This window comes from Myxine glutinosa, chromosome 5, assembly GCF_964187855.1.
Source record: "Myxine glutinosa chromosome 5, kmMyxGlut1.1, whole genome shotgun sequence".
In the NCBI taxonomy this organism is placed as follows: Eukaryota; Metazoa; Chordata; class Myxini; order Myxiniformes; family Myxinidae; genus Myxine; species Myxine glutinosa.
In genome coordinates this window covers 165,294,680-165,366,542 of record NC_136265.1, presented here as the reverse complement: position 1 = coordinate 165,366,542, position 71,863 = coordinate 165,294,680, and the positions used below count along the sequence as shown (strand labels likewise).

Genomic DNA, 71,863 nt, shown 5'->3' with positions numbered 1-71,863 from the left:
CATTATTTGTGGTTTTGATAAATTGGCAGTAACCATTTTGTGAAACTGAATGTGCAGGTGCAGCATCTAACTCAATATGTCGAAATGTCACACACGTCCATGCCCGTGGGATTCCCACGGGTGACCCCATGAGTATGTATATATGCCATTAGATAACCTGACCCACCGGGCTGTTCCAAGAGAATTGGATCCCTATAGAGTGTGGAATATTTAGGGAGTTTGCCAGGAATGTCCATTGACAGCATTCTAGCAGGGACTCGCTGAAATTCCATGTAATGTAAAATGTTTTCAAGTCCTCAACCCCCCCCCCCCCCGCCCCCTCTAAGAGATTCCCTCCCCAACTCTGTCCTCTTTCCCCTTTCTTCTTCAAATCCTCAACTCCCTCCCCCTCCAAACCCAAATTCTGCAAGCCCCCTCCCAACCCCACTTTCCCAACTCTGTCCCTTCTCTCCCGCATTCACAACCCGAAGGCTTCAATGCCATTCCAAGCCTTCAAACCCACTCCCCACTCCACCCCACCTCCAACACAATTCCTCAACTTCTCCCCAACACCTCAACCTCTTTGCAACCCCCTCCTCCTTTCCCCTCACCAAAAGTCTGAACCTTCCCCTCTCAATTCTATCCCATCTTTGCTCTCCCCACCCCTTCTGAACCCCAACTCCCTGTCTGCCTCCCCTCCCCAATAAAATTAATTGAAGATCATAAAATAAAATTGCGTCTGTCTGTCTGTGTGTGTACGTACACACACACACACACACACACACACACACACACACACACACACACACACACACACACACACACACACACACACACACACACACACACATATCCCACATCCCACATGTATAGACATGTTTAAAGTGTTCGTGCACATTAAAAAAAAAAAAAAAAAATCTCTCGGTAATTTCCTGAAACTCGGTGAAGTTCGATGAAATTCGCTCGATTCATTCTGTTTCTCGGTGAAATTTTTCTTTGGGCAGTGTATAATCGCTCCGAACGAAATATCTCTCAGCAATTTCCCGGCTGTTAATTTATTTATTTTACATATGTGAATTACACGTCCATGCACAAGTGAAATGGAGTTTGTTTTTGCACACGTGAAATGAACACGTGAACCTTTACTTCCGGATAATAATGTTGAATGAAATAAGAACGAAGAAATATATGTCAGCATCATTGTTGATGTTTTTGTGACGACTGTCAAACGGAAAAGTAATATATCTTAACAGAAAAGAAAAAGCGAATTTTTAACATTTTAACATTAATTTGTCGACATTTTCAAATACAGAAAACGGAACCCGTTCAAATACGGAAAACGAAAACGGATATTAAATACGGAAACTTTCATCTGATTTTATTCCCGTTTTTTTTTTAACAGAGTCTAAAACCATGTTAGCAACTGTTAAAAATGAAATGATATATCGAATTAGAGTTGAAATAAAACTGTGAAAGAGAGCAAGACATCACGGGCCTACAAAACAGGCCTCAAAGCTATGCGAGTTATTAAAATGGTGGATATCTGTTTTTGAAGCCTCTTCCAGAATGGGTGGAGCTACTCTCTCAACGGAGTAAGCCACACCCCCAGACAGACAGAATCACCTAAGGCTATTATAATATAGATATAAAGAGGAGAGGACTTCCGGTCCCTCGAGCAACGGGGCTTGCTTCGATCTCTCCACGGCATCAAAGTTTGAGTGTTTTCCCGTTCGTTTCTTTGTCAAATTTCCGCTGCGTATTTTGTTGTGTATGTGTTATTGTGTGTTTCTATTTGGTTTTGGTTTTGTAGTTGTTGCAAATTTGTGTGTAATTAGTCGTTTCTTTGTTCGCGCCTCGTGCGCCTCGTGCGGCCTGGTGTCTCGTGCGGCCTCCTCGTCTCGACTTGTGCCCCACCCCCTATATCTCGTTTTTCTTTCACCTCTGCTCCTGCTTTCTCAAATCCACGTTCTCACTTAGAGACTTTTCCCAGATTGTTTTTCATGGTTTTGTTTAAATATTTATTTAAATATGTTTAAACCGCAGCCGTGATGCTGACGCCGCTCCCCCCCCCCCCCCCACCCCCACCCCCCAGAATTTCCATGTTTTAAACGTTTCCCAGCGTGTACCATGGATAAGAATAGGTACGCAGTATCCCTGCGTGTCGTAAGAGGCGACTAAGAGGGTTGGCGTCAGGAAGGGCATCCGGCCATAAAAACATTGCCTCAAAAAGAGAACCATGACAATTACAACTATATGTGGGCAGGGTACAGCCCGAAGTGGAGATCGGTTTCTGAGGTTTGGGACATGGAATGTAGGGACAATGACAGGGAGATCAGGAGAAGTGGTGAAAGTATTGGTCAGAAGAAGAGTGGACATATGTTGTGTGCAAGAGACGAGATGGAAGGGAAGTGGTGTGAGAATGGTGAAGGGTAGGCAGGGACAGAAATACAAGTTTGTGTGGCAAGGGTGCCTGGAGGGCGTGAATGGTGTTGGTGTCCTGTTTTCTGAGGAGTTTGTCGACAGTGTGACTAGAGTGAGTGATAGGTTGATGATGGTGAAAATGATTGGAAAGCTCTTGGTGAATGTCATCTCGGGATATGCTCCGCAGGTTGGTCGAAGCGATGAAGAGGACAAGTTCTGGTGTGCGATAGAGAAGCTGATGGAAAACGTGAAAGATGAGAAAGTTGTTGTGGTAGGAGGAGACCTAAATGGACATGTGGGAAGGAGTATGGATGGTTTTGAGGGAGTTCATGGGGGTTACGGACATGGTGTGAGAAATGGAGAAGGTGAAAGGATTTTGGAGTTTGCTGATGGAGCTGATTTGTTGATTTGTAATACTCAGTTCCAGAAAGAGGATAATAAGCTTGTTACATACACGTCAGGTGGGTCGACGACAACCGTTGACTACCTGATGGTGCGTAGGCGAGATAGGGGGCACCTCCAGGACACAAAGGTGATCCCGGGGGAGGAGGCTGTTTCACAGCACCACTTGGTTGTCTGCGACGTAAGGGAGAAAGGTGCGAGGAGAGCTCGGCGGGTGAAGTACCAACCGAGAATGAAGGTGTGGAGGTTGAAAGAGGTGACAGTAAGGGAGGCATTAAAAGACAGGCTGAGTAGGGTCGAGGATGATGTGGTTGAGCTTGAAAGTGCTTGGATGTCAATGAAAGCTAGTCTGTTGGGAGCCGTTGGTGAGGTTTGTGGATGGACAAAAGGACCACCGAGGCACTCGGAAACATGGTGGTGGGATGATGAAGTTGGAAAGAGGATTGACGAGAAGAGGAAGAAGTTCAAGGAGTGGCAGAAGGCGAAGGGTACGGGAGCAGAAACAGCAGAGCATGAAAGTTATAAGGCAGCCAGGAAGGCTGCAAAGAAAGAGGTAGCAAAGGCGCAGGAGGCATGTTAGTCTAGTAGGAAGACTAGGTCCCCCTGCACCCCCCGGAGATATACTTCTAATCAGTGTTTCTAGATTGGAAAAAATGTGTAGAAAATGACTAGCTATGGCCCCAAGCTGAAAAAATGTCCCACATACCATTTTTATGCAAATTACTGCTGCAAATTTTATGCAAAATTATGCAAATTTTATGCAAATTTTTGATGAGGAGTAGAGTTGAGGGGTCTTTGAGGGCTTCATCGAGGTGCTCTCGGTTGCAAGACTGGGTCATTCTGAGAAGCACAGCAGGGTCAGAGATCATGATGTTCTCCTCCTCAGTGAATCTCTCCATCAACAGCCTCTCCATTGCCTCACACACTGTTTTGAGGCAAAAGAGGGACTTTGCGTAGGCCTTTCCACTGAGAACACCTTTGAGAGATCCACTTGTTACTAGTTGTGCCTCAAAGAGAATCTCTGCATATCCAGAACCACGCATCTTGTGTCCAGTGAGCATCCCGATGTAGTTCATGGATGTGTGGAAGGGTCCAATCGTTACTACATGACTAGCAAATTCATTTGGCCAGCGCCAGATGATGGGAAGGGCTTTCATGCAGACACCCAGATCAAATGTATTCAGGACCCATCTCTGACCCACCTCAGCAGTTGCTGCCTCGGAACGCTTCAGTAGCTCACGAACAACTGCGTTGTCTGTGATCGGTTGGTGGATAGGCGTGCAGTAGTCGACTGTTGATTTGCTGGGTGGGGGAGAACCAGTTGCAGAGGTGAAACCCCCTAGCCCAGGCACAGGCTGCAGGCCATTGCCATGCCATGCAGGCACCAGGCACAGACCGATCACAGACAACGCAGTTGTTCGTGAGCTACTGAAGCGTTCCGAGGCAGCAACTGCTGAGGTGGGTCAGAGATGGGTCCTGAATACATTTGATCTGGGTGTCTGCATGAAAGCCCTTCCCATCATCTGGCGCTGGCCAAATGAATTTGCTAGTCATGTAGTAACGATTGGACCCTTCCACACATCCATGAACTACATCGGGATGCTCACTGGACACAAGATGCGTGGTTCTGGATATGCAGAGATTCTCTTTGAGGCACAACTAGTAACAAGTGGATCTCTCAAAGGTGTTCTCAGTGGAAAGGCCTACGCAAAGTCCCTCTTTTGCCTCAAAACAGTGTGTGAGGCAATGGAGAGGCTGTTGATGGAGAGATTCACTGAGGAGGAGAACATCATGATCTCTGACCCTGCTGTGCTTCTCAGAATGACCCAGTCTTGCAACCGAGAGCACCTCGATGAAGCCCTCAAAGACCCCTCAACTCTACTCCTCATCAAAAATTTGCATAAAATTTGCATAATTTTGCATAAAATTTGCAGCAGTAATTTGCATAAAAATGGTATGTGGGACATTTTTTCAGCTTGGGGCCATAGCTAGTCATTTTCTACACATTTTTTCCAATCTAGAAACACTGATTAGAAGTATATCTCCGGGGGGTGCAGGGGGACCTAGTCTTCCTACTAGACTATGTAGGAAAATGCTCGGAGAACGCTTGGATTCAGAAGAGGGTCAGAAAGCAGTATTCAGGATTGCAAAGCAGATAGCGAAAGAGAGGTGTGATGTGATGGGGGTGAGTTGCTTGAAGGATGAAGTGGGACAAATCGTTGTCGACCCAGATGGAATTAAAGGAAGATGGAAAAGATATATGGAAATGCTGTTGAATACAGAGAATGAATGGGATGGCAACATAGAGAGTAACCCAGTTTTAGGACCGGCAGAGAAGATAACTGAGAAGGAAGTTGAGGAAGCGATAAAAGCAATGAAGGGTAGAAAAGCGGGACGGCCGACGGGAGTTGTGGGAGATATGTTGAAGGCAGCAGGAAGTTGGGGTGTGAAGAGAATGACAGAGATCTGTAATCTGGTGGTGAAAGAAGGCCGCATTCCAGTGGATTGGGAACTGAGTACCCTCGTCCCTCCATACAAGGGGAAAGGTGACCCTCTGGTGTGGCTCGTACCGAGCGATAAAGTTATTGGAGCATGGAATGAAGGTATTGGAAAGGGTGTTGGAGAGGAGGATAAGGAAGAAAGTGAAGATCGACGAAATGCAGTTTGGATTCATGCCAGGAAGAGGAATGACAGATGCGCTTTTCATTGTGAGGCAGTTGCAGGAGAAGTACATGGAGAAGAGGAAGAAGTTGTTTCTTGGGTTTGTTGATCTGGAGAAAGCATTCGATCGGGTTCCACGCAAAGTATTGACATGGGCATTGAGGAAGTTAGGAGTGGAGGAATGGTTGATCAGAGTAGTGATGGCAATGTACAAAAGAGTGCGCACAGCTGTAAGGACGAAGGACGGGAACAGTGGTGAGTTTGAGGTGAAGGTGGGAGTGCATCAGGGGTCGGTACTAAGTCCACTACTATTTGTAGCTGTGATGGAGGTGCTGGCTCAGAACGTAAAGGAGGGTTTACCATGGGAGTTGTTGTATGCAGATGATCTGGTGTTGATTGCGGAAAGTATGGATGGACTGAAGGAAAAGATGAACACGTGGAAGGAATGTATGGAGACAAAAGGTCTGAAGGTGAATATCGGAAAGACGAAGGTGATGGCAAGTGGTAAAGCATGTGGTGAGGTGGAAAGAACGGGGAAGTGGCCGTGTGCAGGAAGGGTGTCAGAGTGAACTCCATTCAATGTAAGATGTGCGCTGAGTGGGTTCATCAAAAATGTAGTGGTCTGAGAGGGTCATTAACCAGTGTGGCAGCTACATTCAAATGTAAGGTGTGCACAGAGGGAGCTGCAGATGGAGGAAATGTTGAGTTGGATCTTGGAGACGGCGTGAAGCTGGAAGGTGTGAAAACATTTTGCTGCCTAGGAGACATGCTGAATGGAGAAGGTGGATCAGACTCGGCAACGGTTGCTCGAGTGAGGTGCTCGAGTGAGGTCAATTTTTTTTAAATTGCATTGAGACACTGGTTTATTCTACTATTGTTTATTCTATTTTTTATTGATATTGTGAGGATATTGGTTTATTCTATTGAATTGATTATATTGACAGTGTTACGATTATATTGACTATATTATTAGTACTCGCAACGGTACCCGCCCTATGGGCGGGGCTCCAATTGGGAAGCCCAAATTAAAAGGCAAAATATCAGAAATTGAAGGTTTTTTTTTATTTTAAACGATTCATATAAACATCCGTTGAATCATATCACACGCAAATCATCAAAATCTAAACAGTATCTTTAGAATTTCAATAAAAGCCACATCACTGTTCATATCGGTAAATATTATTCCATCGTGTTTCAAATCGTGATCGATACACTATGATCGTGATGATCGTGATCGTGAATCGTGATCGATAAATAGGGTTCACAATCGCTATGTCGTATGTACTCCCGATACGTGTACCAAATTCCCGATACGTGTAACTGTACCAAATCAACAATTAAAAGGATTTTGAGCCGATAGGTGTTACGGCCTTGACAAGATCGATGGAGACAGCGATCTGTTAGCGTATTCACCGCCCAAATAGCGATGTGGAATTCTCTCATGTAGAGATTAAACGTTACGGCTGTTACGGCCTTATTGGCAAGATCGATGGAGATAGCGTTTATTATACTTTTAATGAAGGACACTGTCTCAAGCCCCAGTCCCCATCACGAATGGGGCTCAGCGGTTTACCCGAGCCTGACGGCGAAGGGCAAGGTACACGCTGGCCCGTCCAGTGTAGCGCGTGTGCGGCCCCGGACATCGAAGGGCATTAAACGTTGATTCAACATTAAACGTTCGTTAAACATGAAACGTTCATTAAAGGATTACAAAACGAAAAACATTACGAAATTACGTTCACACCGTCACGTCAAACACGACCGTGAACACATACATCGTCACAATGAGAACATCGTCACAATGAATGTTATGCGAACGCGAATGTTATGCAGGAGTCCAAACCTGAGAATGCTTGAGACCAAAGCTGAAATTGGGAAAACTAAATAGCCTATTTTACTCCTGGAGATCCCAGGATTACCCACCGAAAATATCTTTGCGATCGGTTGAGCCATTTTTGCGGTACCTTCGAACAGACGGACGGACATTTGGTGAATTATAGTAAGATTAATGCCATTATTATTATTATTACGAAAACAATACTACTGTATTAAGAAACCTGGGCTAATTTGTCCGAAGCAGCCTGAAGGTGAGCCATGAAGGCATGAAGCCTAAGGCCTATAAGTACTGTGTCGCTGGAAGACCCGTAATGCATATGCCTTCGATATTTGATGGTTATTTTAACAATCGGTTTGTTTGTGTTTCACACAGAATGAAAAACATAAAAACGCATGGCGATTGTGATATATGACAGGTTGGACGAGATTTTCAGCCTGAACAAAATTGGATTTCAAAATGGCGGTGTGCGGAGTCAGCCTGAACTACCACACAAATTTTTTGGGGGATGGCCGACCCCCTGATAATAAATGCAGCACCAAAACAGCTTCAAAATACTTCTACATAGTATTTTCGACAGTAAAACAGCCGTATATGTGGCTTAATTGCGATTTCTCCTCACAAGAATCAAACAATTTTAAGGTTCGAAGAGGTACTATTTTCGGGTGAGTTTAGGGCAGAAAAGTGAGTGAAGGAACATGTTGCGCAGCTATTTTGCAAAGTACATCATTATTTCTGGAAAGGAAAGAGCCTAAGCTTCAATTTGATACCACTTTCAACTTGTTATACCTCAAGTAGGGGTATGTCAATTTTTAGAGCTTCTTGCCGCTGGTCTAAATGAGCTACGCCGTAAAAACACACTTGGTGACAACCAACCATTAACAAGGATTGTGCCCCAAACATGTTAATTTACCCAACTAATATGGGATGTTAAAATATGATGACAATGCCAACAACAAGAAGGCACGGTGTAGAGGTTTAGAACAGGCTTGAAAACATGACAAATTTCAAACATCTATCATGACTTCCTCGCACTTTGGATGCAATCCGATTGATTTATCAGAAATATCAGAACAATGCAAAAATGGGTCTTGTTCAGGATGACAGTACCAGTGAAGGATCCATAATAATACAGTACGTCAAAATTTTAGATTGGTGGAAAAGAAAACATTTTGCGATTCACTGTGAATGGCTTTGGGTGCAAATGCTTGCAGAAAAGTTAGCACATCGCAGAAAGGTAACCACACAGGAAGGTATTTTTTGCTGAAAGGTAACCACACCGGAAAGTACATGTGGAAAGGTAACTACACAGGAAGGTACACACCGCAGAAAGGTAACTACACAGGAAGGTACACACTGCAGAAAGGTAACCACACAGGAAGGTACACACTGCAGAAAGGTAACCACACAGGAAGGTATGTGCACTGTGGAAAGGTACCCACACATGGAGGTATGCACTCCAGAAAGGTACCCACACATGTAGGTATGCATTGCAGCATGGTAACCACACAGAAAGGTATTTATTGCAGAGGTATTATTATTATTTATTATTTATTATTTATTTATTGCTGTTCTCCCCTATGGGCCGGTGCTCCTGCCTCACACCTAGCTCGGCTTCACGCTGTTGAAACCAAAGCTTTCAGAATTATTGGAATCTCCCGCGATGAAGCTATCTCTGAGGGCCTTTCACTCACTCACCGCAGGCAGGTAGGTGGTCTTTCTGTCTTCTACCGACTCCTCTCCGGCCTTGCACCCCCAGCTCTCTCTGTGCTCTGTCCCCCAAATATTCCTACAGGTCGCACAAGATCTGCCAGCAACCCTCTGATGGTTAAACTGCCGAAATCTCGGCTCTCTGCTCACCTTCACTCTTTCATTCCTCTTTTCTCCCGCCTCTGGAACAAACTCCCTCACTCCCTTCAATCCCACTCCTCCCTCCAGGTCTTTAAAACAGCTGTTCACCACCATCTCTTATCTTCCCCCATCCAAAACCTTGATCTTTTCTACCCCCGCTAATTCACCCCAGATCCACCTTGTTTGAAATTCCAACTTCTTTCCTGGAAGTCCTGGCAGTGTCCATATGTTTTATACCTCTTCCACCGCCCCCTTCCCATGCCCCCCCCCCCCAAAGCCCTCGCCCTCTCTCAGATCTCTCGATGTCTCCATGTCTCTCGGTCCCTGCTCTCAAATGTTGTGTTTGTGTCCTTCCCCCTCTCTCCCCATCTTGTCTACCGCTCCCGATGTTATATGTTTTATGTGTCGGTTTGTCTTTCTGTGTGATTAATGTTCGCTCTTTCACGAGCCTCGATCTTGTATACAAAAAAAAAAAAGAAAAAAAAAAAAAAAGGTAACCACACATGAAGGTATGCATTACAGAAAGGTAACCACATAGGAAGGTATTTATTGCTGAAAGGTAACCACACAGGAAGGTACACACTGCAAAGGTAACCACACAGGAAGGTACACACTGCAGAAAGGTAACCACACAGGAAGGTATGCATTGCAGAAAAGTTAACACATGGTGATGAAAGAAAACGACACACTCTTTGAATGTCTTTCTCAAAGTGATACCACAAAAAAAAAAAAATCCAATTCGAAGGAATAACATTTTATTACAACAAACAGCAAAGAATGTGTGAAAAACAGTGAAAAGTGTGTGATGTGTCCGACTTTAGATCAAACAAATAAACAAAGGTTTCTAGTACTACTTGGGCTGTGAGGATGACCTCGAGGTACGCACACTCGCCTCCGAACTGTCTAGCCTGGGTTTGAATCCTGACCCAGTTATAAACTGTCATACCGGTGTTTCACAGGCAGAGTGATTCAACAATGTGTGTGCCGTCCCTCAGATGGACGTTAAGTGGGAGTCCTGTCTGCCGGAATTAGTTGGTGGATGTTAAATATCCCACAGTGTCCTTCGCGAAGAGTAGGTAAGCTATCACCGGCTCTCTGATCAAATTACAAATTCCTGCCCTAAACTACAGGAGACACTGCATCAGTGGCATGGTCATATCCCTGCAAGAACTGATGCTAACACACATATATTAGTTGCATTAGTTGCGTCTGGAATCGAACCCAGACCGGACAGCTCAAGGAAATTGTGCTATCTGTGTGCCATCCTGTCGTGCCAAGCATTCAAACATAAAAGTAATGATTTTAAAATGCAGAAGATAAATAAAAACTTCACTTCACAAGCAGTGAGTAACAAAGGCTTCAAAAAAACAACAAATAAATAAATAATTAAGACAAGTTTTGATTTTCATAGCAATCTCATTTAATTCATAAACACGTGATGCCGTAACAATGTTTGTGTGCACAAATCAATAGCACGCTTCTTCTGCAATCACGAAAGCTGTAGAAGCTTCTAAGAAAAGGAAACAAGTTCCGGTATAGTCAAATCTTAGAAACAATTAGGCCAACATCATTGGAATTGACAATTGTCAAAAAGTATAAAATCAACTGCTTAAAGGTATACAGTTCATCTTGTTTGATCAATTCCCTGGCCTACAATAGAGAGCATCTGTGGAATTGGTGTCTCCACATCCGAACAGAAGGGAAAGCTCCCAAAACAGGCTATTTTGCACCAAACCACAAAGTGTTGATAAACGGGTGAAATGAGAAGAAAACTTTAATCATACCATTAGTGATTTGTGTTTTGCAATATTTGGGAATTCAAAGAAGAGGTCAATAAGTTTTGACGACTTTTCAAAACTTTTATACTTTATAGCCTGTTATGGCGAGTCACAATTAATTATGCCGAGGCACGACTCAATTTCTTTGCCATGAAACTGCTTAAGAAAAGCCAATCAAGACAATTGCAAACACAATATTGTGCCTGTGGATCGACTTTGCTCCGGCGACCATAGTATTTAACAACATGCATCGAGGGTTCAAGCATTACCGCAGATTTGACTTCTCAGATGGTTGGAGTTTCAGACTCCATCACTACTAGTTGTAGTCGGTAGATGCTTCTGCGGACCCAAAATGATTTGTTATTGCAATTAAGTCTCGCTGGAATTGTAACTAAATAATTGAAGAAATTTGGAGACATTTATTGATGAAAAAGTTGGAATTTCTTGATAAACAAGTTGGAATTTCTTGATGAACAAGAAGGAAAGTAACTGAAAGCATCAACCTTGATAGATAACCAAATGCTTTGGTATTTATAAACTGATTGCTTTGGAGTTCCTTTATGTGTTTCTGGTCATGACACAAGAACAGTAAAATCAATTACAAGTTTGCTTTAAAAAAAAAGAAGCCAAATTGTACTTTTAAACAGAATAAGTAAATTCAGAAATTCTGGGATTAATGGTTTGTTTGTCATTTGCCATTTGACTTCCAATTGCCACAATTTGCCATTAACAATTTATTTATCCATTACGTTTTGAAATATAATTTTACAACATTGCAGTAAAAAAATTTTTTTTTTAAATCCAAATGATCATTATTCACTTGACAAGAATATGTGATATATGTGATATCTCAAAATGTTGTGGCCAGATTTGGACGAAACCTGGTGGACAGGTTGGGTATGTGACAAGGAAGAATTGATTCAATTTTGATGAAGATTCGAATCCAGATCCAGATCAGGTAATTTAATAAAATTCTTCACCATCGAGACGAAGGGCCAAAAACTATATATAGCATGATATTTCAAAAAGTTGTGGATGGGTTATGATTAAACTTGGGGGGTGAGTTGGTAAGGTGACAAGAACAAGCCGATTAGATTTTGGTTCAGGTCAAAATCCTGATCTGGCATATCAGTGGGATAAAAAACATAAAATGTTTAGCCTGGCGGAGGAGGCGTGCTCTTTACCAAGTGCCGTTCGAGTTTATACTTATTCTCATTTTATTTTTCCCTGTGGCTCAATGTCACCATGGAGGTGAAACATGGTGAACGCCATGGAACACTGAGTGTGATAACCCATGTAGGGACATTTGGCTGGGACAATCATGCCATGGCCAAACTTTGAAGAGGCGGGGCACACAGGGGATGGGGATTAGGGGGGGAAGGATTACCAGTGTTGGAGCGAGGAGGCAACGCACACAGTTAAGGGCACGAGAGTTTGCCTCAATCTCAGTTCTTGGTTGAAAGGAGTTTGTGAGCTGTGCCTTTGTGACAACTACACCCAGGGGGCCTGCGGAGATAGCGCGCACCAGAACAGACCCAACAGAATGGTGCAGGATTGCCTTCGGCCTCGTACGGGCTCAAAGAGCATGAACTTCCAAAAACGCCCCACCCGAATCAGGCATTTCTTTTATCCCCCTGCTATTACTTTCCCCTGCCCTTACATTTGCAGCCTTAGCAGGGAGGTTCTCTCTAGGTTTTCCTGGTAATTGAAATCCTTTCAGTGCAGCAACACAGTTTGTCCATGTTAATGAAGGCACCAAGGAGCCGTGACCTTCCCAAAGTCGATCTCCATAATTCAGATGTAATTTTGGAATTTGTAGCATAAAATCTTTCTTTTTATTGCATCGCTTCACATGGCTGAAAATGCAGGGCCTCCCCTGATGGCTCAACAAGGCCATGGACCACACAGTCTGCACCAAGTTCTGCATGCACTATACTGCCTCGCCATCGACTCTCAATTTTTGTACATTTCATGAGGTACATATTTAGAATACTAAACTAGATTTGCCATGCCTTGTCCTGTGAAATAATAAAGTCAGTGATAGAAGAGACAGTCTGTGGCTCATTTCTTTCCACAAATATTCCTCCCGGAATAGCGTGAAGACGAATGGTTTGTGGAATGTCTCTTCTGCTTAACGGGATCTTACTGCATTTCGGTTACATTCCTACTGGAGCCGGAGAGAATGAACCGATTCTGATTCAATGAAGCTGATTTGTGCCAATCAATCCCGCATCGGTTCAAATTGGAATCAGTGAACGTCATCTCCTTGTACAAAGAAAGTGGTGCTTCATTACCAAAACTTTTGACCTCTTCTTATTCCGTTAATGGATGAGTGGCGTATAAAAAGATTATTATTCAGAAAAGTAGATTTACATATTCAGTGTATCCAAAAAATATCAAGTTTTATCAGGTTTCCGGAAGGTCTCACTCGAAGTGCAAGAACTACAATTCCCAGCCATTATACTTCCAAATACTGTACATCCATCACCCCTACAATACCAAACCCTACCCTCCCACCACCTACCCAACAACATTTTCCTCAGTTTGACAGTCAAAGCCCAATAATGACATTAGTGTGACTAAAAACAAACTCCAATGGATCCACATTTGATCACATCTTCAGTCTTATGTTACAGTCACTGTCTGTCCCTCATCACAAATCTTATTCGGTATTCCTCAACATATTCCACTGAGCTTTATAACCAGCAACATCATATCGTTACATGACAAATGTATGATAAAATTGTAACAGATGCACTTAAATTGATGATGCTTCTTTACCTCAAAAACATACTGTGCTATTTGCTCCGCATCGGCTCAGCCAGAAATGTGACCTCGTCAACATCCCTCGAGGAAACTTGATTTATCACTTGCAGAATTGGTTTCGTTGGGACGCCTTAGAGAACGAGGCATGCGTCTTGCGGTGTCGTGCGAGGTTGAAGGATCGTGAGAAACGCCGCCCACAGTCCTGGCAGCGGAACGGTTGCTCCCCAGTGTGAATACGCATGTGCACTCGCAAGTCAGACGAGTGAAGGAAAGCACGGCCGCACTCTCTGCAAGAGAAAGGTCGAGTGCCCGTGTGCATCTGGATGTGTCTCCGCAAATACTTCTCACAGCTGTATACTTGCAAGCACATCTTGCACACAAACTGTTTCCTTGCCTTTTCACGCTCTCTTTGCCGCTGTCCATGCGCGTCTGCTTCCACCACTTCATTCTCAATCTCTGCCCGTCGGCGCGGCCAAAGAGTGCCTTGCCAATCAGAAGGAATACTGGCAATAGGTCCCGAGGTCCAGTTCGCCGCAACAGCAAAGTCCGTGTTGGACCGAGGCCTCGACTCGGCATCTTCCCGAGAGACGAAATACTGGGTCCGTGGCTCGCTCAGCTGATGCTCAGGTTCGGTCACCACCCACTCGGCATCGCTTGCTTCCCCAGCTGCAGACAACTCCCCCTGGCTCTCTGCCGGTCCATTCCCTGGGAAGCGACAACCACCTTTACTCCCCTGCCTCTCATCACCAGCGCATAACAAAATAATGCACAAAGTATGCCGAAACCAGGACACGAACGTAGCTGCGGCAGATTCAAATTTTCAGCTTCCTTAGTGAGAACTCACTTGCTATCGACTTTAACCTGATCTGAAATCTTCAGCGACAACTAAAGCTCAGAGTACATTGGGGTGTTTTTTGTAGTCAACAACAACAACAAAAACACAAAACTCAATTTTCCAAATATGTACAAGAAAGTCAATCAGAGGACCACCAATCACAATGCACCTAAGGCAAATTCACTTTTTGTGTTTGCAGATTTCCATTCGTTAAAGATAAGTTTTCAAAATGTACCTTGGTCTCACCCTACCTCTGTTGCGGCCTCAAGTACACCACAAGCAGATATAAGACGTGTTGGTCATCCTTCCAGATCCCCCCTCTGCAAGCCTGGTTGATTCAGAGTATGTCGGACGTTCATCTATTGTACGAGATTGAAATTTAATTGATCGCAAATTTTATTTTAAAAAAAGAAAAAAGAAAAAGAAAATGTGATTAGGTCAAAAAACAAAACAAATTTGTGCGAGAAAGGAGGCATGAAGGGAGCAGAGAGTAATATGGATGGAAGATGGTGCACTCTTAGGTTGTCCTGTTTAGCATTCCCATCTCAACTGATGACTCGGGCTGCTCAGAACCTGGGTTCAAATCCCATAATACCAAATGTTTTCGTTTACTAATGCCCTTATAACTCACATTACATGTACACTGACGTCTAACAAAGTCTATGTCCTGCAAGTGATGTATGGACAAGCTCTAACATAAGCCTGATATAACGTCAAAAACCCAGTTTGGAACAGGATAGAGATTCTCCATGTGGATTGGCAAGGCAAGGCCAAGGGACATTTTGAACATAAATGCATCTTTAATGAATTGAAAATCTGCAAATGTAATTGGTGAATTTGTACAAGACAACAGGCACTGTGCATGCTATATCCAATTTAATGTATACTGATCCGCATACATACCAAACACCAAAAAGAGAACTGTGCACACCAATCTCAGCGCGCTTATCCAAACATCCCACAATGGTCCACGGCTACATCTTTACCATCACAGAGAAAGACGCGTTAGGACTTGAGTAAACAAGGATGGCGCGACGTGAGATTCCCCCGCACAACATTTGAGTATAACAGCCCGTGATGCATGTTCAAAATGTTAGCACACCAACATTTGGCTGCAAGGCCGACATCGACAAAAATGTATCTGAATGTGACTTCGCTGAGACATGCAAACAGAACTAACCAATCCTGTCATTAACGCATGGTTTAGATCACAAGTGCAATTAGTCACGACTATAGCAACAGCTGGAATATTGCAAAGAAAGGGAGATAAAGAAGGAAGGGGAGGGGTGGAAGGAAATAAATAAGGGGAGGGGGAGGGGCATGGGATGGAAGAAAGAGAAGAGGGGGACGTGAGGTGGAAGAAAGAAAGAAGGGGATGGGGTGTGGGGTGGAAGGAAAGAGGGAAGGGCAGGGGCATGGGTAGAATAAAAGAAAGAATTGGAGTGGGGTATTGGTTGAAAAGAAAGAAATAAGGGGAGGAGCATGGGGGTGGAAGGAAATAAATAAGGGGAGGGGTGTGGCTTGGGCGTGGAAGGGAAGAAAGAGGGCTGATATAAATTATTGAAACAAGGAAAGGTAAATTATTTTTCATCAATTTAAATTCAGGTGTTGAGGCTCATGCAAATGTGAAACAAGAAAGAGGAATCAGATATTGCAGACCCTCGTCCAGATGTGTTTTAGTGGTTTTTAAGGCTTTTGTGTTAAAACAAATATGGTGGCCAAACCACGTGACCGATGACGTCATCATTTTTTTTTTCCTCCACCCATTTATCCCTCGATGACGCTCAATAAATTTCATCTTGATCGGATGAAGTTTTGTACTTGTCGAATTATGACGTCGTCAACATGTTATTCCCCGTGGAGAGTTCTTTAAAATGAGCCACGTCTCAATTTTTTCTCTGCAGCGCTTTTGGAGATACAGGGTTGCAAGGTTTTTCGGTTTTTCCAAGAGGCGCCCATACCACATGACATATGACGTCATAATTATCATTAAAAATTCCTACAGGAGAAGGCGCACCTATGGTCAGAGTACCAGAGTAGAGTACCAGAGTAGGTCAGAGTAGAGAATGTTTCTGGTTCAATTTCTGGTCTTACTCTTTGGCAATTCTTTCCTCTAGTCCTCAATGTTAAGCATTGTTGTGCAACCGACCAATCCATGAGCACTACCACCATTAAACAGACTTAAATGGGAGCCTGCTATGGTTAAGGTGCATAGTATACAACCCTGTCTATAACTAATAACTCTGTCTTTAAACATCTTCCTTCATAAGACATTGCTATCATTGTCTTGTCTTCTGCGATAAACGTTGTTCCGCTTTGTCTGTTCCGCTTTGTCGGGAGATAAAAAGCGGAAAAATCTTTTATCACAAATGACAAGATGAAACAGCAATAGTGGAGTAAGTTTTCTAGGTGGAGCGGCAGCAAAACACCCAAGATATCCAAGGTGGAGAGCGGCAAACTTGGGAGAGTCCGATAGCATGACGTTAAAGCGGGTGACACCAATAAATCCAAGCTTTAAATGAAAGCATAAAGTGGGACGAGACAGAGGAATGAATTGTGTAAAACCAACAGGTAAAACACTTGGGATGATTACCGAACCACATTTGCCAGCCTCCCAGAAAAATTGTGAGGGGGGTTTTCAATGGTGTGATGACATTTACAAAATCCGTATTGGAAAAAGCATCCTGGTACACAGTACGAGTATTATGTCAATAAGAAATGTACCCTGGGGGCAAATCAAACAAAAACCCGAGTGAAAAGAAAACCGCAATAAAAACAAGGGGTCTAAAGGTATGTATGGGTCTAATGTAGTAAATGCACATCGACTCATGTTTCCTTGAGGACAAACAAATAAACGGAATGAAATGCAATACGCCCTCCTGTGGTGAAGGTAAAGTTGCAAGTACAAGTTGCAAATAAATGGAAAATTGAAGGGCTTGTATTTATCCGAAGAGAATAAAGTTATCAATAAAGACTTAATTTTTGTGAATACAAATGTAATTTCACGTCGATTAGACACGTTTCCCCATAAAACAAGCGCGGTATAGGGTAAACCATGGGATTAGTTGTTGTGAGAGGGGGTAAAAAAGAAAAGAGAAATCCATCCCAGAAGGACAAAACAAAACCTATTGGATACTCGTAGATACTGCCCCCGTCTCTTATAAATATGTAAAGCACCAATCAGGATTTTCCCAGATTACTGTTTACATTCATTTCAAAATTCTGGCACTGACACCATCACCAAGCACACAAACATTTGAAAGGCACTTCCGATTTCCCAGACGTCAGCTTTTCTTTTTTACAATTATATTTTTCCAAACTATTTGATTCGTTCAAATGTAGCGGAAAAGCTTCAGAAAATAAAATTCTAATAATGGTCACACTTGACTTTCCAAGCATAAAACGGTTACCCAAGGTTAACCTGGGCTACTTTGCAGATACCAAAATGTATGTTTTTTTTTTGTTAAAGTTCCATGGAGAACAACAAATGATGAGCTCACAATCACTGGCAGTTGCTTACCGATAGCCAAAGGTTCCCTCTTGACAACGCGAACATCCAAGAGATGCTCCGATGAACTCCCCTCGATAGGAACAATGGTCTGTGATTCATCCCTGATCATTTCCTCTGTTGGCAAAATTACGGGAAGAAAATGTATAAAATCATACTAAAATACGCAATTTGGCATCTGTCTATCTGTCTGATGATTTTTTGACCGCGATACATTCCGTCTTTACTTATCCAATCTCAACCAAACTTGACAGGAGGACTAAGGGTTACACAATGAAGGTTGTAGCGTATTCATTTTCCCCCGTCTCCAAGGGGTTTTTCTCCCCCGAGCGGTTTTCCCCGCCATTGCCGTCAATGGGGTTGCGTGTTGAGGTGTATATCAATGTTAAGTTAGCTTTATCATGGCGTTTTTCCAAAGCCGCTTCTAATAACAAAACTAACGATAATTAATCTATATCATTAAAACGCTTATTTCTGAAGTTTGTAATCGGAACCTCTCTCCAGCTATTGCTCCTGTCGCCCTAAGATATGTGTGATACTATGTAGTTATGACTAACCCTTCCATATAAGCATACCTATGTCTATAAGTGTGGAATAAAAGCTGAAAATCAGTGAAAAGTTTTGAATGACTCGTGCCATTTTGTTTTACGCACAGTGAGATGCTGCACTGCTGTCGGGTCAACGATCGATAATTGGCTGGCCAAAAGCCGTTGGCCTAATAACAGTTTTTAAAAGTAGACTTTAAGGGATGGGACCAAAAGTATGATATGAAATGTTGTATTTAACAACGCTCTTTGATGTTAATTTACACTATGGACTCAACCTAAAATGCTGCACCAAGTTAAATATGTGGATTTATGGTAATAATCACTTCTTAACAAGTTAGTTTGTATGAACATAAACACTATTTATGCCCGTGATTTTCACGGGTTACCGCTAGTAGCATAATATTAATGTTATTATAAAACAATACTAATACCAATAATATCCCAGCTCCCCAAGGGGTTTTTCCTCCTTGAACAAACGTCGAGTCAACATTTATAAATAACTTATCATGGCGTAGAAGCAACTGACTCTGCCGAAGTAAAAAAAAAAAAAAAAAATTAAACCACAAACACGTATGATTAGCTTTTTAAACAGTCGCTAATGCTGTTTATAACACTAAATGAAGAAATTTGGAGGAATCCTGACATCCGTGAGGTAATTTTTACTTACATAGCTGAGCGAAGAGCTACGGTACTCTATATACCCCACAAGGGTTGGGTAAATAACATGGCCCTTCCTGCCGCTATCGTGGCATTTTTCGTAGTGAACTTCTGAAACTCGCTCCTGCTGTTTAACATGAAATTTAAAGGGAGGAAGCCCGGGGTGTGCTAATTTACCAACCAGATAGCTAGCGCTTGCCAAGCCAGCCGTTCCTTAACGGTTTTGAATGGAGTGCTTGCTTGAATGCTTAAGCCACTTGGCGATCTCTCCACAAGAAACTTGGTAAATGAATACACCCAATGTTCTTGAGACCCAACCATACATCGTCTGTAATCTATATACCACAAAGAGGAATGACCCTTCCTGCCACTCCCGTAGTGAGCGGGTGTACTAGTGTATAAAAAGAGGAAACTCAACTGCACATTCAGGTTATATCTGTAAGAGTTCCCTTACAAGGAATTTCAAAGCAGGACGAGGCCTTTAGGCCCATCAAAGCCTGCGCTGTGGTTGTCAACATATGGCTGTTTGTCTGTGCTCTATCCTATTCAAATGCTGAGCAGCAAGTGCCATTTCAAAAGTGTTTGGTACGACTTGGCTAGGGTTGGAACCTGCCAACCTCCTAAATTCATAGCACAGTCTGGTCAATCATACATGACATTGTTACTGTATTACCAACACGCGCGTGTGCACGCACGCACGCACGCACACACACCGAAATCCAGGAATGAGTTGAAAGTTGAAAAAAGGCAAAACGTTCCACAAGGAATGATCCAATATCAAATTTTGAGTTAAACGCCTTTTTCCCGTTTTGACTCCAGTGAACCTAAGTAATGATCATAACTACTGAGTTTGGTGAATTTCCATACAACCGCTTAGGAGATAATGTGACGGACACAGAGAGAGAAAGCCGATTACAATATCCCCCAGTATTTTTTCAAAAAGTATGGGGATAAAAACCTTGCTCACATAATGTGCAAAGAAACCAATTAAGTTAAAATTCCTCCCAACTGTCTCCACAATCCTCAAACCACGCACTTGTTGAACATTCATACACAGCCTAAATAAAATGTGCTGAAACATTTAAAGAAGACTGTACAGACCTATCAGCACAAGAGCCCTGGATGCACAGCACAAGAGACGGCAGTTATATTTGTTATAAAAGATTTCATTTGTAACATTCTAGTCATCAAAATCACAAAATGTGCCTGGATTTGATTGTCAATCAGACAAGGAAGTGAGACGAGTCACCCGTGCTTTGCAGGCAGGGTGAGTGGGCCATCCTCCGGATGGATGTCAAGCTGGTCATCTATAAAGGTCTAAATCTTGCTGTGCCTTTCAAAAACAATTGGCCATTGTGTGACGACGACGACAGTCTAATTCCAAATTCCTGGTCCAGACATGCAGGGGCACAACCTGTCTGTCTGTCTGTGGTCGTCTGTGGTTTGTCAAGCCTTTTGTTTTGCCAAGTCTGTGGTTTGGCTCGGCCGGCGTTCGAACCGCCGACCTCCCGGTCTCGGAGCGGACGCTCAAACCATTACACCACCAAGGCTGGTAACTATTGTATTGCAGTTGTATGTTAATGATGTAACAAGTTGGATGAATTTCCAACCGAATGTGAATTCACCAATGACTAGATTAAGCATCATGATGAGAATGATTTAACCGGAATAGATTTCAAACATCAGTAAATACCTCACCGTTTGTATCCAAAAATTGTATCCAAACAAAATTGTATCGCGGTCACGTCATTGTATCCAAAAATGTTGATGTACCATTCAAAGATGCCTCTGGAATCATCTGTTGCTCAACCGCACAGATCTCATTGCACTCTTCAGGGAAATTTTCAGGTGGCTTTCGGTCAATCAACCTGTCATCCTCTTCCTCCTCGGCCACATCGTATCGATACATATCTTCTGGCCCAGTGACCCCTATGTAACACATATAGTATTAAAGGTTACTTGCTGTACTGGAATAAAGTACTCCAGAATACGCTTAACCAGGTGTGCACACAATATAGTATGAGGCAAATTATAACAACAATGTACTCTAACTGTGTACAAGATGAGAAGCAAGTCTTCATTGGAAAATAAAAGGTTGAGATTAACAATAGTTTACCTCCTGCCACCTTTATATTTTAAACGCCCCACCCCCACCCCCACCTCCTCCTCCTCCTCCTCCTCCTCTTACACCACGGCCACCACCACCAAATATATATTCTCTTAATATCACGAATGGCTATCTAGCCTGGGTTCAAATTGGCAGCCCAGTTATAAACTGTCATCCTCGTGTTTAGCAAGCGAGGTGAAGGATCAATGTGTGTGCCGTCCCTCGGATGGACGTTAAACTGGGAATCCCACCTGACAGCATTAGTTGGTGGACGTTGAAGACCCCGACGGTGCCCTGCGTGAAGAGTTGGCGAGCAATCACTGGCACCCTGAACAAATTCCACAATCCTGTCCTGACCGACTGACTGACTGATAGGAAGGCAAACCAACCAGCACAACCTTTACCAAGAGACTGCTTCAGCGGGGCTAACACTTTCCGAAGAGTATGTTGAGCCATTTTTCACCATCACGGAATGCAAACGGAATTCACAGCATTGGATGGAATACTAAATTCCACACAGAAAAAAAAATGGAATGCAGTAAACTAAAGACAAAGGTCAAGATTACGTCGAACTACCAATAAAATATTCACAAAATTGTCTGATTTTGTGAGATTTTCCACAGACAGGTACCACAAAGTATCAAATTAATGTTTGTTTGTTTTTAATACATGACAATTCTATGCACAAGGAATACCGATGGTCTATACACAAAGCACGAGCTGCTTCAGACATCGCTGCGAATCTTGACCTCAATTTCTGCCACTAAATATTGAACACAATTCCGTCTAACAATCTCTAGAGAGACCAGTCAAAGTGAAACTCGATTTGAAAGTCTAAAATACAACTTTCCTCAATTGCAAAATCCTCCATGGTTGCCCATGGTTGGTATATTTGGCCAACAGGGAGACACGAAACACGGGGAATGATAAAATGAAAACACTAGAACGACTCTCGGAAGAGCACATACCTCCACCAGGCTCAACAATTTATGTTTTGTATCCCACCGATAGGCCGGATATGGATTCGGGCCTGCACTAAAACCTAATCGGCTTGCCCTTGTCACCTAACCAACTCACCCACCTAGTTTTGTCATTATCCATTACAACTTTTTGAAATATCATGCTATATGTCGTTTTTTACCTTATCACTCCATGGTGAAGAATCACTAAAAAAATTGAAAAACTTGTATCTGGATCTGTATTCGGATATTCACCAAAATCAAATTCATTTGTCCTTGTCACACACTTCTTCCTCTTCTGTAAATTATGTTCGTTTCTTCTCTTTCTTTGGTTTGTTGTAAATAGTAATAAATACCTGTTCCTCCGTATTCTTTTCGTTTTCATTCTCGTCCGATCGTCTTTGTCTTTTCCCAATAGAGTACCTGTGGCACGATTTTGGCCGAACTGCTTCGCAATCGGGTTTAGTCATTGTTAACGGCTCGCGCCGCAGTTCGCTTCACTCGGCTCAATCCATCAATTACGCTGCGGCACGGGCGGGAGTATTTCCTCGCTGACGGCCGGTGGTAATACTTAGGTATTTTTTTTTATTTTATTTTTTTTAGTTTTTTGTATACAAGATCGAGGCTCGTGAAAGAGCGAACATTAATCACACAGAAAGACAAACAGACACATAAAACAAATAACATCGGGAGCGGTAGACAAGATGGGGAGAGAGGGGGCAGGACACAAACACAACATTTGAGAGCAGGGACCGAGAGACATGGAGACATCGAGAGATCTGTGGGAGGGGGAGGGCTTTGGGGGAGAGGCATGTGAAGGGGGTGGGGGGGGTGGGAGAGGTATAAACATATGGACACTGCCAGGACTTCCAGGAAAGAAGTTGGAATTTCAAACAAGGTGGATCTGGGGTGAATTAGTGGGGGTAGAAAAGATCAAGGTTTTGGATGGGGGAAGATAAGAGATGGTGGTGAACAGCTGTTTTAAAGACCTGGAGGGAGGAGTGGGATTGAAGGGAGTGTGGGAGTTTGTTCCAGAGGCGGGAGAAAAGAGGAATGAAAGAGTGAAGGTGAGCAGAAAGCCGAGATTTCGGCAGTTTAACCATCAGAGGGTTGCTGGCAGATATTGTGCGACCTGTAGGAATATTTGGGGGACAGAGCACAGAGAGAGCTGGGGGAGCAAGGCCGGAGAGGAGTCGGTAGAAGACAGAAAGACCACCTACCTGCCTGCGGTGAGTGAGTGAAAGGCCCTCAGAGGACTGAGGGACTGAGGGCCTCAGAGGATTAAGACTAATTGGGCTTACGACCCTACGTACCATCGGCCGGAAGTGACGTCATACTTCCAGGACCGGCGGAGACGGCCAGCTTAACAGGACAAGGGGGTCTTAATCCCCCCCTTGCTAACGGGAGTGCCGTCCCCCGGATTCCGTAGCAAATTTTTTTTTTTTATAGGGTTAAAAAACTACATATCAAAAGGTTATGGATGGATTTGGCCTAAACTTGGTGAACTTGTTGGGTGTGTGACAATAGAAATTATTATTTAATTGGGCTTACGTTCATAAATTATTATTACTGCAATGTAATAAATTATTATTACAATATAAATTATTATTTATATTGTCACACACCCAACAAGTTCACCAAGTTTTGGCCAAATCCATCCATAACCTTTTGAGATGTAGTTTTTAACCCTATTGCTCAATGGTGAAGAATCACTTTTAAAATGTTTTTATAAATGGCAGGCAGGGAAAACGTGGAAACTGGATCCATGGCACTTTAAAGTAAATTAATCTCGATTACGATATCCATGTATGTTCATCGACAAAAGCTCACATGCAGATGTGGCAGTCTGTACATAATATTACAATGGAGCAAGTGTGTCTGTCCCCTTATACCCTCAAAATTAGCTTGGCCTATCTCCACCAAATTTCGTACGTGCTGCAGGTATCCATGGTCAGGTCAGGGGCACAAAATAACTTCCCTTCCCTTCCCTACCCCCTCCCCCCTCTTTCCCAAAGGTGTATTTATGACTTGCGATTTTTGCCTGTGCACGTGGCACCTTGCTTATTGACCCCTACCTAAGGGAGGGGTATTACGAGCCACAGGTGCACAATACATTTTCTCTCCACACCACCTCCCAGCTGCTCCCGGAAGGAGCGCATGTTTCGAGTTCGCAAACACACCGGAGTTTATTTAACGTTTTTGAATATTTCTTGGCAATTTCATCTGAATTGACAATTTTTCACCGTTAAAAAAAGTTTTGCCAAAGGTGTAGCACACGCATGTGCATGTGATGACCGATATTTTGTTTTGGCCGGCAATCGTATTTTTGCCAAATTTTCAACAAAGCGAGGTGACTTTCAAATCGAAATTCTCTTTGACTGGGCTCTCCAGAGATTGTTAGACAGAATTTTATTTAGAATTTAGTGGCAGAAATTGAGATCGACATTCACAGCAGTGCTTGTCCAAATCAGCTGCGATTGACGCGAGCTTAGCGTTGGATGTGCTCGTGCTCCACGTCCAGATTCCTTGACATCAAATGTGTGTATTTCTTGAACTGTGTGTATTTCTTGATGAAAAGTGTGTATTTCTTGAACTACTGTTCTCAATTACACTGCAGGGTTCAATGCTGTGGAGAATCTCACAAAAACTCTTTTTTTTTTCAAGGCAAGTGCACAAACAAATGTTGCTTTTTCCATTGGTAACATTAAATGGAATTTAGTGTTTCTGGAAATGGAAAAGGCACATATTTGAATTGAAAAAAGCAACAACAAAACAAACACCGACTCCAAGTATGGTACTTTGATGATGATGATGATGCTAAGACATGAATGGGTGAGTCGTCACTCAAAATATGGAAATCAGCATTCTAAATAATACTCTGAGAACATCGATACACCACAAATATTCCTCAAAAGATTAACAATATCTGAGAAGCCAGCAAAAACAACACAAAGGTTAAAAATATATTAAATTTGGACTACTTGGTGTCTAATCAATCGATAAATAACAAGACATGAGACTCTTACCTGGATCTGAAACTGCATATCCCTGAGAGAGACTGCTGGTGGCCTCCGTTGCCTCCCCATAGAGTGTTGGCTCAAGAGACCTAAGTCTCTGTGCAGAAAGTGAAAGGTCCTGGCTTACACTGGTTAACAAAACGACCATCGAGTCCAACAGGCCCCTCAGGAACGGTTGAAGACCCAAAGTTTCAAAACCCTGGGCCACCTCCACAGCATCCGAATGCCTGGAGGCCAAACCTTCGATAGCGCGTCTCAGAACGGCGTACGTGGCGAAGGGAAGGCGCTCCCGAGCCAGCACGAACAGCTCGGAGCGAACCTGAGCGCTCTCTGCGCACGCCAGCAGCGCCTCGTAATCTCCAATCCCCAACTCCTGCTCCACGGCCTGTGCTACATGGGAGTTGACACCTTGGGTTGAGAGCCAAGCTGGGAAGTCTTGCCTTGGGTCCAGAACCAATCCGCACGCCATGCTGTTTCAGCAGTGACAGCTGTCAGAAACTGCGGCCAGGGAAATATATTCCAAAAATGGATCTTAAAACAAAAAATTGAAATATATATATATATATATTTTTATTTATGTTGAGGCACCAGGCACAGACTATATAGTCCTCATCAAGGCCGGGCCTTAAATAAAAGAGAAGAAAAGTGTATGATGTTTGTTTGCGATAAAGAGGTTGAAGCCAGCCTGGTAGCTGTAGTTTGAGACAGAAAGTAAGACCAGTAATCCTAACACAGAGAGTGTAAGAGGGTTCTGGGCACCACTTTAACGCTCCAAAATCAGAACAGTAGTACTGACCTGGGCGGTTGCTGTCTACAACCTACTACATTAGAATATATATATATATATATATATATATATATATATATATATATATATATATATATATATATATATATATATATATATATATATATATATATATACATATATACATATATACATATATACATATATATATATATATATATATACATATATACATATATATATACATATACATATATACATATATATATACATATATATATATATATATATATATATATATATATATATATATACATATATATATATATATATATATATATATATATACATATATATATGGAGAGGAGGGGAGGAGAGGTGCTGAGGTGGGGAAGAGGCGATTGTGTGGGGAAGCGAGGAGATTGGGTGGGGAAGCGAGGAGATTGGGTGGGGAAGCGAGGAGATTGGGTGGGGAAGCGAGGAGATTGGGTGGGGAAGCGAGGAGATTGGGTGGGGAAGCGAGGAAATTGGGTGGGGAAGCGAGGAGTTGGGTGGGGAAGAAAAGCAGACATTGGGGGAGAATGGAGAAGAGGAGAAGGGTGGGAGAGAGAAAGAGGGGGGAGAGGGAGAAAGAGGAAGAGGAAAGGGGTGAATGGAGAGAGAAAGAGGGGGGAGAGGGAGAAAGAGGAAGAGGAAAGGGGTGAATGGAGAGAGAAAGAGGGGGGAGAGGGAGAAAGAGGAAGAGGAAAGGGGTGAATGGAGAGAGAAAGAGGGGGGGAGAGGGAGAAAGAGGAAGAGGAAAGGGGTGAATGGAGAGAGAAAGAGGGGGGGGGGGAGGAAGAAAGAGGAAGAGGAAAGGGGTGAATGGAGAGAGAAAGAGGGGGGAGAGGGAGAAAGAGGGAAGGTGTGAGTAGAGAGAGAGAGAGGATGAGAGAGAGGGGTGGGGGAGAGGGAGAGAGAGGGAAGGGGTGAGGGGAGAGAGGCGGGGTGAGGGAGAGGGGAGATGGGGAGGTGGGGAGAGAGGCGGGGTGGGGGAGAGGGGAGGAGGGGAGCCAGAGGAGGAGGAGAGAGAGGAGGAGGAGAGAGAGGAGGGGGAACGAGAAGAGGGGGAACGAGAGGAGGGGGAACGAGAGGAGGGGGAACGAGAGGAGGGGGAACGAGAGGAGGGGGAACGAGAGGAGGGGGAACGAGAGGAGGGGGAACGAGAGGAGGGGGAACGAGAGGAGGGGGAACGAGAGGAGGGGGAACGAGAGGAGGGGGAACGAGAGGAGGGGGAACGAGAGGAGGGGGAGAGAGAGGAGGGGGAGAGAGAGGAGGGGGAGAGAGAGGAGGGGGAGAGAGAGGAGGGGGAGAGAGAGGAGGGGGAGAGAGAGGCGGGGAGCGAGAGGAGGGGAGCGAGAGGAGGGGAGCGAGAGGAGGGGAGCGAGAGATGGGGAAAGAGAGGAAGGGAAAGAGAGGAGGGGAAAAAGCGGAGGAGGAACAAGCGGAGGGGGAACAAGCGGAGGGGGAACGAGAGGAGGGGAGATGAGAGGAGGAGGAACGAGAGGGGGAGGAACGAGAGGGGGAGGAACGAGAGGGGGAGGAACGAGAGGGGGAGGAACGAGAGGGGGAGGAACGAGAGGGGGAGGCACGAGAGGGGGAGGAACGAGAGGGGGAGGAACGAGAGGGGGAGGAACGAGAGGGGGAGGCACGAGAGGGGGAGGAACGAGAGGGGGAGGAACGAGAGGGGGAGGAACGAGAGGGGGAGGAACGAGAGGAGGAACGAGAGGAGGAGGAACGAGAGGAGGAGGAACGAGAGGAGGAGGAACGAGAGGAGGAGGAACGAGAGGAGGAGGAACGAGAGGAGGAGGAACGAGAGGAGGAGGAACGAGAGGAGGGGGAACGAGAGGAGGGGGAACGAGAGGAGGGGGAACGAGAGGAGGGGAAAAAGAAAGAGGAGAGAAGAAAGGGAGGCGAGGAGGGAGAAAGAGTGGAGAGGGGAAAGGAAGGAGGGTGGAAAGAGGGGAGGAGGAAAAGAGGGGAGGGGGAAAAGAGGGGATGTGGAAAAGAGGGGTGGGGGAAAAGAGGGGCGGGGGGAAAGAAGGGCGGGGGAAAAGAGGGGAGGAGGAAAAGAGGGGAGGAGGAAAAGAGGGGAGGAGGAAAAGAGGGGAGGAGGAAAAGAGGGGAGGAGGAAAAGAGGGGAGGAGGAAAAGAGGGGAGGAGGAAAAGAGGGGAGGAGGAAAAGAGGGGAGGAGGAAAAAGAAGGGAGGGGGTAAAGAGGAGAGGGGGAAAAGTGGGGAGGGGGAAGAGGGGCAGGGGGAGAGAGGGGATGGAGGAAAGAGGGGAGGGAGGAAAAAGGGGAGGGAGAAAAGAGGGGAGGGAGGAAAGAGGGGAGGGAGGAAAGAGAGATGGAAGGGGGGAGAGATGGAAGGGGGGAGAGATGGAAGGGGGAGAGATGGAAGGGGGGAGAGATGGAAGGGGGAGAGATGGAAGGGGGAGAGATGGAAGGGGGGAGAGATGGAAGGGGGGAGAGATGGAAGGGGGGAGAGATGGAAGGGGAGAGAGATGGAAGGGGAGAGAGATGGAAGGGGAGGGAGAGATGGAAGGGGGGGGGAGAGATGGAAGGGGGGGGAGAGAGGGGATGGGGGAGAGGGGATGGGGGAGAGGGGATGGGGGATAGAGGGGGTGAGGGAGAGAGGGGTGGGGGAGAGAGGGGATGAGGGAGAGAGAGATGAGGGAGAGAGAGATGAGGGAGAGAGAGATGAGGGAGAGAGAGATGAGGGAGAGAGAGAGAGAGGGAGGGATGGGGAGGGAAGAGGGAGAGGTGGGGGAGGGAAGAAGGGGGATGGGGATGGAAGAGGGGGGATGGAGAATGGAAGAAGGGGTATGGAGGAGGGAAGAGGGAGGGATGGAGGAGGGAAGAGGGAGGGATGGGGACGGAAGAGGGAGGGATGGGGACGGAAGAGGGAGGGATGGGGACGGAAGAGGGAGGGATGGGGACGGAAGAGGGAGGGATGGGGGCGGAAGAGGGAGGGATGGGGACGGAAGAGGGAGGGATGGGGACGGAAGAGGGAGGGATGGGGACGGAAGAGGGAGGGATGGGGACGGAAGAGGGAGGGATGGGGACGGAAGAGGGAGGGATGGGGACGGAAGAGGGAGGGATGGGGACGGAAGAGGGAGGGATGGGGACGGAAGAGGGAGTGTGGAGTGGGGAGAGGGGAGAGGGGAGAGGGAGTGGGGAGTGGGGAGAGGGAGTGGGGGAAGAGGGGGTGGGGGAAGAAGTGAGAGGGAATGCGGTGGGGGAGGGGAGGGGAGGCTTCCTGCAGTTTATAGAGAGGAAAGGGGGAGTGAATCAGTGGTGGCTCATTAGGCCCTATATTTAATAATCATATAAAAAAGCAAAACGGAGGAGGTTAAGCAGGAAAGCGAGAAAACAGAGGCTTGCGGTTATAATGTGTAGAAATATCGGGTTTAAAGTGTAACATTTAATTTTTAAATGACAACTCTTTTGTACACATGGAAGCAAATGTGCTCCTGATGCAAGCACAGAACTCCTCATGGAAGACTCCGCACTATTTCCATTCACGTTGTTTATCGAGCAAGCGAGACGTGGTCAAAAATTATATGATCGGTGCGCGCGTAATACTAATACTAATAGGTATTAAATGTCCACTTTCTCAGTAAAGTCAAATCAATAGAACTTGATAGAACTCATAAGAAATGCGAGTGAATGAAAAGCAAAACTTACACAATTATGGATTGTTCTGCTAGTTCAGGCCTCGTTAACACTACACAGTCGGTTCCATCGTCGGTGGGATATTCACTAACACCAGTCCCAGTGTAGTTGCTTTCCGTGCAAATCCAAACTTGCACCGAATGCCAGAATGAAGGTCAACGCTTGCAGCACCAAGCTGTACTTTAAAACGGACAGTGCAAAACGTCCAAATGGTCGTTCACGGCGCGACGTTCTTCTTCTTCATCATTGTTTTCCTCAATTTTTGATTTAAAAAATGTTTCCAAATTTTGAAAAGATATATATTTGCAGAAGCTTGGCACCAACAAAGTCAAAATGCATCTTCCATATCTCATTTGGAGGGACGAAAAAAGGCAACATGATGACAGTTAAAGGCTCTACCACAAAGTATACCGTCATGGACATCAAATAGGCAGTGAATGAATTTAGGAATACTTCTATGAGGGGACAGCATTTAAAGAAATACATTATGCCATACCAACTGTATTTAAACAAGACCGAAAGTCTAACAGTGGCGTAGCCAGGCTTGTAAAATATTATAAACCACAAACACACAGGATCAGCTTTTTAAACAGTCACTAATGCTGTTTATAACATTAAACAAAGAAATTATGAGGAATCCAGACATCCGTGAGGTAAGTTTTAGTTCCAGAACTGTGGGAAGATCTACTGTAATCTAGATTATACCGACAAGGGTTGGGTACGTGCCGTTTTGTTGGAAGAGATGTAACGCCGATGCTTTCGATATTTGATGGTCATTTTAACAATCGGTTTGTTTGTGTTTCACATTGAATGAAAAACGTAAAGGTTTGACGACATGGTGATTGTGATATATATTTATTACATACGTAAAAATGATGGAAATTTGACCGTTTCTTCAACTTTGATATGTATAACATCGACATGTGCGAACCACCGCCTCCACCCGCGTCTAGAGTCTGTATACCAGCAGCAGCGACAACTTGCAATTGGAAGCCTTTTTGTTTCCATTGTCCATTATCCATTGCGGTGCACCGACCTTGCGAATAAAAAAGGCCTCGGTTAGAAAATGCACTGAACCTGCGCCCATTGATTGTGAGTGTCCGTTTTCTCATTAAACTGTCTTTGCGCAAAAAATTGAGATTCTGTTATATTTATGTAACTGGGTGGTGTCGGAGTTGCGGACAACGAGAGGGCGAGCCACTTCTTGGCTTGTTCAAAGCTCCTTTATTTCAACAAAACTAACTCACGACCGGAACTCATGCATCTTTTATAACACTGTGTGTATTTATTGTGTTGGGGGCGTGGGGGCGTGGCTCCAACACTCTTAAGGGGGCGTGGCTCCAACAACCGAGCGCACGCCACGCCCATAGCATCAAGAGCCCCACTGGTCCTGTGCCTGTGGATTATGTCTCAATGGGGTAACCCCCACATGCGCCCCCCCATAATTCACTCGCACAGGGCAATGTCAGTTTTCGGGGGACCTTAACCACCCGGCCGAATCGACCCCTGATGACCCGAGCAGGGACTGTTAGCGGCTTGGCGGTAGGCGGGCCAACCAGGGACTTACCCGATGGGGGACGGCCCCGCCGTGGGGGTTGAGCCAACCGAGGGGGCTGGTCTAGGTCCAAGTGAGCTGGCTTGAGGCGGTCCACCGAAAGGTGGTCCGGTTTGCCGCCGATGTCGACCACGAAGGACTTGTCCCCAGCCTCCAGAACGCGGAAAGGCCCGTCGTAATGCACCAGGTCCACGTTAACCTGGTCAAACCGTTGCTCAGGCACTGTGAATGGCGCCAATGGGGCCTGGAAATGGCGATGCACCTTCGAGCGTTGACACTCGACACAGGTGTTGGCCCAGTCGCGCACATCCTTCCTGAGCCCATGCCAAAGGAACTTCGCCGCCACCAACTTTTGTGACGCCTTCCAGCCCGGGTGAGAAAGACAGTGGACGGCATCGAACACCAGCCGTCTCCAGTTGGTGGGTACGACGGGGCGAGGCTGTCCCAAAGATACGTCGCACAGTAGCATGGTGCCCGTGTCCTTGAACGGCACGTCAGACAGTCTAAGCCCCGTGACCGCCGCCCTGCAGGCCTGGACATCCGGGTCGGAGATCTGATCGGCCGCCATGCGGGCGTTGTCGATGCCATGGTGAACCGCGCCAGCTATGGACTGGTAGAGACAATCGGCGACCGTATTATCCTTCCCAGCAACATGTTGGATGTCCGTCGTGAACTCGGAAACGAAGGAGAGCTGGCGTTGTTGACGGGCAGACCACGGCTCCGAGACCTTTGCCATGGCAAAAACCAGGGGCTTGTGGTCCACAAACGCCGTGAACGGGTGGGCTTCCAGCAGGTAACGGAAGTGTCGGACAGCTAGATAGAGGCCGAGCAGCTCACGATAGAAGGTACTGTACTTTCGTTCGTTAGGGCGGAGCTGCCGGGTAAAAAGGGCAAGCGGCTGCCAGGCCCCGTTGACCCACTGCTCGTGCATGGCGCCAACCGCGTAGTCCAAAGCGTCTGTGGTGAGAGCAATCGGTGCATCGGGCGACGGATGTGCCAGCATGGTTGTGCTGGCGAGGGCCAGTTTAGCGTCCGTGAAAGCCTTGGCCATCTCCTCGGTCCAGTCAATGGCGCGTTTGGTAGGCTTGCCTTTGAGGGCCTCATAAAGGGGCCGCATCAGCTGGGCCGCACGGGGCACGAAACGATGGTAAAACTTCACCATGCCCAAAAACTCCTGCAGGGCCCTGACGGTGAGGGGGCATGGAAAACCCTTCACAGCCTCCACTTTAGACGGCAGTGGGCCGGCCCCCTCCCTCGTGATGTGGTGGCCGAGAAAGTCAATGAAGGCCACCCCGAACAAGCACTTGGCCGGGTTAATGATAAGGCCGTGCTGACTGAGGCGTTCAAAGAGCGCTCGGAGGTGAAGCATGTGCTCCGTCCTGGAAGCGCTGGCGATGAGGATATCGTCCAGGTAGACGAACAGAAATGGCAAATCCCGCAACACGCTGTCCATCAGGCGCTGGAAAGCCTGGGCTGCGTTCTTGAGCCCAAAAGGCATACTGAGGAATTCGAAAAGCCCGAACGGTGTAATCACCGCGGTCTTAGGAACATCCTGCGGCCGGACGGGGACTTGGTGGTAACCACGAACGAGGTCCACCTTAGAAAGAAAAACTTTACCGGCCAAGCGGGCAGAAAAATCCTGGATGTGCGGGATTGGGTAGCGGCCGGGGGTAGTGGCATCGTTAAGGCGGCGATAATCCCCGCACGGGCGCCAACCGCCACCCGGCTTCGGTGCAATGTGGAGAGGCGAGGCCCACGGGCTATCGGACCATCGCACGATGCCAAAACGCTCCAACGTGTCGAACTCCGCCTTTGTGATAGCGAGTTTCCCTGGGTCGAGGCGTCGAGCCCGGGCGTAGACAGGTGGGCCGGTGGTCGGAATGTGATGCTCCACCCCATGACTGACGACAACGGCCGAAAAGGTGGGCCGTGTAAGGGCTGGGAACTCGGTGAGGGGGCGGGCGAACTCATCAGAGGTCGAGAGCGTGTAAGCAAGCCTCGTTGAGCCGGACCCGCTCAGCGAGCATGGAACTGAACTGAAGGTCTCTGCATTAATGAGCCGCCGATTTTTAACATCCACCAATAGGTCGTTGGCGCAGAGGAAATCAGCGCCCAGCAAGGGGGTGGACACCCTCGCCGTGACAAAATCCCATGTAAACCGCTGCCCACCAAAGCACAGTGCCACGTTTCGTTTGCCAAAAGTCTGAATAGCACTGCCGTTGGCTGCTTCCAGGGCGGGGCCGTGACTCCCGGCCTCCCGGTCCAATGCCGACGCAGGTAGAACGCTCACCTGGGCACCTGTGTCGCAGAGGAAACGACGCCCGGAGTCGGTGTCCGAAATGAAACTGCCCGAACGGCCGACGCTCATGGCAGTTAACGAGCACTGGCCACCCCGTTTCTCGACTCGCTGAAGCTGCAGGGTGGCTGGCATGCCTTGGCCTTGGGCCCAAACCTTGCGTGGTAAAAGCACAAGCCTGGGGCCTTCCGCCGCTGGGCCGTAATGGCGGCCGCGACGGTGTCCGCCAGCGGCGTAGGCTCGACGGGGCCGGGGTCCCATGCAGCTGCACTACATTGCTGTCTGGCGGAGAAAAACTTGTCTGCTTCCCTAGCCAGGGCGCGGAAATCCTTAACAGACGAGTTGGCCAGGGCTGTCCGTACCTGACCTGGCAGCTGTTGCAGGAACAGTTCTTTGAAGAGGAAACATGGTCGGTGGCTGCCCAGGAGAGACAACCTGTGGTCCATCAGCTCCGACGGCTTGGAGTCGCCCAGCCCGGGTAGAGAAAATAGCTGGCGGGCGCGCTCCGCCTCAGTGAGCTCGAAGGTTTCGATCAGCAGCGCCTTTAGCGTCTTGTACTTGCCGCCCTTCGGAGGATCCTGGAAGAAGGCTCACCACTCTGGTCGCAGTGGAGCCACTGAGTGCAGACATGACATAATAATACTTCGTGTTGTCAGCAGAAATGCTCCGAATGGCGAATTGGGCCTCAGCTTGTGCGAACCAAACGGCAGCTTGTCGTTCCCAAAACTCCGGCAGTTTAATCGAAACTGCGCTTGTCGCCATGTTCGTTTGAAGCTCTGAAAACGTTCAGAGCAAGATGGGGTCACCAATGTAGGAGTTGCGGACAACGAGAAGGCGAGACACTTCTTGGCTTGTTCAAAGCTCCTTTATTAGTCCCCTACCGGTGTACACCGGAGGGGACTATAGGTTTGCACGCCGTCCCTCCGTCTGTCCGTCCGTCACGCAAAGAACAGTTTTCCGGACTTTTTTTCTAAACTCTTAATGCTAATGATTTCAAACTTGGTACATGGTTTCCTCATGATAAGTTACAGATCAAGTTCAAACTTCACGATGTTTCGATCATTTTTGACAAAGTTATGGCACTTTGAACTTTGGTAATTTCCCCAACAGTTTTCCGGACGACAGACTGCCGGTCGGGGACATGTATTGCAGCGCAATACTCAGAATGCTTGTTCCAACAGAACTAAACTCATACCGGAACTCACGCATCTTTTATAACACAAATCACTCTTAAGGGGGCGTCTCTCCAACAACCGAGCACACGCCACGCCCATACCATCAATAGCCCCACTGGTCCTGTGCCTGTGGATTATGTCTCAATGGGGTAACCCCCACAGTGGTAAAATTGTTAACCACCACCGAAAGGTAACAGTCCCTTTAGGTTTAGATGTTAGAGTTGGCCACGCCCATTGGGGAGTGGAACTGATGGTGGCTGAGGGGGCGTGGCGTTTCAGGCTGAGAAGGGCAATGACATTATGTTAAGCATGTACAAAGCTGTGTGAGTTGCCATCCAAGGGTAAATATATTTAGTAATATTCGTTAAAAACATGATAGAGTATAAAGTTAGCATGGTATCGTGTTTTATAAAGGAAATGTTTGACAATATGTTTGCATTTAATGGACAGATGGTTTTGGATTTAGTGGTTGAGTGCATGTTCTGGAATGTTCCAGCCGGAGAATTCCGGAGGAGATCTTAGTGTTGGTTTGGTAGTGTTCGTGTTGCTTTCCAATTTCTTTATTGTGTTTCACTCGATGTCTCATCCTTGCATTTAATAAGACTAGGACGTGCCCGTACGTGGCGTACCCGTAACCGGACCGTACCCGGAACCGTACCCGTACCGTACCCGTACCCGTGACATGCCCGTAATGAATATGTACAAAATATAAATATGTATGTACTACAATCGATCGTACCTTACAACAATCAACACAGATTGCAACGTCAAATAAATGAATACGCTCTCAAATGTGCCGTCCGAGGCAGCGTCTGCTCGCCACGTTCAGCGTCACTATGACTATCCGTAAGTCCGGAAGTGACGTCCTCATTTGACTGTCCGGAAGGTCGCATATCGCAGTTACGATGAATCGCAAATTAGTTTTAATTAGTTTTAAAACATAGTTTAACGCCAACATAGTTTGCCAACGTGAAATAAATGAATACGCTCTCAAATGTGCCGTCCGAGGCAGAGTCTGTTCGCCACGTTCGGCACACGTGATAGCTCGCTGCTCTCTGATTGGTTGAATCGTTTTTTGGACATAGCTCGGTAACTACTTGTCCGATTAATATGAAACCTTGAAAAGGCACATCCTCAGGTCCCCAGCAATATACCTGGCAAGTTTCAAGTATATCGGACCCGTGGTCGTCGAGAAACAGCGGTCACAGACAAACACACAGACATACACACATACACACACACACACACACACACACACACACACACAGAGATTACTGGAATTATAGATAGATACTCATGAGAAAAGAGAGGGTGCAATGGAGAGGAAAGAGTTCTAAAGAATTGGAAACAAGCCACAGTAGTACTCAGTAACCATCTTCATAAAATGGAAGCGTGACTCCGCTACTGCAGGCCTGGGTTTGCTTGACGTCCGTGGATTGTAAAATCATGGTGGAGATCGCCAGAAAAGCTCTGATTCAACACATTGAGGAGAATGACCTCTTACGTGAAGAGCAGCACAGATTTCGGAGTGGGTGATCCTGGTCGACACAACTCATAAAAGTCCTTGAGTAATGGATAAGTGATCTTGACGAATGGCACAGAATAGACTGCTGGTACTTTGACTATCTAAGGGCCTTCAATGATGTGCCACATCACTACACCAGCACCTCCTGCATAAGCTCTATTCTTATGGAGTAGGTGGATACATACTACAATGAATAGAGGAATATCTGACTGGAAGGATATGCAAAGAATTGTGTTGAATGGAAAACGTTCTCACAGTCTGGCTGTCATGAGTGCAATACATAGGGGAGCATGTTGGGACCTGTCTTCTTTATCCTCTTCATCAACGATCTCCTATTTGCGGTAAACTCAGATCTGATGCTCTTTGCTGATGACACCAAGCTTTACAGAGTTGTGGATTGCCATTAGGACGCTGAGGCACGACAGAGAGATGTTGGAATTGCATTGGCTGGTCATTGACATTGACTGGTCGAGAAAGTGGCAACTGCAATTCAAGGAGGACAAATGTAAGAAAAACAAAAAGTGCATTATGAAAAGAACAACCACAGGCATACATACTCAATGGAAGATGGCTCCGCACAGAAAGAATTTAAAGTTGAGGAGGAGGAAAAGGACCTGGGCGTTCTATTTTACGAAAGTTTAACGTTCACCCCTAATGCTGCAGACGCCGCCAGATGAGCGAATAGTACATTCAGATTGATCAAGAGCTTTCTCAGCCCGACAAAGGAATACAGATTGCAATTCTGCGTGTGCAGCCACCCAGCTGCTGGTTGCATTATTTCTGTGGGCGCGACTGCTGCTGATGCAACGCCTCTCTATTACCAGTTATCTGGTACTCATTTTGCCGATCTCAGAAGGATGACAGGCTGAGTCAACCCCACCTGGCGTTAATTCAATGGGATTCGAACTCAAGACCTTAGGATCCCAAGCCCGCTGCTCTAACCATTTCCTTGAGCTAATGCATTTGGAATATCCAGACATACTGTAGGCCCTGCACCTTCCCATGCTAGCCGACAGAAGACAGAGGGCAGAACTCATCGAGATCTTCAAGATAGTAAAAGGAATCGGCAAGATTAATGCTGAGAAATTATTTGACCTGGATGTGGGCGTCGAAAACGAGAGGTCATGGACTCAATGAAGAAGCGTCGATGCCGAACCAGACTCAGGCAGAACGCATTCTTGATCAGGAGCATCAATAATTGAAATACAATACTTAAGGAAGCTGTCAGATCAGACACAGTCATTCAGTCAACCAACTGAAGATGGCACAAGAGGTACACAATTGGAGATAGATAGTATCAAAACGTGCGCAAGACTCCAGAGAAAGGCATGAAAGAATCACAAAAATGTCAAGGGGGATGGAGTGGGTGGGGGAGGGCAGGAGGTAGGACACAATGAGCCAGTGCCACACTCTAGTTTGGCGAGCACCGTTTCAGTGAAAACGATCGTGATTGGAGGATACATGATCACATGACTGCAAGGCACCATCTTGTTACCCATCTTCACTGAGTGAGATGCTAAAATTCTGTGCATCTGTGTTGTCTCTAAGCCATACTTACATCTTGTCACATCGTTGTAATTATTGTGACATCGTTATATAAATTGGTGATGTCTGCGGCTTGAGTGATGAGTTATGCGGTGATGAGATTACAATCCTCTCTTGGATTAAATCATACCTCTCTGACAGATGCCAGTTCATCTCCATCAATAACTGCAAATCCCCCACTGCTCCCCTCCCCCAAGGTGTCCCCCAAGGTTCAGTTCTTGGCCCCCTCCTCTTCATCCTTTACCTGTCCCCGCTCGGTCACTTAATCCGCCGTCATGGTCTCCAATTCCACTGCTTCGCCGATGACATCCAGCTTTTCATCTCCACCAAGTCCGTCTCCACCGACACCCACTCTATCCTGACAAACTGCATCACTGAAATAAAATCCTGGCTTCAAATCAACTTCCTCAAGCTTAACTGTGATAAATCTGAAATAATCATCATTGGCCCAAAAACGCTCACAAAATCCACCCATAACTTTGCCCTCAACATCGACGGTATCCCAGTATCCACCTCCCCTCACATCCGGAATCTTGGCGTCATCTTTGACCAAACCCTTTCCTTCGACAAATACACTAAACAGATCACAAAGTCAGCCTTCTTTCACCTGAAAAACATTGCCCGTCTCCGCTCATCCCTCTCCTCCACGGCTGCAGAAACCCTCATCCACGCCTTCATCACCTCTCGTCTGGACTACTGCAATAGCCTCCTCTATGGTTCACCCTCAAAAATCACCAATAAACTCCAATACATTCAGAACTCCGCTGCCCGTCTACTCACTCATTCCCGGACCCGTGACCACATCACCCCCGTCCTTTACAAGCTTCACTGGCTCCCCATCCCCCAGAGAATCCAGTACAAAATCCTCCTCTTGACATACAAAGCCCTCCATAACCTGGCCCCATCCTACCTGGCTGACCTCCTCTCCAGACACACTCCCACCCGCAACCTCCGCTCTGCTGGTACCAACCTCCTGACCCCCTCCATCCGGACCAAATTCAGATCCTGGGGGGACAGGGCCTTCTCCATCGCTGCTCCCACCCTCTGGAACTCACTACCTCACACCATCAGAGACTCCTCCTCACTCACCACATTCAAAACATCACTAAAGACCCACCTGTTCAACGCTGCATTCAACATTCAACCCACAGCATTTAACCCCTGACTATCTCTTCTCCTTCTCCCTCCTTTTGCTTTAAATATTTCCCTATTGATTCTTGTCTTGTCTTTTTGATTCTTGTCTTATATATATGCCGTATATCGCTGCTGTTTGTTTTCTTGATTCTTGTCTTTTTGCAATTGTTGTTTTCATGTATTGTTATGCATTATGTTTTCCACTCTGTCAAAGCGCCTTTGGGCTTCTGGAAAAGCGCTATACAAAATAAATGAATTATTATTATTATATTATTATTATTATGAGTGATGTGGTGATGAGTTAAACGGAGTAGGGTAATTGGAAGTTGAGTGGACCCATTGGGCCCACAAATTGCTAGAATATATGGGTAGGTACACCTCACCCTCTCCATCAGGCATCAGGTGAGCCTAGTGAGGCACCCCACCACATCGTTTGTTGTCACCGTGCATGCCTTGATCTTCCTCCTGCAAGATAGTTTAGCTTTTGGATTGATGGGCTCCAACAGGGATATATTCATTCTGGGGGATTTAGAGGGCAGTATCTGGTATAGAGAAGAGGAATTAGTGGAGTAGGAAGGGATAGAATATGTTAGGGCTAACGCCATTACTGCTGCTCTGAGAGAGAGAGGGAGAGACAATAAAGCTGGAGGAGAGTGCTGGAAACCGACAGGAAGAGTCTCTGAATGTGCAGAGCTGAGTGTGCCGGAGATGTGAACATTTAATCCGCAGAGCAGAGAGGGCTTTAAGGGAGCCACGATTACGGAGTTTGAGGAGTTGTTACGCAAGGTTGCACCAAACAGCTCCTGATAATTCTGCTTCCGGCCTCAAGCCCAGCTTGCCTCCGGGTTTGAAATCGACCTCTCGGCCTAGTTATTTGTATTCCCTCTACTGTGTTCTTGTCGAGTGAGTGAACGAGCCCCAATTTAAGAACTGTCAAGAAATCTGACATTTGGGTTGTTCGAGGGTGATAAGGGATCAACGGATTTATTTACTGACTCATTTACTATTGTTTATTGCATACTTATTAGTTATTACCTCCGCCACCAAAGTCGGATGGAGGTTATGTTTTCACCCTTGCCTGTTTGTCTGTCCGTCCGTTTGTCCGTTTGTTTGTGAACAAAATATCTCAAAAAGTTGTGGATGAATTCGGACGAAGTTTGGCAGAGATGTAGCGTATGAGACAACGACTGAATGAGTAGATTTTCGTGAAGATCGGGATTCGGATCCGGCTACTAGAATTTTATCAGTGATTCTTCACCATTGGGAGAAAGGGCCAAAAACGATACATAGCAGGATATCTGAAAAAGTTGTGGATGTATTTGGACGAAACTTGGTGGACCGGTTGGGTGTCTGACAAGGAAGAATCGATTCAATATTGGTTAAGATCCGAATCCGACTAGTAGAATTTTTAAAGTGATTCTTCACCATTGAGTGATATGGCCAATCAGGCGGAGGTATTCTCTCTACTGAGTGCCGTACTAGTTATTGTATTGCTTCATGTAATCCTTCTCCCATGCCATTTAATTGTTAAATGAATGTACCTGGTCTCGGAGTTGTATTCTGCTCGTTGTAGTGATCTCATCGCAAGCTGAGATTCTCATTTTGGTGATTTGGTGACAAAAATCTCATTTGGTGATTTTGGTATTGTGAGACGAGCTGACTCAATCCAGCTCAGAGCGCTCGCAATCTGGCATTGCTCGACCAGATTATGAAGGTCCTATTGGCGCATCACTTGCTTAAATACACGGTCTTGTGGGTAAATGTAATCTTAACTATTGATCAAAGCTTGTGTCCAGCTCGGTTGTAGATAAAGCCGAGCTTAAAAGTCATTTGCAGCCAGTTTTAATAAAAGCCAAACTTGCTGCAGGAAGTATGAGAGAGTCATAAATCATAACTAAAGGTGTTTTCTCTTAAAGGGCAACCTTTTAAGATATATTGGGATAGATCAGCCATTGGAATAACATATCACGCGAAATGGATTTTAAATTCTACACATGTAGTGAAATGATATTAAATGTCGTGAAAATCAAGCTCAGACACGACTTGACCTCTGGGTAGGTTTAATATCATTTAGATCTGCAGTACATCCTGTAAGAATACATGCATGCAACAGGCATTAAATCAGAGCATTTCATGAGCAGCAATGGTTGATTCAATATAACAATGGTTAGCGCAGCGCATTGTCAGCGCAGCATTTGGGGCGTACATACCATTCAAACTACTGGACTATGTCACAGTGAGTGCCGCTGGAGTGTCCGCGCGTCCCGGTTGTCCCGGGTCTTATAGACGCCCCTTCCGTAACGAGCACCCCTGGGTTCACCTTGGTATAATTTCACTACACTGTAATCGGGTGAGAACAAGTCTACGATGCTCTCATGCCAGGCGGCAGCAGGTCGGGCATCTCAAGGCTGTCTTCCTTTGATGTTAGGCAGCTTGGCCGAGGCTGACGGAGGGAGAACTGCATGTTTTTAACTAATATCTGGGAAATGCGGGCCTTGGAGAATGTTGTTGTCTCAGTACTTTGTGATGTCAGTGTTGATATCTCCACAAGGCCCCCCCTTGCCTCCTCCACTCTCCTGCCTTGCAACTTCAAACTCACACAACTACCTTCAGATAAACAACTGAAGACTATATAAATGATTTGTGTACAAGGATTCGGGGAGAAATAATGAGCTGGATGACTTCGTCCCGTAACTGCTGATGTGTTTGAGCATCCGTGTATACCTGTTGTCATTAAATGCTTTTCTCCCTCTTCTGAGAGGAAATATATACTTCATGTAAACCAGAATCAAAATGGAGAATTAAAGTATCAATTCTTCCACAGTCCTAACGAGTATTGTAACGTCACAAACAGGTCCGGGAACATGCTCGGGGCTGAGGACTTAGCTGGCGGTGCTGTGGCTGTTTTCTGGCATAGAAACTCAGAATTTATGAATCTGCTTATTGAAGCTTTTTAGGCTTTTTTAAAGAAAATTTGGAATTGGTTTTACTGTAATTGTGTCATGACCAGGAACACGTAAAGGAAACCCAAATCAATGGGTTTATCAATACCAAAGCATTTGGTTATCTATCAAGGTTGATGCTTTCAGTTACTTTCCAACTTGTTCATCAATAGATGTCTCCAAATTCCTTCAATTATGAAGTTAAAATTCCAGCACTACTTCATTGTAGTAACTCATCATTTGTGGTCTGCAGCAGCATTCCCACCCATCTACCGACTACAACTAGTCGTGGTGGAGTCTGAAACACCAACCATTTCAGAAGTCGAATCTCTGCAGTGGTGCTTGAACTCTCAGAGCCAGTATTAATATATGCTGTTATTATGGAAGTGACCTGTCCTGGCGAGAAGCCTCCCCTTACACAGAGCCGAACCTACGCTACGGCCGTGTAATGCGCACTGCTACGACCCACATGAATTTATCCCATCATCAATCTGTTGCCCTCATTCAACTATGACAGTCAGGCCGTGCAAGGCACAACACCTACAACGATCATGCCCTTTGTGGCTTCAGGCAGTGAGACCGGATTGCCACTTCCTTAGCAAGTAAGAATACAGTCGTGGCCAAAAATATTGGCATCTTTGCACTTTTTATGCCCACGCCGACGAAGTCGCCGGAGGCATTATTTCAAAGAACTCACAATTTTCTCTAAAAAAAAGTTGAAGTTGACAAAAGTATTTGTTCTCCACAATTCTTTATTTCACTGTTAATATTACAGAACCTTTGTTTTTTAATTCAGAACTTAATATATCCTTTTAAATCAGAAAATAAAAAGAAATGGCATTGACAAAATTATTGACACCCTGGACTTAATATTTGGTAGCACGGCCTTTGGACAAAATAACTGCAGTCAAGCGCTTCCTGTAGCCATGAATGAGCTTCCTACACCTCTCTACTGGGAGTTTGGCCCACTACTCTTGTGTAAACTGCTCCAGTTCTTCCAGATTTTACGGGTGCCTTCTCCCAACTGCTGTTTTCAGATCTCCCCACAGGTGTTCAATGGGATTTAGATCTGGACTAATTGCTGGCCACTTCAGAACAGTCCAGCGTTTTGTCTTGAACCATTCCTGGGTGCTTTTTGAAGTGTGTTTGGGGTCAATGTCCTGCTGCAAGACCCATGATCTTTGACGGAGACCCAGCTTTCTGACACTGGGTTGAACATTGTGCCCCAAAATGCCTTGGTACTCTCCTGATTTCATGATGCCATGCACACATTCAAGGTACCCAGTGCCAGAGTCAGCACAGCAACCCCAAAACATCACTGAACCTCCTCCATATTTGGCTCTAGGGAAGGTGTTCTTTTCTTTGAAGGCTTCATTTTGTTTACTGTAAACATGGAGATGATGTGCTTTACCAAAAAGCTCTAATTTGGTCTCATCTGTCCACAGAACATTCTCCCAGAAGGATTTTCGCTTGTTCAGGTGTGTTTTGGCAAACTCCAGTCAGGCTTTATTATGTCTCTCTCTCAGCAGTGGGATCCTCCTGGGTCTCCTAACATAGAACCCCCTTTCATCAAGTAGGCAACAGATGGTGCGAGTTGAAACTGTCGTACCTTGTGTCTGAAGGTCAGCTTGAATCTGTTTGGCAGTTGATCCAGGTGCTTTCTCCACCATTCAAACAATCCTTCGCTGCAATCTTCGATCAAGTTTTCTTTTGCAGCCACATCCAGGGAGGTTGGCAACAGTGCCATGGGCCTCAAACTTCCTGACAACATTGCTTACGGTGGACACAGGAACATCAAGATCTCTGGAGATGGACTTGGAGCCTTGACATTGACCATGCTTGGCTACAATCTTGTTTCTGACCTCCTCAGACAATTCTCTGGGTTTTTTTTCTTTTCTCCATGCTCATTGCGGTACACACAGTGACACAAAACAGCAGAATGACTCCTTTTCTCTATTCAAACTGGTTGAATGAGTGATTTTAATATTGCAGGCACCTGCAACTCACCATAGGTGAGTTCAATTCCAAAGTAAAGGAGAATCACCTGCTTGAAATGTAATTATTTCTAACAACTTCTAAAAGGTGCCAATAATATTGTCCGGGCCATTTTAGGATTTCTCTGTGGAATAACCGAAGATTTTAGTGAATTTGTCAGCTTTTTTTGTTTTGTTCCATTGCAGACCAAAGAAATACATATGTGGATACTAAAAGATTTTTTAATTTCAACAATTTTCTGGAAGAAATGGTGCATTATTTGAAAAAAGTGCAAGGGTGCCAATATTTTTGGCAATGACTGTACCTCCCAGACGAGGACCAGAAATATTTGGCCAATGCCCGGCAGATCCTGAATGTCTTGGGACGTTCGGACAGTGATGCAGACGACGCCAATTCAGTTTTTCCCAGTGTCCTTGTCGGGGATTTCATACATTTGGCTTTGTTACCAGTAGCCCTTGAGCATTTGGGGAACTGAACAGAGCCGGGCAGCACCGACCCCTACCCTGTAATAACATAGTCTGTTGTTGAAGTTTTCAGGCTCTGACCTTGGGCAAAGCTGCCTGGACGAGGAGATAGATTTTCCCTTACTAAACAGCCCCCAATTGTTATGCCTTCCCTCCTATCTTTAAAGTCTCCTTTCATTATTTTCTGTACAGTATATAAACCCTGGCCTGCTGTGTTCTAATTTGAGAAGCTGGCCCGTTACTTGCTTATACGGCAGCTTTCCCATGTACATGTGTATCCCGCTCCCCCTTTAATAAATTCTCCTGTAACTGTCTGAGTTTGGTCAAATTATCATCCCTGTGGGGGTGCTGGTGGGTAAATCCCTAACATCCTTACTGGAGATGGCCTTCCTACTAAACTCTAAAGTGACAGCTTTGACACATAGAATCCAGATCCACCAATCGCCTTACATAGTTCTGGAACTGTTTGTTCTGGAATAGCCCTGCCATGGCTAGCAGGATGGCTTAGAGGAAGGCATCACTTGCATCTAAGCTGTCTGGTCTGGGTGTAAATCTTGACCCAGCTATGAACTGTCATCTTTGTGTGTCATAGGCAGGTTGAGTCAATGTGTGTGCTATACCTTAAATGGACGTTAAACTGGGTGCCCCATCTGCTCGCATTACTTGGTGGATGTTAAAGGTACCTAACCGATAGCTATGTGCTGCATTCGAAAGAATAAGAAGCCATGCTGAAAGGCAAATGGAGTGGAAAAAGTTGTCTTCTTGTTTCGTATGCAGCCTGTGGCTGCTGGTCGCATCATTCTTATTTTGTATGCAGCCTGTGGCTGCTGGTCGCATCACTTTTTCTGGAAGCGCATTAGTGCTACTAATGCAGTGCCCCAATTACCAGAGAGCTGGTACTCAATTTGCCGACCTCGGAAGGATGACAGGCTGAGTCAACCCCCTTGGCGTTAATTCAACGCTCGATTCGAACTCAGGATCCTAGGATTCCAAGCCAGCACCCTAACCGCTAAGCCAACACCCGGCTAGTTGTCTTGTGATAAACAGATAATAAGAAACACCAATAACAGTTTTTTTTTAACAAATGCTAAAGAAACCACATTTTACACATTTATTGTGTTTTCTGCACATGCAAGACAAGTGATCAAGTTAATACTTATTATTCTGCAATTTTATTAAATCTTTTTTAAAAAGCAATTATTCTGCAATTTTATGAATTCTTAAAAAAAAGGAATTATTCTGCAATTTTATGAATTCTTTAAAAAAAAGGAATTATTCTGCAATTTTATGAATTCTTAAAAAAAAGGAATTATTGTGCATTTTTATGAATTCTTTAAAAAAAGGAATTATTCTGCAATTTTATGAATTCTTCAAAAAAAGGAATTATTCTGCAATTTTATGAATTCTTCAAAAAAAGGAATTATTGTGCATTTTTATGAATTCTTTAAAAAAAGGAATTATTCTGCAATTTTATGAATTCTTCAAAAAAAGGAATTATTCTGCAATTTTTTGTTCCTTATGAAGCATTTTTGGGTTACATTTGTTGTGAAATCCTCAGCTTGACGCCATTTAACTAACTTCCACATGTTCTTCAATCTCATCCCTCTTTCCAGGTCTTAAAGACAGCTGTGCACCCCCATCTCAGATCATCCCCAATCCAAAACCTGATCTTTTCTATCACCGTTAACCCACAGCCCCAAGCCCACCTCCTTCCAATTTTTCCTTCTGTATCCATTTTATCCACCCCATGAATCTCCCTTACCCCACATCCTTTATCTGACCAAGTCTCCCTCTATTTTGTCCTACAACCCTGTTGTTGGTGTCCCCCCTCACTTTCTACTGTTCCATTTGTTCTGTTGCATCCTGGTCCATTCTATGTTCTAGCTCTTCCACAAGCCTCGACTTTTTTTTTAAATCCCCTGCACGGTCTTTTATACTTCAAAGAATAAGCGCCAAAAAGTTAACAGATTCTGCACATTACGCCACCTTGACCTTCCATTAATGCACTACAATTCCTCAATAACAACAATAGAAATGCACATCATTGAGTGCTGTGTCATCTCCCCTTCCCTGTTTATTCTCAATCTTTGTCTGCATACCACAGATCCCCTTTCCTCTGCAGGTTTGGCTCCAAGCTCCGTATGAACCCCAGTTTGTGCCGTCACCAGAAAGAGTCGTGCCGTCTGTGCAACGGAACTGTAGGTTGTTAGCAGCAGTATCATCTCCCTTTCCCTGTGCTGGCTCTGTACGAAGACGGAAAGTGGACAGGTAGCCTGAAGGGCACCACTTGGGCCTTGTCCAACCCCCCCACCTGCAAAATATGAAATTAATAGATTTTGATATTTTAAAGTCATCACAGTTGTGGAACATAGAAATTAGGGGACATCATTGTACTTTTACCATGAATTATAAAGGCGTTCTGCAACAATGGGAAAATGAGAGAAAAAATCTCAAAGAGCAAAGAAAACCCAAAGGTGCGACGGTAATACCTCTTGATATCCCATTTTGCAAGTGATGCCCCAGCCACTGTAAATTCCCATTCTACAATATGTTGGTAATCAGAGGTCAACTCCTGGCCATTGCTGCCTCTGCTTTGTGAAAATCATTCAACATTCAAAGTAATCTTTATTATACCAAAACAAACCCGAACGATGTCTCCATGTCTCTCGGTCCCTGCTCTCAAATGTTGTGTTTGTGTCCTTCCCCCTCTCTCCCCATCTTGTCTACCGCTCCCGATGTTATTTGTTTTGTGTGTCTGTTTGTCTTTCTGTGTGATTAATGTTCGCTCTTTCACGAGCCTCGATCTTGTATACAAAAAAATATAAAAAAATAAAAAAATATTTACAAGCAAGAGACTCACCAAGCTACTTCTGAAGCAATACTCTGTATATTTTTCTTGCTATCAGAAGAACAGAAAATAGTAATGCCATTGAGAGCAGTGTCATCACCTCTTCCTTGAGCAGGTTCTACCTGGAAGAAAATGATCCAGATATCAGGATGACAATATATGTGTGTTCGTTGTGTTCGTGTCCTTCCCCCTCTCTCCCCATCTTGTCTACCGCTCCCGATGTTATATGTTTTATGTGTCGGTTTGTCTTTCTGTGTGATTAATGTTAGCTCTTTCACGAGCCTCGATCTTGCATACAAAAAAAAGAAAGAAAAAAAAAAAGAAAAAAACGCAAAACACCGAAAAGCCATGTGACTATATGTCTATTAATTACGTACTATTGCAATGTACTTTTTAAACTTCTCAACCCTTTAGATGGCTTAGCCTTAGATCCATTTGACCCTTGAAGACCCTTTAGATGCTGTTAGACATTTACATCCTTTAGACCCCTTACACCCCTCTATATCTTGAGATCCTATATAACCCATATATCCTCTAAAACATTACGGCCCTTGAAGACCATTAAGACCATAAGACCATTAACACCCTCAATAACCTAAAGACCCTTAATTCAACACTTTTAGACTGCAAGACCCTTTTTACCTTTAAGACCCTTTCAACACCTTTACATCCCTTCATCCTTTAGACCTTTACCCTTGAATCACTTTAGACACCTTGGACCTTAGCACCACTTTGACCCCTTACACCCTTAAGATAGATTAGAGAGCTTGAACCCTTGACCAATTAGAGCTTTAGCCCACATGGACATTTTTCGACCCTTTGTACATGCTTGAGAGATGAGACCCTTTTGACTCCTTAGACACTAACTCCTATTGAAACACACCCCTTATACCTTTAGCTCCTGCAGAACCTTTTAAGTGCACAATCAGCAAACATCTATAGTCTTCTTGCAAAACACAGATTATACTTTTTATGCCTCCCCGTCGCCGGAGGAGGCATTATGTTTTCAGGTTGTCCGTCCGTCCATCCATGATAGTTTTTCGTTACCACGAAAACTTGAAAACGGCTGAAGGGATCTTCGTAAAACTTGGTGCAGGTATGTATAATGAGGTAAAGGTGAACTGATTGGAATTTGGGGTAAAAAGGTCAAAGGTCAAAGGTCAAAGTCTGTAATATGTCTATAACTTGAGAACGGCTGAAGTGATCTAATTCAAACTTGGTACAGGTATGTATCATGATGTAAAGATAAACTGATTAGAATTTGGGGTCAAGAGGTCAAAGGTCGAAGTCTGTAATAGGTCTATAATTTGAGAACGGCTAAAGTGATCTAATTCAAACTTGGTACAGAAATGTATAATGATGGTAAATATTAACTGATTAGATTTTGGGGCCCGAGGTCAGAGGTCATGTCAGGTAAAAATGTGATAACTTGTGAACAGCTGAAGGGATTTAAATTATAACTTGGTACAGGTATGTATAATGATGTAAAAATAAACTGATTAGATTTTGGGGTCAAGAGGTCAAAGGTCAGAGGTCATGTCAGGTAAAAATGTTATAACTTGAGAACAGCTGAATGGATTTAAATCAAACTTGGTACAAGTATTATAATGATGTAATAATGTGGGCGGAGGCATATCAGTCGACGTCGCGACGTCAAAGAGTGTCGTCCTAGTTGCTTCTAATTTACATGACATTAATACATGAGATATCTATCATCTTGTTTCCACTATCACTATTTCATTTTGTCAGAAGCATTTTTATACCAAGTTATTATACCTTGCGACTCTGTTACAGCTACTGCTATGCTGTTCACACTCATTTCAGTTATATGGCGAGAAAGAAAGCAACAATCGACAAGTGATGACATCGAGAAACAACACAATGACAACCAACAAAGTGTAATGTGTCAGTGTGTATGGGAAGGTCAGGACACGGTATGAGAACCATGGGTGGATCCAGATCCTGTCTTTTGCATCTTCAGGTCACATTTCCACATTTCCCAGTGTTTCAGGTCATATCCCAGTGCAAAGTCTAACAACATAATTTTAAGTTATTACTGTCAATGGTCAAATATCGGAGCAATTATTGACTAAAACAGTGTTGTAAAATCGCGGTTAAAAACTGAGAATGCATGAAAGCTCCTAAAATCATCAGGTTTTCTGGGCCAGAAGGAGGGCCCTGAACCCCACCCATTATGGTCTGGCTCACGCATACTGCCCTGGTAGAGCTCAGAGGTTGGACAGCCTGAGCCATAGAAAACTGGCAAATTATGAACGTTTTGTATTTCTACTGGCCATGCACTATGTGGAGACAAAAACTATTTTTGTCTCAGGTTCTATCGTCCAAGTGACATGACCCACATACTTTATATTGCAGTGAAGGAGCTGGGGCTCCCACGTCGATCGGAAGAATGGACGCGACAAAAAGCTGGAATTCATCCGAGTTGCTTTAATCAAACCAAACACTCAGGCACTTTGAAAAGCCCGTTTATCGGGCAGCAATATATATACATATTATCCCGGAGCGTTTGCCCAGGAAAGGCGAGAGGGGGCGTGGCCCAGCGTCCTGGCTGCGGCCTGGCAAGTTGAGGGCGAGCCTGCCCGGGCGTCCTGGACGAGCCCGGCATGGTGATCGCTCCGCGTCCTTGATAGGTGCAAGGCGATTGTGAAAACCCAGCGGTAGCCGCTACACACGTCCCCCCAGAATCGACTTGCACCGGCAGGGTCAATTTGAGGGGGGTCCTGATGACCCGGCCGAAGCGACCCCTGGCGGGTCGTGGGAGGGGGTCTGGTGTGGTGGTGGGCGGTCGAGTGGGGGGCACCGTGGACGGGGGGCGGCCTCGCCGCGGCGGAAGGGCCACCCGTGGTGGGTGGTCGACGTCCACGTGCGCCGGCTTGAGGCGGTCCACCGCAATCCGGTCTGACCTGCCGCCGATGTCGATGACGAACGACTTGTCGTCCCGTCGCAGCACCCGGAAGGGCCCGTCGTACGGCGGCCGGAGTGGCCCCCGATGTGCGTCGTGACGCACAAAAACATACTCCGCTGTGCGAAGTGCTGGGGGGACGTAGGACTGGGGGTCACCGTGGTGGGATGTTGGCACGGGGGCAAACCGTCGGGCGGCCTCCTGGAGGTCCGAGCGCTGGTGAGCTGCGGACCAGGGACTGGTAGCGTCGGGCACGAATTCGCCCGGGACGCGTAGCGCCTGGCCATAGACAAGCTCGGCGGTGGATGCCTGGAGGTCCTCCTTGGGGGCCGTGCGGAGGCCCAAAAGGACCCACGGCAGCCGGTCGGCCCAACCGCCGTCTTGAAGGCCGGCCATGAGCGCGGCCTTCATGGAGCGGTGGAATCGCTCGCACAACCCGTTTGCTTGGGGGTGGTAGGCCGTAGTACGGTGGAGCTTGACCCCCAGGTTGCGGGCGACCGCGCCCCACAGCTCGGAGGTGAACTGTGGTCCGCGGTCTGACGAGATGTCCGCCGGTGCGCCGAAGCGGGCGACCCAGGTGGCGATGAAAGCCTGCGCCATGTCGGCGGTGGTGGTGGAGACGAGGGGAACGGCCTCCGGCCACCTGGTGGTTCTGTCCACCATGGTGAGCAGGTGTGTGAACCCCCGTGACGGGGGGAGGGGGCCCACCAGATCCACGTTGACGTGGTCGAAACGTCGTTCGGGCACGGTGAAAGGTGCCAGCGGGGCCTGGGTGTGTCGGTGGACCTTGGCCCGTTGGCAGGCCGTGCAGGTGCTGGTCCAATCGCGGACGTCCCGACGAAGGCCGTGCCAGACGAATCGCGCCGACACCAGCTTCTGGGAAGCTTTCCGGCCCGGGTGGGAAAGGCCGTGGAGGGAGGCGAAGATGCGGCGTTGCCAGGTGACGGGCACGATGGGGCGAGGCTGGCCTTGGGAGACGTCGCAGAGCAGGACAGTGTCCGCGAAGGGGATGTCGGCCAGGCGGAGGCCCGTGTCCGCCGCCCGGAGGGCTTGCACCGTGGTGTCGGTGGTTTGGTCCGCCGCCATGAGCGCAAAGTCCACGCCCAGGTGGACCGCGTTCGCGCTGGCCCGGGAAAGACAGTCGGCCACGGCGTTGTTTTTGCCGGCGACGTGCCGGATGTCCGTGGTAAACTCCGACACGGCGGAGAGTTGGCGCTGTTGGCGGGCCGACCACGGCTCCGTGACCTTGGCCATGGCGTAAACCAACGGCTTGTGGTCGACGAACGCCGTGAAAGGTCGGCCCTCCAGGAGGTGGCGGAAATGGCGGACGGCCAGGTGTAGACCGAGGAGCTCCCGGTCAAACGTGCTGTATTTGAGCTCGTTCGGCCGGAGCTGCCGGTTGAAAAAAGCGAGTGGCTGCCAAACCCCGTTCACCCATTGCTCATGTACGGCGCCCACCGCGTAGTCGGAGGCATCCGTGGTAAGGGCGATGGGAGCGTTGAGCACCGGGTGAGCGAGCAGTGTTGCGTCGGCGAGGGCCCGCTTTGAGCTTTGGAAGCTCGCATCCATTGCTGCGGACCAGGCGATGTCGTGCTTGGCCGGCTTGCCCCGGAGGGCTTCGTAGAGGGGCCGCATGAGTTGAGCAGCGCGGGGCACGAAGCGGTGATAAAAATTCACCATTCCCAGGAATTCCTGCAGGGCCTTTATGGTGCGGGGACGCGGGAACGTGGTGATGGCCTCGACCTTGGTTGGCAGCGGCACGGCCCCGTTCTTGGTGATGTGGTGGCCCAAAAAATCAACGGCCGTCGTGCCGAAGTGGCATTTGGCCGGGTTGACGATGAGGCCGTGCTCGCTGAGGCGCCCGAACAGTGTTCGGAGGTGGAGGAGGTGCTCGGCCCGGGACGTGCTGGCGACGAGGATGTCGTCCAGGTAAACGAAAAGGAACGGCAGGTCACGCAGCACGCCGTCCATCAAGCGCTGGAACGCCTGAGCCGCGTTCTTGAGACCAAACGGCATCCGCAAGAATTCGAATAAGCCGAACGGCGTGATGACTGCCGTTTTAGGGACGTCGGCCGCCCTGACAGGTACCTGGTGATATCCCCGTATGAGATCAATTTTCGAAAAAATGACCCGTCCCGCCAGACGGGCGGAGAAGTCTTGGATATGCGGGATCGGGTACCTGTCGGGGGTGGTAGCGTCATTGAGACGGCGGTAGTCGCCACACGGGCGCCATCCACCCCCCGGCTTTGGCACGATGTGCAGTGGCGAGGCCCACGCGCTATCGGAGCGCCGCACGATGCCGAGGTGCTCCAACGCGTCGAATTCGGCCTTCGCCACGGCGAGCTTGGCTGGGTCGAGGCGGCGGGCCCTGGCGTAGACCGGCGGGCCCATGGTTGGTATGTGGTGCTCGATCCCATGCCGTACTGCGACGGCCGAAAACGTCGGCCGCGTGAGGGCCGGGAACTCCGTGAGCAGGCGAGCAAACTCGTTCGCCGCCGGGACGGCGCATGCCAGCTCGGTCGGCGCGGAGCTGCTCAATGTGCATACCAGGGAGCTGAAGGTTTCGGCGTTGATTAAACGACGCCGTTGGACGTCCACCAGCAGTCCGTGTGCGCAGAGGAAGTCGGCGCCTAGCAGAGCCATGGGCACGTTTGCGGTTACAAACGTCCAAGCAAAGCGTTGGCCGCCGAAGCAGAGGGTGACGTTGCGCGGGCCGAAGGTGCGGATGGTCGATCCGTTGGCCGCAACCAAGGAGGGGCCGCAAACCGCGGATTGCCTGTCCTGGTCAGAGGCGGGTATGACGCTCAGTTGGGCGCCGGTGTCGCACAGGAAGCGCCGTCCGGACGCTTTATCCGTGATGAACAGTAAGTTGCCCGTGTGGCCGGCGCTCATGGCTGGTAATGAACGCCGGCCCGGCCGTTTCCCGGCCTGCCGAAGGTGCACGGGGGTCGGCATGTCCGGGCCTTCTGTCTGAACCTGGCATGATAGTAACACCACGCTTGGTCAGGTGGAGGCCCCGGTCGTCGTGCTGGAGGTGGTCGGCTCGGTGTAGCGGCCGCCAATTGCGTCGGCAGTTCGGTCGTCGACCGTGCCGGATGCTCGGGCGCCATGGGTGTTGCGTCGGACGGCGGTGGGTCCAATGTCGCCGCTGCGATGTGCTGTCCTGCGGCGGAGATCTTGTCGGCTTCTCTGGCAAGGGCCCGGGGATCTGTGATCGTCGTGCTTGCCAGGGCGAGGCGTACCGGGTTAGGCAGCTGACGGAGGAACAGCTCCCGGAACAGGAATGCCGGAGAGTGCTCGCCGAGCAGTGAAAGCATGTAGTCCATTCGCTCGGAAGGGCGCGTGTCGCCGAGCTCGGGCAGGTCGAGCAGGCGCCGTGCGCGTTCCGCCAATGGGAGGACGAAAGCGTCGAGGAGAAGCTTCTTAATCGCGCCGTATTTGTCAGCGGCTGGCGGGCTCTCGAGGAGGCTCAGGGCGCGGGCCGCGGTGGCCGAACCGAGCGCTGCTACCACATGGTGGAAGCGGGTGTCGTCAGCCGTGATGCCTCGCAGGGCGAACAGGGAATCCGCCTGTGCAAACCAAACCGCCGCGTGAGCCTCCCAGAAGGTAGGCAGTTTAAGGGCGACTGCCGTGTCCATGTCGGTAGGTCACCAATGAAGGAGCTGGGGCTCCCACGTCGATCGGAAGAATGGACGCGACAAAAAGCTGGAATTCATCCGAGTTGCTTTAATCAAACCAAACACTCAGGCACTCTGAAAAGCCCGTTTATCGGGCAGCAATATATATACATATTATCCCGGAGCGTTTGCCCAGGAAAGGCGAGAGGGGGCGTGGCCCAGCGTCCTGGCTGCGGCCTGGCAAGTTGAGGGCGAGCCTGCCCGGGCGTCCTGGACGAGCCCGGCATGGTGATCGCTCCGCGTCCTTGATAGGTGCAAGGCGATTGTGAAAACCCAGCGGTAGCCGCTACAGCAGCACCTTTAACACGTATCCAGACAGCATTGTAAACCAAACTCAGTTAAACCTAGGAAAGATTCAGTCGGCGAAGACACCACCACACAGGCCTTTGCAATAGGAAGTAAAACTCACTTTCATAATGAAGCCATTGGCATACGTTCCTGGTTTACAGAACTCCTTGAAGCACCAACCACCCCAACGTCCTCCATTTTCAACCGTCATGGAGGTCGCACCAGAACGGTGGGCGTAGATACCGTACAAGTTCTCGAAGAGACTTCCACAACGGAGACCTGTGGCTTGTGTTGCGAAAATAACCCCAAGTAGAGCGAGTAGTTGACCAAACATCTCTGCACAGAAGTTAGTAACCTTGGACACCGTTCAACCAAACCTGGTGTCGTTGAATCGATGGACAAAAACAACAAACAAAAAAAAATCAGAGAATGTCCCAAATGACGAAGCCCTCGGTCGTCATTTATCTACTAGCGGTACCCGCCCCATGGGCGGGGCTTCAATTGGGAAGCCCAAATGAAAAGGAAAAATATCAGAAATTGAAGGCTTTTTAAAATTGAAAACATATGATAAAGGGAGCGGGCGAACAAGATGGAGAGCAGGGACATCGGGAGATCTGTGGGAGGGAGAGGGCTTGGGGGAGAGAAGGCATGGGAAGGGGGGGGGGGGGGAGAGGTAAACAAAAAAACACATGGACACTGCTAGGACTTCCAGGAAAGAAGTCGATATTTCAAAAAAGTTGATCTGGGCTGAATTAACGCAGGTAGAAAAGATCAAGGTTTTGGACGGGGGAAGATAAGAGATGGTGGTGAACAGCTGTTTTAAAGACCTGGAGCGAGGAGTGGGATTGAAGAGAGTGAGGGAGTTTGTTCCAGAGGCGGGAGAAAAGAGGATTGAAAGAGTGAAGGTGAATAGAGGTTTCCACACGACAAGGCAATGAGGAAAGGCAGGTGCTAATAAAGGTGCTCCAGATAGTTGGATCCAGAAGACATGCTGAAGGTTGCCATTATCCATTCACACGAATTAATGTTGGAACAATCTTACAAAGGTAGTTATTCAGGGCTCAATGACAAGTATTATGCACAACCAAGAAAAAAGGAAGCACAAAAAAGAATACATGAGGGGACAGACACGAGAGCCGGGAATGTCTCTGGCCAGACAGTCATGGCCAAAAATATTGGCACCCTTGAAAATTGTGTTATTTGAAAAAAGTGCAAGGGTGCCAATATTTTTGGCCATGACTATGTCTAGCATTTGATATCACAGGCAAATAGCCAGCCATGCTTTCCAAACTCTCCTCTTATGGCATCCAAGGCCACCTCCACACATGGCTTACTGACTTCCTCTACTCTCTTCGGCAACGTGTGGCTCAACGGGTCCTCATCTCCTCTCCCTGTGAAGGCCGGAGTGCTCCAAGGCAGTGTTCTGGGTCCAGTCCTATTCCTGATCTTCATCAATGATCTGTCTCTAAAATCCTTGTCTATTTGCTGATGACCACGCCCTCTGCTGGCGATTCTATAAGTCATCCTTCAGACAGGCTGAAGCCTATTCCCTCTTTTCAGACGTTGATAGAATCAAAGGCTTGGCAAACACTTGGAATGTCTTTCAATCCTGACAAATCGCACACTCTCACAATCTGTCTCTCCGAAAAGACCGTCTGGCAAACCTTCCAATCTACTTTCTTAACAACAGTGAAATTCATTCACTCAAACTTTTGGGCTCATGATCAGCTGTGGCCTTTCCTGGGCAAACTTGATATAAAAGCTGGCATCCAAGTCAGTTGCAAACCTGTGTCATGGGAAGCACAAAAATCCGTGATGGAACAGACACGAGAACAGTTTTTGTTACATCCAATTTTCCCTTCCTCTTCTTGCTATGTTTGAGCTTTTATTCACCTTGTTCACCCACTATGTCCTCCTCCTCCTCCTCCTCCTCTTGATCTCATCCTTCCCCACACCCATTCTGCCTCCAAGTGCCCCAATACACCCTAATTCTTTTAATAAACAGACTGCGAATTGCCCAGCAGAGAATCACGAATGAAAGATAAAGATTCCGATGTAATCGCAACACAGCAATGGTTCTGTTTGGAAGAGAAAATGCAGCTGATAAAACTACATTCAGTAGGGCAGACTAAACTACATAAAATGTTCTTGGTCATCATCGACGGGGATCCAAGTCAATGATTCAACATGTTTCAAGTGGACCACAGACGTCACCACGTACCCGACGGTTTTGGAAGAATTGGTGGTGGACAGGATGAAGCGCTCACAAAATATTTGGGGTAGACATCCAGCGGATGAGACATCTTGGCACTAGGGATCTATTGCCGCTTCAGTGCACGTTCCAGGCGCCTGCTGGAGATGCCGAGAGTGCCGAGAAAGAGCAGTTTGCACACCTGCACTGGTCCTGTTTCCAACTAGAAACTGTAACAGCGAGTGTGCTGTCGGCGTGTCAATTGAGGCTTCGCCTTGTTGTAGTGTCGCTGGACCGACATCTCAGACATCGAGCTGCACAAGAAGAGGTCCTGCTCCATTTTATTGGTCATCCTCCAGAAGGTGTCAAAGAGTTGGCGTCTGTGGTCATAGTGGACGCTTTCCATGCAGCGTTTGGGACAGCAGGCACCATCGGGTTTCATCCGATTGTCTGGTACCAGACGGTTGGACGAAGTTGTGTTCTTGTTTCTTGTGTCCCATCATGTTTTGTCGACTCTTCGTTTCTGGGCTTCAGGCTCTAACCTACTGTCATGGCCAATATATTTGCACCCTTGCACTTTTTTCAAATAATGCACCATTTCTTCCAGAAAATTGTTGAATTGAAAAAATATTTTGGTATCCACATACAGTCATGTGAAAAAGTAAGTACACCCCATTTAAGTTTTGACTTTTTCAACATATTTCAACATACAGCCATTTGATCTTCATTTCAACAATATTGATAGATAAACGTGATATAATATAACAAATATCATGAAACATTTACATTTTGTAGTCCATTGTATAATTTAAATAAACATCAATGTAAATTTCGCATGCGGAAAAAGTAAGTACACCCTTGGCTCTAATAGGTGGTATTGCCCCCTTTGGCAGAAACAACCTCAAGTAGGCGTTTCTTATAACTGTCTTCCAGTCTCTGACATCGACTGGGAGAAATTTTTGCCCACTGCTCCATGCAGAATTCTTTCAGCTGTGCGATGTTTGAGGGGTTTCTTGCATGCACAGCTCGTTTCAAATCCCCCACAACATATCGATGGGATTTAGATCCGGGCTTTGACTTGGCCATTCCAGAACCCTCCATTTCTTTCTTTTCAGCCATTCCTTGGTGGATTTACTGGTATGTTTAGGGTCATTGTCATGTTGCAAGGTCCACCTTCGGTTGAGCTTCAACTCTCCGACAGATGGCCTCACATTATCCTCAAGCACCCTCTGGTACAATGAAGAATTCATAGTGGATTCTATGATGGTGAGCTGCCCAGGCCCTGATGCAGCAAAGCTGCCCCAAACCATAATATTTCCACCACCATGCTTTACAGTTTGTATTCGGTTCTTGTGGTCAAATGCTGTCTTTGGTTTTCGCCAAACATGTCTTCTGGTACTGTGGCCAAATAGCTCTACCTTTGACTCATCTGTCCAGAGCACATTGTTCCAGAAGTGCTGGTCTTTGCCTCGGTGTTCATTGGCAAACTTTAGTCTTGCCCTGATGTTCTTTCTGGACAGCAAAGGTTTCCTCCTGGCACACCTCCCATGTAGATCAAATTTGTGCAGCCTCTTTCTAATGGTAGACTCGTGCACTTTGACATTAACAGTGGCAAGAGCTACATGTAGGTCCTGTGATGACATTCTGGGGTTCTTAGAGACTTCTTTCAGCATCTTGCGGTCTGCTCTCGGGCTGAACTTGCTGGGGCGGCCTGGCCTGAACAAGTTGGCAGTTGTTTGGAATCTTCTCCACTTGTAGATGATCTTCCGGACAGTCGAATGATTGATTTCAAATTGTTTGGAGATCTTTTTAAATCCCTTCCCAGACTCGTAGGCATCTATAACCTTCTTTCTGAAGGCCTCAGAGAGCTCTTTTGATCTAGGCATGGTGACGCCGCACACTTCAACAACAAAGAGCAAACCAAACGAAATGTCTGAGGTTTAAATAAGACAGGTTCCTCCAAGATCCTCTCTAACGATGTTCTAATCATTTGCACCTGAGCTGGTGCACCTTATTCTAATTTTAGGTATTTGAAGTAGTGATAAATGTAGGGGTGTACTTACTTTTTCCACATGCGAAATTTGCATTTATGTTTATTTAAATTATACAATGGACTACAAAATGTAAATGTTTCATGATATTTGTTATATTGTATCACCTTTACACTTTACACTTTCCACCTTTTTACACTTTACACTACACTAAATACAAAAAACAAATCAAGACTGATGAACTTGCATTTATGCGAAATTTGCATTTATGTTTATTTAAATTATACAATGGACTACAAAATGTAAATGTTTCATTATATTTGTTATATTATATCACCGTTACACTTTACACTTTACACCTTTTTACACTTTACACTACACTGAATACAAAAAACAAATCAAGACTTATGAAAGGAAAGAAAGTCGTATATATTGCTACCTTAAATGTGCAAACACGATTAAAAGTATCAAAAACACCAGAACTAATATCCTCAGCTGAAGCAACAAAACAAGACATCATCTGCCTCCAAGAACATCGATTTATACATGATGACATGCTGATAAAAGAAGAACATGTTGGCAAAAATTGGACACTAATAACCTCTTCTGCCTGGAAAAATAGCGGAAATGCATCTATTGGTGGAGTAGGTATGCTTGTTAGTCCCCATGCATACAAAGCTCTCAATAAAGTCGAAAAGATATCATCGAGAATTATGATAGTGTGGCGGACACGAAAGCTCACTGGCGTGAGGGCATTATTCCACGCACCAAGTGGGCGGCGGCCACGCCCGAGGGGTAGGCGTGGCCGCGGGATATACACCGGGCGCGCAGCCCGGAGCGCTCCAGTGCGGATGAGTGAGCAATGAATAAAGAGCTCGATGATAACCAAAGCGTTGTGGCCTACCTTTGTTCAACGTGTGTGCTCCCGCACCACATTGGTGACCTCCGACTGGTTCAACCATAGTTGAACCCCCGAACGCGCAATGGCCATCAACGCGATCAAGCTGCCGGAGTTCTGGGAAGCGCAGGCCGACACCTGGTTTCTTCAAGCCGAGGCCCAATTCCAGCTCCGGGGCGTCACGGCGGATGACACGAGGTACGTCTACGTGGTCGCTGCCCTTGGCTCCGGCACGGCCGCGCACGTCGTGTCCTTCCTCCGGCACCCGCCGGACGAGGGCAAGTACGCGGCACTCAAGCAGCTGCTCCTCGATACATTTGGCCTCCCAGAGGCCGACCGCGCCGACCGTCTTTTGCACCTTCCCGCCCTCTGCGACACACGCCCGTCCGCCCGCATGGATTACATGCTAGCCCTGCTCGGCGACGGCCGCGCGGATTTCCTGTTCCATGCTCTCTTCCTCCGCGCACTGCCTGTACAGGTGCGGCTCGCGTTGGCCGGGTCGACCATTACGGAACCGCGGGCCCTGGCCAGGGAGGCGGACAAGTACTTCGCAGCCCACGACGCGCGGCCGGCATATAGCACGGCCGTCGTGGGTCCCGGCGCCACGCACGGCGCACGTGGTTCGGATCCTTCCGAGCACGGCGTAGGTTTGGCGGATCGCCGCATGGCATGGCGTTCGGATCCTTCCGAATACGGCGTAGGTTTGGCAGATCGCCGCGTGGCATGGCGTTCGGTTCCTTCCGAGCGCGGCGTAGGTTTGGCGGATCCGTGCGTGGCTACCGCCACGCCCCGCCCACCACCTTCATCGCAACCGGTGCGGCGACCACCACCGGGCCAGACCTGGTGCCATTTCCATGCCAGGTTCGGCCACAAGGCCAGGTCCTGTCGCCCGCCTTGTACTTTTGGCAGGTCGGGAAACGACCAGGCCGGCGCTCGCTTCCTGCCATGAGCGTCGGCCATACTGGCAGCCTGTTGTTCATCACGGACACCTTATCCGGGCGCCGTTACCTGTGTGACACGGGAGCGCAGGTGAGTGTCATTCCCGCCGGTACGTCCGACAAGCAGTCCGCGGGCTGGGGCCCCGCGCTGCTTGCCGCAAACGGTACGTCCATTCGCACGTATGGAAAAAGCTGCCTTTCTCTGCGGTTCGGAGGGCAGGTTTCCGATGGTCGTTCGTCACTGCCGACGTGCCTATGGCACTGTTCGGCGCGGACTTCCTGTGTGCCAATGGTCTACTGGTGGACGTCAAGCACAGAAGGCTTGTCCAGGCTGAGACGTTCAGCTCGCTCGCTTGCGCCCTGCCCGCCTCGTTGAGCAGCTCCCGGAGCAGCTCATCGAGCGGCTCGCGGAGTGGCTTGCTGAGTGGTTCGGTTCCGGCCAGGTTCATCTGTACGCTTCCGGCAGCGAACGAATTCACCCGCCTCCTCGTGGGTTTCCTGGCCCTCACGCAGCCCACCTTCTCGGCGGGGGCCATCAAGCATGGGGTGGAACATCACATCCCCACCGCCGGGCCACCGGTCTACGCCAGGGCACGCCGCCTCGAGCCGACGAAGCTCGCCGTAGCTAAAGCGGAGTTCGCTATGCTGGAGCGGCTCGGCATCGTGCGGCGCTCCGAGAGTGCTTGGGCATCGTCGCTTCACATCGTGCCAAAGACCGGCAGGGGATGGCGACCATGCGGGGACTACCGGTGCCTCAACGATGCCACCACCCCCGACCGCTACCCCGTCCCCCACATCCAGGACTTCTCCGCCCGGTTGGCGGGCATGTCCTTCTTTTCAAAGGTGGACCTCATACGCGGCTACCATCAGGTCCCCGTCAGGCCGGAGGACATCCCGAAGACGGCGGTCATCACGCCGTTCGGCCTTTTCGAATTTCTTCGGATGCCCTTCGGTTTGAAAAATGCGGCTCAGGCATTCCAGCGCCTAATGGACAGCGTCTTGCGCGACTTGGATTTCGTCTACGTGTACCTGGACGACATCCTCGTCGCCAGCGCGTCCCGCGAAGAGCACCTACACCATCTCCGCACGCTCTTCGAACGTCTCGGCCAGCATGGCCTCATCGTGAACCCCGCCAAGTGCCGGTTCGGCATCGCCGACATCGACTTTTTGGGGCACCGCGTCACCAGGCACGGGGCCGTCCCCCTACCGGCCAAGGTGGAGGCGGTGAAGGGGTTTCCACGCCCCCGCACGACAAAGGGGCTCCAGCAGTTCCTGGGCATGGTAAGCTTTTACCATCGGTTCCTGCCCCGCATCTCCCAGCTCCTGCGCCCCTTGCACAAGGCCCTCCAGGGCAAGCCGGGCAAAGGTGACGTTACCTGGACCGAGCAGATGGACGCGGCGTTCGCGGGCGCGAAGCTCGCCTTGGCTAACGCCACCATGCTCGCGCACCCGGCGCCCGATCGCCCTCACCACAGATGCCTCGGACTACGCGGTGGGCGCGGTGCATGAGCAATGGGTGCGTGGTGCCTGGCAACCGTTGGCATTCTTAAGCCGGCAGCTTCGCCCGTCTGAACGCCGCTATAGTACCTTCGACCGCGAGTTGCTCGGGCTTCACCTGGCGGTCAGGCACTTCCGCCATCTGCTCGAGGGCCGTGCGTTCACGGCCTTCGTCGACCACAAGCCACTGGTTTTCGCGATGGGCAAGGTCGCCGAGCCGTGGTCGGCCCGGCAGCAGCGTCACCTCTCGGCCGTGTCCGAGTACACGACGGACATCCGGCACGTCGCGGGGAAGGACAACCCGGTGGCGGATTGCCTTTCCCGGTCCGTCGACACGCAGTCCACCTTGGCATCGACTATGCCCGGATGGCGGCGGACCAGGCCGCCGACCCCGGCGTCCAGGCCTTGCGGACCGCCGTCACGGGCCTCCGCATCACTGAGGTGCCATTCGACGGCGCGGCCCTCTTGTGCGACGTCTCCCTCGGGCGGCCTCGCCCCATCGTGCCCGCGGGCTGGCAGCGCCAGGTTTTTGACGCCATCCACGGCCTGTCCCACCCGGGCACGAAGGCCTCCCAGAGGTTGGTCGCCGACAAGTTTGTCTGGCATGGCCTCCGGAAGGCCGTCCGCGGCTGGACCAGGACGTGCCTCGCGTGCCAGCGCGCGAAGGTGCACCGGCACACCCAGGCCCCATTGGCCCCGTTTACGGTGCCGGCACGTAGGTTTGACCACGTGCACGTGGACCTGGTGGGACCTCTGCCCCCCTCACGGGGCTTCACCCACGCCCTCACCATGGTGGACCGCACCACCCGGTGGCCGGAGGCTGTGCCTTTGGCGGCGACGACGGCGGCGGACATCGCGCAGGCGTTAATCGCCACCTGGTTCGCCCGGTTCGGCGCCCCCTCGGACATCTCGTCCGACCGTGGCCCCCAGTTCACCTCGGAGCTCTGGGGGGCGGTCGCGCGGGGGCTCGGGGTCCAGCTGCACCGAACCACGGCCTACCACCCCCAGGCCAACAGCCTGTGCGAGCGGTTCCACCGCTCGTTGAAGGCCGCGCTCCGGGCCACCCTCCACGACGGCGGCTGGGTCGACAGGCTCCCCTGGGTCCTGCTGGGCCTCCGGACGGCGCCCAAGGACGACCTGCGCACATCCGCGGCAGAGTTGGTCTTCGGACAGCCGCTGCGGGTGCCGGGCGAGTTCCTCCCCGACCCCACGGCACCATGGTCCGTGGCGCAGGAGCGCTCCGCGCTGCAGGAGACCGCCCGGAGGTTCGCCCCGGTGCCGACAGCGCACCATGGGCACCCGCCTACGCACGTCGCCCCGGAGCTTCGCACCGCGGAGTACGTCTTCGTCCGGCACGACGCCCACCGGACACCACTGCGGCCCCCATACGACGGGCCTTTCCGCATGCTGGAGACCGGGGTGAAACATTTCACCTTGGACATCGGCGGCACTCCCGACCGCGTCTCGGTGGATCGCCTCAAGCCGGCCCACCTCGACGTGCACCACCCACCACCGGTGGCTCGGCCCCCGCGTCGGGGCCGCCCCCCTGCGGGCGGACCCGCCGGCACACCGCCCAGGCCCGCCGGCACGCCGCCCCCCGGTCCTGCACCCATCCCGGGTGCAACCGGAGGCATCCCTGCACCCCGGACGCCGCCAGTCGCCAGAGGGCGCTTCGGCCGGGTCATCCGGTTGCCCCGCAAACTGGCCCTCCAGGTGTGCGTGAATTCTGGGGGGGCGCGTGTGGCGGACACGAAAGCTCACTGGCGTGAGGGCATCATTCCACGCACCAAGTGGGCGGCGGCCACGCCCGAGGGGTAGGCGTGGCCGCGGGATATACACCGGGTGCGCAGCCCGGAGCGCTCCAGTGCGGATGAGTGAGCAATGAATAAAGAGCTCGATGATAACCAAAGCGTTGTGTCCTACCTTTGTTCAACGTGTGTGCTCCCACACCACAATAGCTACTTTTAATGGAAACCCTCAAACAACAGTAATTAGTTGTTATAGTCCCACAAATGTACACGATGAAGTAGAAGTTGAGAGATTCTATCAAGACCTCTCATCAGTAACCAGACAGGTACCGAAACATCACATGTTAACTCTCGGAGGGGATTTTAATGCACAACTCGGATCATCAGAAGGCTTTAAATTTTCATATCATGTTCGCACTAACAGAAATGGCACAATGCTGAAAAACTTCTTAAAAGAGAATAACCTTTTATGCGCAAATACCACTTTCAGAAAAGACCAGGACAGCTATGGACACATTCAGCACCAAATGGAGCAAAAGCACAACTTGACTTCATTATTGTTAATCGGAAATGGAAAAACAGTGTCAGAAATTGCAGAGCATTCAACTCTTTTATAAGCGTAGGATCAGACCATCGCATTGTATCTGCAAGGAGCCGCTTGAGCCTTCGAGCAAATAAAATGAAATAAAAAAGTAAACCACTTTATGACTGGTCTTGTCTCAAAAAGAACACACCGATTAGTGTCGCCTTTTCACTTTGTTTGAAAAATAGATTTGCTGCTCTTCAAGAACAAAATACAACAAACTCGCCGAATAAAACATTTGCCAATTTTGAGACAGCCTGCAGAGAGTCTGCTTCTGGTACCATTCCTTTGAAACCAAAGAGGAAAAGTCGGATCCCGTGGGAAACGGAGGAAATATGCCAGAAACGCAAAGAGCTACACAAAATGGCAGAAATTAAAAACTCTGCACCTTCAATGGAAAACATCAGGAATTACAACGAAACACGAACTGCACTTACCGATTCTTATGAGAGAGAACAGATTGACTATCTCCAGAGAAAAATTGATATGATAAATAATGCTACGAGTAACAAGCAATCTGCTGTGGCCTGGAAAACTGTAAACGAGATAAGCGGACGGAAATGCGTAAACAAATCCAAACTAAAAGCATCCAGCCAAGAAGAACGATTGAAACTCTGGCAAGAGCATTTCCAAAGCTTATAAGCGAAGCCACCTACAATCAAGGATGAAGTTAGAACTCAGGGGCGGATCCAAGAATTTCAAGACGGGGAGGTGCATGAAACTATAGCGCTGGGGGGGGGGGGAAGGGGGGTCTGGGATCCTCCCCCAGGAAATTTTTAAAAAATTGATCGTCAGAAACGGCATTTCGTGCGTTCTTGGAAGTTTCTGCACTTCCTTGTGTTCTTCCCTGGTCCAACAGTTCAGCAGATTCGCACCGCCTGCACCCTCATCCTGGATCGAAGGGGGGGGGGTGCGCACCCCCTGCACCCCCCCCCCTGGATCCACCCCTGTAACTCCTGTGATTTCAGATGAACTCGACATCAAAAATGGTCCCTTCACCATAGATGAACTCCATAAAGCTCTTAAAAACATTCAAAACGGGAAAGCTTGTGGTCTAGATGACATTCCAGCCGAGATTTGGAAACTATGTGAATTCGATGAGATTTTACTGAATTTGTGTAATGCTGTATACCATCAAAATCAAATAGATAGATGGACAGAAGGATGTATATTGCCTTTCCAGAAAAAAGGCGACCTCGGGCTTACAAAAAACTATCGAGGAATCACTCTAACGTCAATAGCGGCCAAAATATACAACCTGATGTTATTAAACAGAATCAGACCGCATATCGAACCAGTTCGGCGAAAAAATCAAAATGGCTTTCGTTCTAGTAGATCGACCTCCGGACAAATCCTTACTATTAGACGTCTTCTTGAAGGCGTTAAAGCTAAAAAAATCCTCCTGCTGTTTTCCTATTTATTGATTTCTCGAAAGCTTTCGACTCCATCCATCGAGGTAAGATGAAGGAGATACTGCTAGCATTCGGGATACCTCAGGAGACAGTTAATGCCATCATGATGCTGTATAAGAACTCGCATGCAATAGTCCGATCACCTGACGGCGATACAGACTGTTTTGACATCATGGCAGGAGATTTACAGGGTGATACCCTCGCTCCCTATTTATTCATAATATGTCTCGATTATGTGCTATGCAAAGCAATAGACACCAACAATGAACTTGGATTTACCCAAAGTAAACGGAAAGGTCGGCGATACCCATCCAAGAAGATTACAGATGCAGATTATGCAGATGATCTTGCGGTTCTAGCAGACTATAACAAGGATGCAGCGACACTACTACACAAGATTGAAGAAGTAGCCAGCCAAATTGGTCTCTACATAAATGCCTCGATGACAGAGTACATCAGTCTTAATCAAGATCAAGTTGTAGACATAAAATCACTCAATGATGAAAACATCAAACAGGTTGACGAATTCACATACCTGGGAAGCAACATCGCCTCCACAAAAAGAGATGTCGACATCAGACTTGGAAAGGCTTGGGGAGCTTTAAACAGTCCAGGCAAGATTTGGAAATCTGCGCTTCCAATAGAGCTGAAACGAAACTTCTTTAGAGCAGCTGTTGAATCAGTTCTTGTATATGGGGCAATTACATGGACCTTGAGATCATCACTAGAAAAGGCCCTGGATGGTGCATGCACTCGCATGCTCAGAGCAGCCCTTAACATCTCATGGAAAGAGCACCCCACAAAATATGAATTGTATGCAAAAATCCCACCAATCAGTGTAACCATACGTCAACGCAGATTAAGATTCGATGGGCACTGCTGGAGAAACAAAGATGAGCTCGCAAGCGATGTTTTACTTTGGTTACCAACTCATGGCAAACAGGCACCAGGGAGACCTGCGAAAACATATATAGATCAGCTTACAAATGATACTGGGTCTGGTTAACGAACTACCTAATGCCATGAGTGACAGAGTGGAATGGAAGAAACGTGTCATGGAATGCCGAGCTAGCTCGACGCAGTAGTAGTAGTAGTAGTATTATATCACCTTTATCTATCAATATTGTTGAAATGAAGAGCAAATAGCTGTATGTTGAAATATGTTGAAAAAGTCAAAACATTACATGGGGTGTACTTACTTTTTCACGTGACTGTATGTATTTCTTTGGGTTGCAGTGGAACAAAACAAAAAAAGCTGAAAAAATTACTACATCTTAGCTTATTCCACACAGAAATACTAAAAGGGTAAGGACAATATTATTGGCACCTTTTAGAAGTTGTTAGAAATAATTAGAGTTCAAGCAGGTGATTCTCCTTTACTCTGGAATTGAACTCACCTATGGTGAGTTGCAGGTGCCTGCAATATGAAAATCACTCATTCAACCAGTTTGAATAAGGAAAAGGAGTCAAAAGGAGTCACCTTGTGTTTATACTTCTCCCACCCCGCCCCCCCTTCCCACGCCACCTTCCCCCGGGCCCTCTCCCTCCCGCACATTCCCGATGTCCCTGCTCTCAGGTGTTGTGTTTGTGTGCTTCCCCTTCTTTCCCCGTCTTGTCTACCGCTCTCCTTTTTATATACTTTGTTTGTTTGTCTGTTTGATTTGTTTGTGTGATAAATGTTAGCTATTTCACGACCCCCGCTCTAGCAGGGAAAATGGCCTTAAAATGCATGTTGTTGTTGTTGTTGTTGTATTTCACGAGCCTCGATTATGTATCCCAAAAAAAAAAAAAAAATTCTGCTGTTTTGTGTCACTGTGTGTACCGTTCAAAACATTCAAAACGGGAAACGCCTGTGGTCTAGATGACATTCCAGCCGAGATTTGGAAACTGTGAATTCGATGAGATTTTACTGAATTTATGTAATGCTGTATACCATCAAAATCCAATAGATAGATGGACGGAAGGATGTATATTGCCTTTCCAGAAAAAAGGCGACTGAGGGCTTACAAAAAACTATCGAGGAATCACTCTAACGTCAATAGCGGCCAAAATATACAACCTGATGTTATATACAACCAAAATATACACCACGCAATGAGCATGGGGAAAAGAAATGCCTAGGTCACACATAGGCGGATTTGTCGGCGACTACTTGCGACTGAAAAAATCGCCACCATCCGCCGACAATCGTAATGAAACCGTAATGGACGGTCGCCTGTAGTCGTGGTTATCCTCCCCAGGTCGGCTGCAGTCGGCAAGAGTCGCAAAGGGGCCAAAAAGTTTTTAAAATGTTTAAAAACGGCGCGCTCAGTCGCAATGGAAAAAAATCCGCCATGCTGTCGTGATGGAACCGCCATGCTGTCGTCGGTATCCGTAATAAGAGCGTAAAGCGGCCGCAACCCAGTCGCTCATAGTCTTCCGCAATCGCCCCACCAGCCAGCACGGCAGAGATGCGAATGCCATACGGCCTTCCTGCGGCATCTTCCCGACTACGGGCCGACACTGTTGCGGCTGCATATCGACTACAGAAGAACTGCCACGTCTCCCCTGCGGCTATGGGAGACTGACGACGACAGCAGTAGGACTAGTGGCGGCCGAGTTACGGCCATTGGCGACAAAGATACGACTGCCTGGCGACTGCATTACGACATACCACGATTCCATGGCAAGACAGGATGGTGTGAGGGTCTCCGTGGAGTGAGGTCCTGTGGTGCCGACAAGGATATGGCTTTATTGTTTGGACTTGGGACTTTTGGGAACTTTATTTTTGGGACTTTGGTCCTTTGGAAACTTTATTTATGGGACTTGGGACCAGTGGAAATAATTTGTTGGACTTTATTTCCATTCTCTCTCCCTGCAGAAAAGTTTGATTATTACATTACAATGATACATCTTTATTAACTTTCTTATTGTACATCAAACATCTTTATGCTTCATGTCATACATCATTGAAGTGAATAAAGTGAAATGTAAAATAGAGAAATAAAGATTTAAAAAGTTGTGTGAATCGTCTCCAATCGCCGGCGGTCTTATTGCAGTCTTGCGGACGTCGGAGTAAACCGCCACCCGGCCCCAATGCAGTCGCCGCGATCCGCCATCGGTCGTAATCTAGCCGCCAGACTGTCGCCACGCTGCCGCCGTGCATCCGCAATGCAGTCGTCGTCGATCTTCGACAGTCGCCATCCCACTCGGGGCATCGTCGCAATGCAGGCGCAATGTGGCCGCCTGCAGTCGCCATACTGCCGCCTGACCATATTTGACCGCCCGACATCGCCAGTAGTCGCTGAAAAATCTTGATCGCCGGCAGTCGCCGGTAGTCGCCAAAATATCCGCCTATGTGTGACCTAGGCAAAAGAAAACCAGAGAATTGTCTGAGGTCAGACAAGATTGTAGCCAAGCATGGACAATCTCAAGGCTACAAGTCCATCTCAGACACAAGGTACGACAGTTTCAACTCGCACCATCCATCGCCAACTCAATGAAAGGGGGTTCTATGGTAGGAGACCCAGGAGGACCCCACTGCTGAGACGAGACAGTCTGATTGAAGTTTGCCAAAACACACCTGAACAAGCCAAAATCCTTCTCGGAGAATGTCCTGTAGACAGATGAGCCCGAATTAGAGCTTTTTGATAAAGCACATCATCTCTATGTTTGTAGAAAACAAAATGAAGCCTTCAAAGAAAAGAACACCTTCCCTCGAGCCAAACATGGAGGAGGTTCTGTGATGTTTTGGGGTTGCTGTGCTGCCTCTGGCACTGGGTACCTTGAATGTGTGCATGGCATCATGAAATCAGGAGAGTACCAAAGCATTTTGGGGCACAATGTTCAACCCAGTGTCAGAAAGCTGGGTCTCCGCCAAAGGTCAATGCCATTTATTTTTATTTCCTAATTTAAAAGGATATATTAAGTTCTGAATCAAAAACAAAGGTTCTGTAATATTAACACTGAAATAAAGAAATGTGGAGACCAAATACTTTTGTCAATTTCAACTTATTTTTTAGAGAAAATTGTGAGTTATTTGAAAAAAGTGCAAGGGTGCCAATATTTTTGGCCACGACTGTAAGTCTTTATCTTTTTGTCTTCAAATCATTAATTGCACCATCACATGAAAGTATGGTTTGGAGATCTTGTCGGCGACGGCACGGTTTTTCGACTTCTTCCACCCCGCCCCACCCCCCACCACCTTCCCACGCCTCCTCCCCCCAAGCCCTCTCCCTCCCACAGATCTCCAGATGTCCCTGCTCTCAAATGTTGTGTTTGTGTGCTTCCCCTTCTCTCCCCATCTTGTCTGCCGCTCCCCTTATTATATACTTTGTGTGTCTGCTTGATTTTTTTGTGTGATAAATGTTAGCTCTTTCACGAGCCTCGATTCTGTGTACAAAAAAAAAAGGATAAAGGAAATCAAAAAAGCATTTAATACACCACTTCAGTTCAATGGGAAGAAAATGATATTTTAAGATAAACCGTAAAAAAACATCTCCATCCCTTAAGCATCCAAACAATTAATTTGAAGAAATCTTTGGTGAGGTTTGGTGAGAAGAAATTGAAGTTTTTCATTGCTTCCCACCTGGGTAAGTCCCCAACCAGTGCTTTTCTTGGAAATAAAATTAATTTAAAAAGGAAACCTGCTTTTATGAAATCCAATGCTGGACAAGCAGGTATAAATAAATAAATACTCCACAGAAGAGTTTGAACCAATAAAAACTGTCGCAGAATGAAACCTGCATGTCATCCTTAATGAGAGCAGGTTATTCCAATGACTGAAATCTCATGGATACAAATGTCCATTTCCTGTTTGTAACTCAACTTGAATGTCCTTAGATGGTAATTAGGCCAAATCCCCTCTATCCCAAACCAATAAAAAACATTATGCTATCTGTTGCTGCACAGGGAGAGGATTTGAATGTTGGATAGGCTCAGCTGCTTTGGTCAGAGACTTGTGATTCATCACTTCCTCGCACTCTTTGGATGCAATCCGATTGATTTATCAGAAACATCAGAACAATGCAAAAAAGGGTCTTGCTCAGGCTGACCTTACCAGTGAAGGATCCATAATAATACGTCAAAAGGAATTGGTAGAAATGAAAATGGTTTATTTGTGATTCACTGAGAATGGCACAGTATTGCAGAAAAGTTAGCACATAGCAGAAAGGTAACCACACAGGAAGGTATGCAATGCGCAGAAGTTATCGCATAGCAGAAAGGTAACCACGCAGGAAGGTATGCAATGCGCAGAAGTTATCGCATAGCAGAAAGGCATAACCACACAGGAAGGAATCCATTGCAGAAATGTTACGACATTGTGATAAAAGAGAACAACACACTCTTAAATCTGTGCCTATCCTCAAAAGTGATACCACACACACAAAAAAATTCCAATTCAACACAATAAAATTTTTACAACAACAAACAGCAAAGAATGTGTGAACAACAATGAAAAGTGTGTGATGTGTTCAACTTTAGATAAAACAAACAAAACAACATTTTCTAGTACTTCTCGGGCTTGGAGGATGACCCAGGGGTACACACACTCACCTCTGTGCTGTCTAGCCTGGGTTAGAATCCTGATACAACTATAAACTGTCATCCCAGTGTTTTACAGGCAGGTGAATCATCAATGTGTGCCGTACCTCGGATGGGCGTTAAATGGGCGACCTGGCTGCCGGTATTCGTTGGTGGCGTTAAAGTTACGATATGTCATACCATTTTAAATGAAAATGTGAATTTAAGGGAAGCCAGTGCAAGTCAAATCGATGCGGTAAACGTGGTTTTTTTAAGTGAATGGGATAATTCTTCAGTATCGCAGAAATCAGATATTTCTGGCTGGACTCTTGTGGGGGATTTGAAGGCCACAGCTCTTGGCTTGCTGGCTTGTGTACGTGGAGCAAAGGAATGCAGCAGATAACGAAATTGATATATGTGGAAAACTTACATGCCCAGACCAGGAATTAAAACCCAGGTCCTCTGGAAAACCGTACCAGTGCTCTGCCATCTCAGCTATCTGGGTGACCTGGACTGAGCATGCAATTTTCCCACACATATGATTGCCACTCTCTTTCTGTCAATGCTTCTGGGGCACTCACTGCCAACCAGAGGAGCACCAACGGCCAGAACACGAGAGGGTCTTCCTCCATTGTTAGGACAAATCCATGTCCTCTATTATAAACACCAATTAAAAAGTCAGGGTTGCCAAGATAGCTCAGATGGCAGAGCACTGGTACAGTTTTCCAGAGGATCTGTGTTCGATTTCTGGTCTGGGCATGTAATTTTCCCACATATATCAATCTAAGTATCTATAATCCTGTTCATATATGTTGTTGCGGTTTTGAGAAACCACTAAAAAGTTATGGCATCTGCCATATAGGTCCCTTCGAATAGTTATTTCATAGCAGACCATTATCTTCGTCCCTTTCCCTTATTTTGGGTTATTATGTCTTTATGCATTGGGGAAC

The 71,863-nt window shown here is 47.3% G+C and overlaps 2 protein-coding genes across 12 annotated transcripts in view; both read right to left on the bottom strand.

Annotated features, from left to right (window-relative positions):
- Positions 1–30,043, bottom strand: part of LOC137426788 (uncharacterized) — a 41,358-nt gene extending 11,315 nt beyond the window's left edge. Inside the window, exons 1-5 of one of the 3 annotated variants that reach the window (XM_068115677.2) lie at positions 29,799–30,031; positions 25,333–25,821; positions 21,014–21,169; positions 18,048–18,152; positions 9,676–10,658 (exon numbers count right to left, since the gene is read on the bottom strand). In XM_068115677.2, coding sequence (XP_067971778.1) covers positions 10,615–10,658; positions 18,048–18,152; positions 21,014–21,169; positions 25,333–25,792 — 765 coding nt within the window. In that variant the 5' untranslated portion in view covers positions 25,793–25,821; positions 29,799–30,031 and the 3' untranslated portion in view covers positions 9,676–10,614. Of the gene's footprint in view, positions 1–9,675; positions 10,659–13,669; positions 14,398–18,047; positions 18,153–21,013; positions 21,170–25,332; positions 25,822–29,798 lie in introns of those variants that run through there. The other 2 variants (XM_068115674.2, XM_068115675.2) reach the window with 2 other exon arrangements.
- A 15,471-nt stretch (positions 30,044–45,514) lies between these two features.
- On the bottom strand, positions 45,515–71,058 carry LOC137426789 (vitelline membrane outer layer protein 1). Of its 9 annotated transcripts, none has more exons than XM_078779000.1 (7): positions 66,809–66,879; positions 66,611–66,666; positions 66,260–66,367; positions 65,947–66,147; positions 54,275–54,530; positions 47,278–47,387; positions 45,515–46,728 (listed from the first exon to the last, which is right to left on the bottom strand). In XM_078779000.1, exons 5-7 carry the CDS (start codon positions 54,485–54,487, stop codon positions 46,434–46,436), a joined length of 618 nt encoding a protein of 205 aa, XP_078635126.1. In that variant the 5' UTR covers positions 54,488–54,530; positions 65,947–66,147; positions 66,260–66,367; positions 66,611–66,666; positions 66,809–66,879; the 3' UTR covers positions 45,515–46,433. The 9 variants fall into 9 exon arrangements, with proteins under 9 accessions (XP_078635126.1, XP_078635128.1, XP_078635125.1 ...); XM_078779002.1 differs by having other exon boundaries at positions 66,242–66,367; positions 66,611–66,634; XM_078778999.1 differs by having other exon boundaries at positions 66,611–66,634.
- Between the last annotated feature and the right edge of the window lie 805 nt (positions 71,059–71,863).

What these genes read in the sequence shown, in the direction of transcription:
- LOC137426789 (XM_068115680.2), bottom strand. Translation starts at nt 54,487, where the DNA reads ATGTTTGGTCAACTACTCGCTCTACTTGGGGTTATTTTCGCAACACAA. An exon ending in CCAATGGCTTCATTATGAAA is followed by an intron (nt 47,388 to 54,274) that starts GTGAGTTTTACT and finishes ATTTTCTTCCAG; the next exon opens with GTAGAACCTGCTCAAGGAAG. An exon ending in ATTGCTTCAGAAGTAGCTTG is followed by an intron (nt 46,729 to 47,277) that starts GTGAGTCTCTTG and finishes CATATTTTGCAG; the next exon opens with GTGGGGGGGTTGGACAAGGC.